The sequence below is a fragment of the Electrophorus electricus genome, chromosome 9, assembly GCF_041902795.1.
Source record: "Electrophorus electricus isolate QZ-2024a chromosome 9, ASM4190279v1, whole genome shotgun sequence".
Classification (NCBI taxonomy): domain Eukaryota; kingdom Metazoa; phylum Chordata; class Actinopteri; order Gymnotiformes; family Gymnotidae; genus Electrophorus; species Electrophorus electricus.
Window position 1 is genome coordinate 5,461,143 of NC_137505.1, and position 72,089 is coordinate 5,533,231.

Here is a 72,089-nt window from a genome sequence, read left to right on the forward strand (position 1 = left end):
AGCTCCTTCTGCTTCTGCAACCTCAACTCCTTCAGTTGCTCCAACAAACTGTTCTCCAACTCCTCTTTCTCACTCCGCAAACACTCCAATCGGGCCACAGGCCCCACTAGTGACACAGAACCACACACACACACACACACACACACACACACACACACACACACACACACACACACACACACACAAAGAGAGAGATAAACATGTATAAATGTATAAGAATTTGTGGATAAAATTATTATGAGATTATTCATAATCAAACGACTACACTACACAACCACTTCTTCCTTTTATTTACATATTATACAGATATTTACAGATATTTACATTTTATTTACCCGCGTGCGTCTCTCTTCTCCAAGGTAGCGGAGAGATATGAAAGGATAAAAGGGGAAAAGAATAAAATGCACGTCGGTTTTAAATTCGCAGGCTACCTGCGCTGAAGGCGTGGAAAACGAGCACGTGACGGAAAGGCTTCCGTACCCGATGGGTCCAAATCACATGCCCAGCAAAGTAGCCTTAAACCTGGACACACAATGGAGACCATTTGACCCTTTAAAATCATACTACAACCAGACTTCCAGGCCCAAGAGGTCACACAGTCATGCCCAGCAAAGTAGCTCTGGGCCTGGGCACACTTCACGCAGTTTGACCCTTTAAATAATACTACAACCAGACTTCCAGGCACAAGAGGTCACACAGTCATGCACAGCAAAGTAGCTCTGGGCCTGGGCACACTTCATTCACTTTGTACCTTTAAATCATACTACTACTACTACCAGACTTCCAGGCCCAAGAGGTCACACAGTCATGCATAGCAAAGTAGCTCTGGGCCTGGGCACACTTCATTCACTTTGTACCTTTAAATCATACTACTAGTACTACCAGACTTCCAGGCCCAAGAGGTCAAACACAGTCATGCACAGCAAAGTAGATCTGGGCCTGGGCACACTTCAATCAATTTGTGCCTTTAAATCATACTACTACTACCAGACTTCCAGGGCCAAGAGGTCACACAGTCATGCACAGCAAAGTAGCTCCGGGCCTGGGTACACTTCACGCAGTTTGACCATTTAAATAAAACTAGAAACAGACTTCCTGGCCCAAGAGGTCACACAGTCATGCCCATCAAAGTAGCTCTGGGCCTGGGCACACTTCACGCAGTTTGACCCTTTAAATAATATTACAACCAGACACATACAGGTGCGCACATATACACATTCTTTTTAATTTCTTCACATCTGCAGACTAGAGTAAGCTGAGGGTATAGTGTTAAACCATGTACTACATAAACAGTATATAGTATATATACAGAGGATATAATGTTAAACCAGGTACTACATACAGAGTATATAGTTTGACCAAAAGTTCGTGCTGATCTTTGATCTCCTGGTTCTTCATCTCCAGCGCCACTTTCAGACTCAATGTCCTCCTCTATGGGCTGGTATAACACACACACGAATCATCACTACAGCCAGTACAATGGAAAGGTGGGAATGTGTACCGAATGTGTACTGACGTTATAAGTGAAAGGTGGAGGTACTGGTGGATGTGTACTGACACTATAAGGGATCTCTACCTGCAGTGACAGTCTGAGCTTCTCAAGTTCTTCCTCCAGAGATTTCTTCTCCTGTTCACAGGCCATTTTCATATCTGCCAGAGCAAGTATCATTACTGCTGGACATAACACAGATTGTATATACTACATAATTACTACTGAATATATAAAATATAATATATATAGTACTATACATATATTAGTATCACTTTTATTGGAGCCTAAAGGCTAACATTCATTATTAGTTATGTTAGTATTATTGCATTTCCATAGTACTTACTCTTGATGGACCTGTTATGCTCCTCCTCCTCCTGCTGTTTCTGCAGGAGCTCTGTCTCCTCTTGCTGCTTGTGTTTCAGCATCTCCTGAAGAACCTGCAGCTCCTTCTGCTTCTGCAACCTCAACTCCTTCGGCTGCTCCAACATATTGTTCTCCAACTCCTCCTTCTCACACCGCAAACACTCCAATCGGGCCACATGCCCCACTAGTGACACAGAACCACACACACACACACACACACACACACAGACACACACACACACACAGAGAGAGAGATAAACATGTATAAATGTATAAGAATTTGTGGATAAAATTACTATGAGATTATTTATAATCAAACGACTACACTACACAACCACATCTTCCTTTTATTTACATATTATACAGATATTTAGAGATATTTACATTTTATTTACAAGCGTGTGTCTCTCTTCTCCAAGGTAGCGGAGAGATATGAAAGGATAAAAGGGGAAAAGAATAAAATGCACGTCGGTTTTAAATTCGCAGGCTACCTGCGCTGAAGGCGTGGAAAACGAGCACGTGACGGAAAGGCTTCCGTACCCGATGGGTCCAAATCACATGCCCAGCAAAGTAGCCTTAAACCTGGACACACAATGGAGACCATTTGACCCTTTAAAATCATACTACAACCAGACTTCCAGGCCCAAGAGGTCACACAGTCATGCCCAGCAAAGTAGCTCTGGGCCTGGGCACACTTCACGCAGTTTGACCGTTTAAATAAAACTAAACCAGACACATACAGGTGCGCACATATACACAGATACACATTCTGTTTAATTTCTTCACATCTGCAGACTAGAGTAAGCTGAGGGTATAGTGTTAAACCAGGTACTACATAAACAGTATATAGTATACATACAGAGTATATAGTTTGACCAAAAGATCGTGCTGATCTTTGATCTCCTGGTTCTTCATCTCCAGCGCCACTTTCAGACTCATAATGTCCTCCTCTATGGGCTGGTATAACACACACACGAATCATCACTACAGCCAGTACAATGGAAAGGTGGGAATGTGTACTGAATGTGTACTGACGTTATAAGTGAAAGGTGGAGCTACTGGTGGATGTGTACTGACACTATAAGGGATCTCTACCTGCAGTGACAGTCTGAGCTTCTCAAGTTCTTCCTCCAGAGATTTCTTCTCATGTTCACAGGCCATTTTCATATCTACCAGAGCAAGTATCATTACTGCTGGATATAACACAGATTGTATATACTACATAATTACTACTGAATATATAAAATATAATATATATAGTACTATACATATATTAGTATCACTTTTATTGGAGCCTAAAGGCTAACATTCATTATTAGTTATGTTAGTATTATTGCATTTCCATAGTACTTACTCTTGATGGACCTGTTATGCTCCTCCTCCTCCTGCTGTTTCTGCAGGAGCTCTGTCTCCTCTTGCTGCTTGTGTTTCAGCATCTCCTGAAGAACCTGCAGCTCTTTCTGCTTCTGCAACCTCAACTCCTTCAGCTGCTCCAACAAATTGTTCTCCAACTCCTCCTTCTCACACCGCAAACACTCCAATCGGGCCACAGGCCCCACTAGTGACACAGAACCACACACACACACACACAGACACACACACACACACACACACAGAGAGAGATAAACATGTATAAATGTATAAGAATTTGTGGATAAAATTATTATGAGAATATTTATAATCAAACGACTACACTACACAACCACTTCTTCCTTTTATTTACATATTATACAGATATTTACATTTTATTTACCCGCGTGCGTCTCTCTTCTCCAAGGTAGCGGAGAGATATGAAGGGATAAAAGGGGAAAAGAATAAAATGCACGTCGGTTTTAAATTCGCAGGCTACCTGCGCTGAAGGCGTGGAAAACGAGCACATGACGGAAAGGCTTCCGTACCCGATGGGTCCAAATCACATGCCCAGCAAAGTAGCCTTAAACCTGGACACACAATGGAGACCATTTGACCCTTTAAAATCATTCTACAACCAGACTTCCAGGCCCAAGAGGTCACACAGTCATGCCCAGCAAAGTAGCTCTGGGCCTGGGCACACTTCACGCAGTTTGACCGTTTAAATAATACTACAACCAGACTTCCAGGCACAAGAGGTCACACAGTCATGCCCAGCAAGGTTACTTTAAACGTGGGCACACTTCAGACCGTTTCACTCTTTAAATCATTCAAAGCACCACATTTCAAGGCCCAAGAGGTCACAGAATCATGCCCATCAAAGTAGCTCTGGGCCTGGGCACACTTCACGCAGTTTGACCCTTTAAATAATACTACAACCAGACGCATACAGGTGCGCACATATACACAGATACACATTCTGTTTAATTTCTTCACATCTGCAGACTAGAGTAAGCTGAGGGTATAGTGTTAAACCAGGTACTACATAAACAGTATATAGTATATATACAGAGGATATAGTGTTAAACCAGGTACTACATACAGAGTATATAGTATACATACAGAGTATATAGTTTGACCAAAAGATCGTGCTGATCTTTGATCTCCTGGTTCTTCATCTCCAGCGCCACTTTCAGACTCATAATGTCCTCCTCTATGGGCTGGTATAACACACACACGAATCATCACTACAGCCAGTACAATGGAAAGGTGGGAATGTGTACTGAATGTGTACTGACGTTATAAGTGAAAGGTGGAGGTACTGGTGGATGTGTACTGACACTATAAGGGATCTCTACCTGCAGTGACAGTCTGAGCTTCTCAAGTTCTTCCTCCAGAGATTTCTTCTCCTGTTCACAGGCCATTTTCATATCTGCCAGAGCAAGTATCATTACTGCTGGATATAACACAGATTGTATATACTACATAATTACTACTGAATATATAAAATATAATATATATATTACTATACATATATTAGTATCACTTTTATTGGAGCCTAAAGGCTAACATTCATTATTAGTTATGTTAGTATTATTGCATTTCCATAGTACTTACTCTTGATGGACCTGTTATGCTCCTCCTCCTCCTGCTGTTTCTGCAGGAGCTCTGTCTCCTCCTGCTGCTTGTGTTTCAGCATCTCCTGAAGAACCTGCAGCTCCTTCTGCTTCTGCAACCTCAACTCCTTCAGCTGCTCCAACAAATTGTTCTCCAACTCCTCCTTCTCACACCGCAAACACTCCAAACGGGCCACAGGCCCCACTAGTGACACAGAACCACACACACACACACACACACACACACACAGACAAAGAGAGAGATAAACATGTATAAATGTATAAGAATTTGTGGATAAAATTATTATGAGATTATTCATAATCAAACGACTACACTACACAACCACTTCTTCCTTTTATTTACATATTATACAGATATTTACAGATATTTACATTTTATTTACCCGCGTGCGTCTCTCTTCTCCAAGGTAGCGGAGAGATATGAAAGGATAAAAGGGGAAAAGAATAAAATGCACGTCGGTTTTAAATTCGCAGGCTACATGCGCTGAAGACGTGGAAAACGAGCACGTGACGGAAAGGCTTCCGTACCCGATGGGTCCAAATCACATGCCCAGCAAAGTAGCCTTAAACCTGGACACACAATGGAGACCATTTGACCCTTTAAAATCATACTACAACCAGACTTCCAGGCCCAAGAGGTCACACAGTCATGCACAGCAAAGTAGCTCTGGGCCTGGGCACACTTCACGCAGTTTGACCGTTTAAATAAAAGTAGAAACAGACTTCCTGGCCCAAGAGGTCACACAGTCATGCCCAGCAAGGATGCTTTAAACGTGGGCACACTTCAGACCGTTTCACTCTTTAAATCATTCAAAGCACCACATTTCAAGGCCCAAGAGGTCACAGAATCATGCCCATCAAAGTAGCTCTGCGCCTGGGCACACTTCACGCAGTATGAACCTTTAAATAATACTACAACCAGACACATACAGGTGCGCACATATACACAGATACACATTCTGTTTAATTTCTTCACATCTGCAGACTAGAGTAAGCTGAGGGTATAGTGTTAAACCAGGTACTACATAAACAGTATATAGTATATATACAGAGGATATAGTGTTAAACCAGGTACTACATACAGAGTATATAGTATACATACAGAGTATATAGTTTGACCAAAAGATCGTGCTGATCTTTGATCTCCTGGTTCTTCATCTCCAGTGCCACTTTCAGACTCATAATGTCCTCCTCTATGGGCTGGTATAACACACACACGAATCATCACTACAGCCAGTACAATGGAAAGGTGGGAATGTGTACTGAATGTGTACTGACGTTATAAGTGAAAGGTGGAGGTACTGGTGGATGTGTACTGACACTAGAAGGGATCTCTACCTGCAGTGACAGTCTGAGCTTCTCAAGTTCTTCCTCCAGAGATTTCTTCTCCTGTTCACTGGCCATTTTCATATCTGCCAGAGCAAGTATCATTACTGCTGGATATAACACAGATTGTATATACTACATAATTACTACTGAATATATAAAATATAATATATATAGTACTATACATATATTAGTATCACTTTTATTGGAGCCTAAAGGCTAACATTCATTATTAGTTATGTTAGTATTATTGCATTTCCATAGTACTTACTCTTGATGGACCTGTTATGCTCCTCCTCCTCCTGCTGTTTCTGCAGGAGCTCTGTCTCCTCCTGCTGCTTGTGTTTCAGCATCTCCTGAAGAACCTGCAGCTCCTTCTGCTTCTGCAACCTCAACTCCTTCAGCTGCTCCAACAAACTGTTCTCCAACTCCTCCTTCTTACACCGCAAACACTCCAATCGGGCCACAGGCCCCACTAGTGACACAGAACCACACACACACACACACACACACACACACACACACACAGAGAGATAAACATGTATAAATGTATAAGAATATGAGGATAAAATTATTATGAGATTATTTATAATCAAACGACTACACTATACAACCACTTCTTCCTTTTATTTAGATATTATACAGATATGTACAGATATTTACATTTTATTTACCCGCGTGCGTCTCTCTTCTCCAAGGTAGTGGAGAGATATGAAAGGATAAAAGGGGAAAAGAATAAAATGCACGTCGGTTTTAAATTCGCAGGCTACCTGCGCTGAAGGCGTGGAAAACGAGCACGTAACGGACAGGCTTCCGTACCCGATGGGTCCAAATCACATGCCCAGCAAAGTAGCCTTAAACCTGGACACACAATGGAGACCATTTGACCCTTTAAATAATACTACAACCAGACTTCCAGGCCCAAGAGGTCACACAGTCATGCCCAGCAAAGTAGCTCTGGGCCTGGGCACACTTCACGCAGTTTGACCCTTTAACCAAAACTAGAAACAGACCTGCAAGCCCAGGAGCTCACAGAATCATACCCAGTAAAGTAGCTAGCTAGCTTTCAGCTCAGTAACCGTAGCTAGCTAGCTAGCTATCAGCTCAGTAAACCATACAATCAAATGTCCACCAAGCATTTAAACCGCAAGCATTTAAACCACTAGATACCGCTAGTTACCGGCTGCACGGTTAACAGTGCAAAGCCATTACCAAGCTACCTAGCTAGCTAGCTAGCTACCGGAAGCACTTTTAACAGTGCAAAGTCAGTAGCTAGCTAGTAGTAGCTACTGTAGCTAGCTAGCTACCGGAAGCACTTTTAACAGTGCAAAGTCAGTAGCTAGCTAGTAGTAGCTACTGTAGCTAGCTAGCTAGCTACTGACTTTGCACTGTTAACCTTGCAGCCGGTAGCTCGCTAGCTAGCTAGCAGCTCAGTAACCGTACAAATTCGCCTGCTGCTGAAAACTGTCAAGTTGTATTTATAGCTTTCGTTTTAGTTCTCTCAGCTTACTTATTTGGTTTTTTTGTGTGTGTGTTTTTTTCAGGGAAGTTTAATAATTTCTTAGAAATCTTGGAACATTTTGCCAGTTGGCATCTAGGAAAGCCTTTCTGCCCACAGACAATAAACACAAGCCAGAATTCCTCAAACAGGAATGAATCTACTAATTTAGTAACATTTCAGGCACATGAGTGGAGGAACTAGCAAATTCTAAATGATGAAATCGAAGCTGATAAAAATCCATGAAAATATAAACTGGTCATGAAAAAATGCTTGTGAATTGAAAATGTAAGTGATAGGATTAAAACAGTCTTGATTTGATATATTTTTAAAAATCAAATATCAAGTTTGATCATTCATGACCAAGGGAGTTTCTATGAGGGTGTAAACAACAAATGCATGTGAACTAAATACTACAGTGGTATATAATTAAATAATTGGAATAACTTTGTGTCACGTCATTTAACGTTTAACTCAAGCCGTTTGTGTTACCGGACTCTTTTATCACTTAACATTAGTAACTGTTTTAGTTGCCTTGTTTATCCAATAACATTCATTAATTAATCAATCCATGGTTTAACCCAAGCAATTTTCGTTACTTCCGCCTCTCGACGCAAAAATGTCAATCAGAACGTTGCGCCCGCAAACTTCAAATAAACGATAAATAAGGCAAGTAATAAAAATGGATAAAGTTGAAAGATAAGTTGATTAAACTTGAGTCAAATAAAACTACTTATCAGTCAAAACGTCAATTCATATGCATTTTATTGACTCAAAATTTAATTTACGTGCATTTTAATCAGCCATATTTTTGGTGTATAGACCTGAGTTTTGTCGTTGAAGAGAATAAAAGAATCCGTCGTGTAAACTTACGCCATCTGCAGGCTGAGATGGTGTTGGGTTGACCCGGATGTGACGTTTGCCAAGCTGATGACATATCACGATATTAATTGTGAGATTTCCTTACCATCTTTGCTCTTCGCAGAAGGGCACAGTGCGGTTTACAGGGCACAGTTTGACCCTTTAAATAATACTACAACCAGACTTCCAGGCACAAGAGGTCACACAGTCATGCCCAGCAAGGTTGCTTTAAACGTGGGCACACTTCAGACCGTTTCACTCTTTAAATCGTTCAAAGCACCAGATTTCAAGACCCAAGAGGTCACAGAATCATGCCCAGCAAAGTAGCTCTGGGCCTGGGCACACTTCATGCAGTTTGACCCTTTAAATAATACTACAACCAGACTTCCAGGCACAAGAGGTCACACAGTCATGCCCAGCAAAGTAGCTCTGGGCCTGGGCACACTTCATGCAGTTTGACCCTTTAAATAATACTACAACCAGACTTCCAGGCACAAGAGGTCACACAGTCATGCACAGCAAAGTAGTGCTGGGCCAGGGCACACTTCATGTACTTTGTGCCTTTAAATAATACTACAACCAGACTTCCAAGCCGAAGAGGTCACAGAGTCATGCCCAGCAAAGTCGCTATGGGCCTGGGCAGACCATGCAATTTGACCCTTTAACCAAAACTAGAAACAGAACTCAAAGCCCAGGAGGTCACAGAATCATGCCCATCAAAGTAGCTCTGGGCCTGTGTACACTTCAGGCCATTTCACCTTTTATATAATGGAAACACCAGACCTCCAGGCCCAAGAGGTCACACAGTCATGCCCAGCAAAGTAGCCTTAAACCTGGACACACAATGGAGACCATTTGACCCTTTAAAATCATACTACAACCAGACTTCCAGGCCCAAGAGGTCACACAGTCATGCCCAGCAAAGTAGCTCTGGGCCTGGGCACACTTCACGCAGTTTGACCGTTTAAATAAAACTAGAAACAGACTTCCTGGCCCAAGAGGTCACACAGTCATGCCCAGCAAAGTAGCCTTAAACCTGGACACACAATGGAGACCATTTGACCCTTTAAAATCATACTACAACCAGACTTCCAGGCCCAAGAGGTCACACAGTCATGCCCAGCAAAGTAGCTCTGGGCCTGGGCACACTTCACGCAGTTTGACCGTTTAAATAAAACTAGAAACAGACTTCCTGGCCCAAGAGGTCACACAGTCATGCCCATCAAAGTAGCTCTGGGCCTGGGCACACTTCACGCAGTTTGACCCTTTAAATAATACTACAACCAGACACATACAGGTGCGCACATATACACAGATACACATTCTGTTTAATTTCTTCACATCTGCAGACTAGAGTAAGCTGAGGGTATAATGTTAAACCAGGTACTATGTAAACAGTATATAGTTTTACCAAAAGATCGTGCTGATCTTTGATCTCCTGGTTCTTTATCTCCAGCCACTTTCAGACTCATGTCCTCCTCTATGGGCTGGTATAACACACACACACACACACACACACACACACACACACACACACACACACACACACACACACACACACACACAGAGACAAACAGAAAGACACACAGACATATGAAATTAGCAAGCCATATAGTGTAGAAATAGATTGATGTTATTCAGGGACCTCATTTATAAAACTTTGTGGATTCCAAAGTGAAAGTGTGTGTATTCTGCACAAATAACAGGAAATGGCATATACCCCCCAAAAACTTAGATTTCTAAAGCCTCGAGTATGAATTATTGGGAGATAGAGGCGACAATGCAGCGCTAAAGACAAAAAAGGAATTTTAACCACAGGTATGAGTGGCAGCACCAGCAACCGCAGGTGTGAGTGGCATTATATTTACATTTACCCTCCACATCCTTTGTGTCTGTGTATTCGTCCTCGATGCGTCCAGCACACCATCTCCAGAAACGCCTCATTTTTCCTCTGTCTTCTTCAGTGTCTTTCCACAGACTGATCTGTAAAGGTGTTCATGGGATTCCCCTCACGTGTGACATCGGGCCACAGGACATATGGGGTTCTAAAGTTCCAAGAGCGTAGATGAGTTGTTTTTCTTTGAATTTCCTAATTTCATTGCTGCCATAGCAACAACTGGCAATGCAAACAGACGTGTCATTAATGCAGTGACTCTACCTCAACCTGGATTGATCAACCATGTACGGCTCACCGGAGACTGTGATACGTATAACATCCCAAAGTGTACTTAATTCTGAGCAAAATCTAACTAGCCTCATTACTGCTGAACTATGAGGGGCCATTTAGGGAGAAATCAGGGAAACACTACTTGTACATACATATGAAACATTTTCACATAAATAGCCTACTACTTACATTTGTGTATAATAATTTAAACTCGCATATACACGCACTTGCCCACTCAATCTCTGGTGCGTAAACAAAGAGTTGCACTATGCTTATGTTGGTATGGGGGTGTCTGTGTGTATATAACAATTTTCAGTGCGCCCGGAAGTCATTTCATTGTCATTTCAAGGCAGATATTTAACATGTGTACAGTGCGTATAATAGACAGAGGAAGACTGTTGAACTATTAATATTAGGACGGTTATTGACATCTGTGTAATGAGTAGTGCTTCTCTTAATGACAACTGTAACTGTTTTCCCATATAGAATTGTGTGCCTTATATTGTTTGGAGGAACTTTTTCTTCTCATTTAGAAATATGTGGACTAAGTGCTCAGATTGTCTTATTACTTATTATGCTCAGTCTCACCATTTTTGGCAGATTTCACCACGTTATTACGAACGTGGATACGTTATCTTATAATTATAAGCAGTGTGAGATGTGAAGCTAAGCGAAGCACATGTGCAGAATTTCTAACAATAGCCTGTTTTGTATAGCCTGGCTAACTGACCAATCAGTGAAATTAAATGTGGTTGCTGAGCCTGTTGCAGCTGGGTCAATTTAATTTGATTTCATTGTGTTTAATTTTAAACTCAGCTGCGTGCCATGAGACACAAGTTAATCTGAGCATTTTTTGTTCTAACGCCGACTTAACCTAGCCATGTTTTACAGATATCTTGAAATAATTGAGGTTCATCGCTAGAGGGTGCTGTTCATCTTTTTTTTTCTTTTCTTCTATTATTGATCAGGAAAAAACGATAAAATAGAGAATTTGTGGATAAAATTATTATGAGATTATTTATAATCAAACGACTACACTACACAACCACTTCTTCCTTTTATTTACATATTATACAGATATTTACAGATATTTACATTTTATTTACCCGCGTGCGTCTCTCTTCTCCAAGGTAGCGGAGAGATATGAAAGGATAAAAGGGGAAAAGAATAAAATGCACGTCGGTTTTAAATTCTTAGGCTACATGCGCTGAAGGCGTGGAAAACGAGCACGTGACGGAAAGGCTTCCGTACCCGATGGGTCCAAATCACATGCCCAGCAAAGTAGCCTTAAACCTGGACACACAATGGAGACCATTTGACCCTTTAAAATCATACTACAACCAGACTTCCAGGCCCAAGAGGTCACACAGTCATGCACAGCAAAGTAGCTCTGGGCCTGGGCACACTTCACGCAGTTTGACCGTTTAAATAAAACTAGAAACAGACTTCCTGGCCCAAGAGGTCACACAGTCATGCCCAGCAAGGTTGCTTTAAACGTGGGCACACTTCAGACCGTTTCACTCTTTAAATCATTCAAAGCACCACATTTCAAGGCCCAAGAGGTCACAGAATCATGCCCATCAAAGTAGCTCTGGGCCTGGGCACACTTCACGCAGTTTGACCCTTTAAATAATACTACAACCAGACACATACAGGTGCGCACATATACACAGATACACATTCTGTTTAAATTTCTTCACATCTGAAGACTAGAGTAAGCTGAGGGTATAGTGTTAAACCAGGTACTACATAAACAGTATATAGTATATATACAGAGGATATAGTGTTAAACCAGGTACTACATACAGAGTATATAGTATACATACAGAGTATATAGTTTGACCAAAAGATCGTGCTGATCTTTGATCTCCTGGTTCTTCATCTCCAGCGCCACTTTCAGACTCATAAAGTCCTCCTCTATGGGCTGGTATAACACACACACGAATCATCACTACAGCCAGTACAATGGAAAGGTGGGAATGTGTACTGAATGTGTACTGACGTTATAAGTGAGAGGTGGAGGTACTGGTGGATGTGTACTGACACTATAAGGGATCTCTACCTGCAGTGACAGTCTGAGCTTCTCAAGTTCTTCCTCCAGAGATTTCTTCTCCTGTTCACAGGCCATTTTCATATCTGCCAGAGCAAGTATCATTACTGCTGGATATAACACAGATTGTATATACTACATAATTACTACTGAATATATAAAATATAATATATATAGTACTATACATATATTAGTATCACTTTTATTGGAGCCTAAAGGCTAACATTCATTATTAGTTATGTTAGTATTATTGCATTTCCATAGTACTTACTCTTGATGGACCTGTTATGCTCCTCCTCCTCCTGCTGTTTCTGCAGGAGCTCTGTCTCCTCCTGCTGCTTGTGTTTCAGCATCTCCTGAAGAACCTGCAGCTCCTTCTGCTTCTGCAACCTCAACTCCTTCAGCTGCTCCAACAAACTGTTCTCCAACTCCTCATTCCTCATTCTCACACCGCAAACATTCCAATCGGGCCACAGGCCCCACTAGTGACACAGAACCACACACACACACACACACACACACACAAAGAGAGAGATAAACATGTATAAATGTATAAGAATTTGTGGATAAAATTATTATGAGATTATTTATAATCAAACGACTACACTACACAACCACATCTTCCTTTTATTTACAAATTATACAGATATTTAGAGATATTTACATTTTATTTACCCGCGTGCGTCTCTCTTCTCCAAGGTAGCGGAGAGATATGAAAGGATAAAAGGGGAAAAGAATAAAATGCACGTCGGTTTTAAATTCGCAGGCTACCTGCGCTGAAGGCGTGGAAAACGAGCACGTGACGGAAAGGCTTCCGTACCCGAAGGGTCCAAATCACATGCCCAGCAAAGTAGCCTTAAACCTGGACACACAATGGAGACCATTTGACCCTTTAAATAATACTACAACCAGACACATACAGGTGCGCACATATACACAGATACACATTCTGTTTAAATTTCTTCACATCTGCAGACTAGAGTAAGCTGAGGGTATAGTGTTAAACCAGGTACTACATAAACAGTATATAGTATATATACAGAGGATATAGTGTTAAACCAGGTACTACATACAGAGTATATAGTATATATACAGAGTATATAGTTTGACCAAAAGATCGTGCTGATCTTTGATCTCCTGGTTCTTCATCTCCAGCGCCACTTTCAGACTCATAAAGTCCTCCTCTATGGGCTGGTATAACACACACACGAATCATCACTACAGCCAGTACAATGGAAAGGTGGGAATGTGTAATGAATGTGTACTGACGTTATAAGTGAAAGGTGGAGGTACTGGTGGATGTGTACTGACACTATAAGGGATCTCTACCTGCAGTGACAGTCTGAGCTTCTCAAGTTCTTCCTCCAGAGATTTCTTCTCCTGTTCACAGGCCATTTTCATATCTGCCAGAGCAAGTACCATTACTGCTGGATATAACACAGATTGTATATACTACATAATTACTACTGAATATATAAAATATAATATATATAGTACTATACATTTATTAGTATCACTTTTATTGGAGCCTAAAGGCTAACATTCATTATTAGTTATGTTAGTATTATTGCATTTCCATAGTACTTACTCTTGATGGACCTGTTATGCTCCTCCTCCTCCTGCTGTTTCTGCAGGAGCTCTGTCTCCTCCTGCTGCTTGTGTTTCAGCATCTCCTGAAGAACCTGCAGCTCCTTCTGCTTCTGCAACCTCAACTCCTTCAGCTGCTCCAACAAACTGTTCTCCAACTCCTCCTTCTCACACCGCAAACACTCCAATCGGGACACAGGCCCCACTAGTGACACAGAACCACACACACACACAGACACAGACACACACAGACACAGACACACACACACACACACACACAGACACACACACACACACACACACACACACACACAGACACACACACACACACACACACACAGACACACACACACACACACACACACACACACACACACACACACACACACACACAGAGAGATAAACATGTACATGTATAAATGTATAATAATTTGTGGATAAAATTATTATGAGATTATTTATAATCAAACGACTACACTACACAACCACTTCTTCCTTTTATTTACATATTATACAGATATTTACAGATATTTACATTTTATTTACCCGCGTGCGTCTCTCTTCTCCAAGGTAGCGGAGAGATATGAAAGGATAAAAGGGGAAAAGAATAAAATGCACGTCGGTTTTAAATTCGCAGGCTACCTGCGCTGAAGGCGTGGAAAACGAGCACGTGACGGAAAGGCTTCCGTACCCGATGGGTCCAAATCACATGCCCAGCAAAGTAGCCTTAAACCTGGACACACAATGGAGACCATTTGACCCTTTAAAATCATACTACAAGCAGACTTCCAGGCCCAAGAGGTCACACAGTCATGCCCAGCAAAGTACCTCTGGGCCTGGGCACACTTCACGCAGTTTGACCGTTTAAATAAAACTAGAAACAGACTTCCTGGCCCAAGAGGTCACACAGTCATGCCCAGCAAGGTTGCTTTAAACGTGGGCACACTTCAGACCGTTTCACTCTTTAAATCATTCAAAGCACCACATTTCAAGGCCCAAGAGGTCACAGAATCATGCCCATCAAAGTAGCTCTGGGCCTGGGCACACTTCACGCAGTTTGACCCTTTAAATAATACTACAACCAGACACATACAGGTGCGCACATATACACAGATACACATTCTGTTTAAATTTCTTCACATCTGAAGACTAGAGTAAGCTGAGGGTATAGTGTTAAACCAGGTACTACATAAACAGTATATAGTATATATACAGAGGATATAGTGTTAAACCAGGTACTACATACAGAGTATATAGTATACATACAGAGTATATAGTGTTAAACCAGGTACTACATACAGAGTATATAGTATACATACAGAGTATATAGTTTGACCAAAAGATCGTGCTGATCTTTGATCTCCTGGTTCTTCATCTCCAGCGCCACTTTCAGACTCATAAAGTCCTCCTCTATGGGCTGGTATAACACACACACGAATCATCACTACAGCCAGTACAATGGAAAGGTGGGAATGTGTACTGAATGTGTACTGACGTTATAAGTGAGAGGTGGAGGTACTGGTGGATGTGTACTGACACTATAAGGGATCTCTACCTGCAGTGACAGTCTGAGCTTCTCAAGTTCTTCCTCCAGAGATTTCTTCTCCTGTTCACAGGCCATTTTCATATCTGCCAGAGCAAGTATCATTACTGCTGGATATAACACAGATTGTATATACTACATAATTACTACTGAATATATAAAATATAATATATATAGTACTATACATTTATTAGTATCACTTTTATTGGAGCCTAAAGGCTAACATTCATTATTAGTTATGTTAGTATTATTGCATTTCCATAGTACTTACTCTTGATGGACCTGTTATGCTCCTCCTCCTCCTGCTGTTTCTGCAGGAGCTCTGTCTCCTCCTGCTGCTTGTGTTTCAGCATCTCCTGAAGAACCTGCAGCTCCTTCTGCTTCTGCAACCTCAACTCCTTCAGCTGCTCCAACAAACTGTTCTCCAACTCCTCCTTCTCGCACCGCAAACACTCCAATCGGGCCAAAGGCCCCACTAGTGACACAGAACCAGACACACACACAGACACAGACACACACACACACACAGACACACACACACACACACACACACACACACACACACAGAGAGATAAACATGTATAAATGTATAATAATTTGTGGATAAAATTATTATGAGATTATTTATAATCAAACGACTACACTACACAACCACTTCTTCCTTTTATTTACATATTATACAGATATTTACAGATATTTACATTTTATTTACCCGCGTGCGTCTCTCTTCTCCAAGGTAGCGGAGAGATATGAAAGGATAAAAGGGGAAAAGAATAAAATGCACGTCGGTTTTAAATTCGCAGGCTACCTGCGCTGAAGGCGTGGAAAACGAGCACGTGACGGAAAGGATTCCGTACCCGATGGGTCCAAATCACATGCCCAGCAAAGTAGCCTTAAACCTGGACACACAATGGAGACCATTTGACCCTTTAAAATCATACTACAAGCAGACTTCCAGGCCCAAGAGGTCACACAGTCATGCCCAGCAAAGTACCTCTGGGCCTGGGCACACTTCACGCAGTTTGACCGTTTAAATAAAACTAGAAACAGACTTCCTGGCCCAAGAGGTCACACAGTCATGCCCAGCAAGGTTGCTTTAAACGTGGGCACACTTCAGACCGTTTCACTCTTTAAATCATTCAAAGCACCACATTTCAAGGCCCAAGAGGTCACAGAATCATGCCCATCAAAGTAGCTCTGGGCCTGGGCACACTTCACGCAGTTTGACCCTTTAAATAATACTACAACCAGACACATACAGGTGCGCACATATACACAGATACACATTCTGTTTAAATTTCTTCACATCTGAAGACTAGAGTAAGCTGAGGGTATAGTGTTAAACCAGGTACTACATAAACAGTATATAGTATATATACAGAGGATATAGTGTTAAACCAGGTACTACATACAGAGTATATAGTATACATACAGAGTATATAGTGTTAAACCAGGTACTACATCCAGAGTATATAGTATACATACAGAGTATATAGTTTGACCAAAAGATCGTGCTGATCTTTGATCTCCTGGTTCTTCATCTCCAGCGCCACTTTCAGACTCATAAAGTCCTCCTCTATGGGCTGGTATAACACACACACGAATCATCACTACAGCCAGTACAATGGAAAGGTGGGAATGTGTACTGAATGTGTACTGACGTTATAAGTGAGAGGTGGAGGTACTGGTGGATGTGTACTGACACTATAAGGGATCTCTACCTGCAGTGACAGTCTGAGCTTCTCAAGTTCTTCCTCCAGAGATTTCTTCTCCTGTTCACAGGCCATTTTCATATCTGCCAGAGCAAGTATCATTACTGCTGGATATAACACAGATTGTATATACTACATAATTACTACTGAATATATAAAATATAATATATATAGTACTATACATATATTAGTATCACTTTTATTGGAGCCTAAAGGCTAACATTCATTATTAGTTATGTTAGTATTATTGCATTTCCATAGTACTTACTCTTGATGGACCTGTTATGCTCCTCCTCCTCCTGCTGTTTCTGCAGGAGCTCTGTCTCCTCCTGCTGCTTGTGTTTCAGCATCTCCTGAAGAACCTGCAGCTCCTTCTGCTTCTGCAACCTCAACTCCTTCAGCTGCTCCAACAAACTGTTCTCCAACTCCTCATTCCTCATTCTCACACCGCAAACACTCCAATCGGGCCACAGGCCCCACTAGTGACACAGAACCACACACACACACACACACACACACACACACACACACACACACACACACGAAGAGAGAGATAAACATGTATAAATGTATAAGAATTTGTGGATAAAATTATTATGAGATTATTTATAATCAAACGACTACACTACACAACCACATCTTCCTTTTATTTACAAATTATACAGATATTTAGAGATATTTACATTTTATTTACCCGCGTGCGTCTCTCTTCTCCAAGGTAGCGGAGAGATATGAAAGGATAAAAGGGGAAAAGAATAAAATGCACGTCGGTTTTAAATTCGCAGGCTACCTGCGCTGAAGGCGTGGAAAACGAGCACGTTACGGAAAGGCTTCCGTACCCGAAGGGTCCAAATCACATGCCCAGCAAATTAGCCTTAAACCTGGACACACAATGGAGACCATTTGACCCTTTAAATGATACTACAACCAGACACATACAGGTGCGCACATATACACAGATACACATTCTGTTTAAATTTCTTCACATCTGCAGACTAGAGTAAGCTGAGGGTATAGTGTTAAACCAGGTACTACATAAACAGTATATAGTATATATACAGAGGATATAGTGTTAAACCAGGTACTGCATACAGAGTATATAGTATATATACAGAGTATATAGTTTGACCAAAAGATCGTGCTGATCTTTGATCTCCTGGTTCTTCATCTCCAGCGCCACTTTCAGACTCATAAAGTCCTCCTCTATGGGCTGGTATAACACACACACGAATCATCACTACAGCCAGTACAATGGAAAGGTGGGAATGTGTACTGAATGTGTACTGACGTTATAAGTGAAAGGTGGAGGTACTGGTGGATGTGTACTGACACTATAAGGGATCTCTACCTGCAGTGACAGTCTGAGCTTCTCAAGTTCTTCCTCCAGAGATTTCTTCTCCTGTTCACAGGCCATTTTCATATCTGCCAGAGCAAGTATCATTACTGCTGGATATAACACAGATTGTATATACTACATAATTACTACTGAATATATAAAATATAATATATATAGTACTATACATATATTAGTATCACTTTTATTGGAGCCTAAAGGCTAACATTCATTATTAGTTATGTTAGTATTATTGCATTTCCATAGTACTTACTCTTGATGGACCTGTTATGCTCCTCCTCCTCCTGCTGTTTCTGCAGGAGCTCTGTCTCCTCCTGCTGCTTGTGTTTCAGCATCTCCTGAAGAACCTGCAGCTCCTTCTGCTTCTGCAACCTCAACTCCTTCAGCTGCTCCAACAAACTGTTCTCCAACTCCTCCTTCTTACACCGCAAACACTCCAATCGGGCCACAGGCCCCACTAGTGACACAGAACCACACACACACACACACACACACACACACACACACACACACACACACACACAGAGAGATAAACATGTATAAATGTATAAGAATATGAGGATAAAATTATTATGAGATTATTTATAATCAAACGACTACACTATACAACCACTTCTTCCTTTTATTTAGATATTATACAGATATGTACAGATATTTACATTTTATTTACCCGCGTGCGTCTCTCTTCTCCAAGGTAGTGGAGAGATATGAAAGGATAAAAGGGGAAAAGAATAAAATGCACGTCGGTTTTAAATTCGCAGGCTACCTGCGCTGAAGGCGTGGAAAACGAGCACGTAACGGACAGGCTTCCGTACCCGATGGGTCCAAATCACATGCCCAGCAAAGTAGCCTTAAACCTGGACACACAATGGAGACCATTTGACCCTTTAAAATCATACTACAACCAGACTTCCAGGCCCAAGAGGTCACACAGTCATGCCCAGCAAAGTAGCTCTGGGCCTGGGCACACTTCACGCAGTTTGACCCTTTAACCAAAACTAGAAACAGACCTGCAAGCCCAGGAGCTCACAGAATCATACCCAGTAAAGTAGCTAGCTAGCTTTCAGCTCAGTAACCGTAGCTAGCTAGCTAGCTATCAGCTCAGTAAACCATACAATCAAATGTCCACCAAGCATTTAAACCGCAAGCATTTAAACCACTAGATACCGCTAGTTACCGGCTGCACGGTTAACAGTGCAAAGCCATTACCAAGCTACCTAGCTAGCTAGCTAGCTACCGGAAGCACTTTTAACAGTGCAAAGTCAGTAGCTAGCTAGTAGTAGCTACTGTAGCTAGCTAGCTACCGGAAGCACTTTTAACAGTGCAAAGTCAGTAGCTAGCTAGTAGTAGCTACTGTAGCTAGCTAGCTAGCTACTGACTTTGCACTGTTAACCTTGCAGCCGGTAGCTCGCTAGCTAGCTAGCAGCTCAGTAACCGTACAAATTCGCCTGCTGCTGAAAACTGTCAAGTTGTATTTATAGCTTTCGTTTTAGTTCTCTCAGCTTACTTATTTGGTTTTTTTGTGTGTGTGTTTTTTTCAGGGAAGTTTAATAATTTCTTAGAAATCTTGGAACATTTTGCCAGTTGGCATCTAGGAAAGCCTTTCTGCCCACAGACAATAAACACAAGCCAGAATTCCTCAAACAGGAATGAATCTACTAATTTAGTAACATTTCAGGCACATGAGTGGAGGAACTAGCAAATTCTAAATGATGAAATCGAAGCTGATAAAAATCCATGAAAATATAAACTGGTCATGAAAAAATGCTTGTGAATTGAAAATGTAAGTGATAGGATTAAAACAGTCTTGATTTGATATATTTTTAAAAATCAAATATCAAGTTTGATCATTCATGACCAAGGGAGTTTCTTTGAGGGTGTAAACAACAAATGCATGTGAACTAAATACTACAGTGGTATATAATTAAATAATTGGAATAACTTTGTGTCACGTCATTTAACGTTTAACTCAAGCCGTTTGTGTTACCGGACTCTTTTATCACTTAACATTAGTAACTGTTTTAGTTGCCTTGTTTATCCAATAACATTCATTAATTAATCAATCCATGGTTTAACCCAAGCAATTTTCGTTACTTCCGCCTCTCGACGCAAAAATGTCAATCAGAACGTTGCGCCCGCAAACTTCAAATAAACGATAAATAAGGCAAGTAATAAAAATGGATAAAGTTGAAAGATAAGTTGATTAAACTTGAGTCAAATAAAACTACTTATCAGTCAAAACGTCAATTCATATGCATTTTATTGACTCAAAATTTAATTTACGTGCATTTTAATCAGCCATATTTTTGGTGTATAGACCTGAGTTTTGTCGTTGAAGAGAATAAAAGAATCCGTCGTGTAAACTTACGCCATCTGCAGGCTGAGATGGTGTTGGGTTGACCCGGATGTGACGTTTGCCAAGCTGATGACATATCACGATATTAATTGTGAGATTTCCTTACCATCTTTGCTCTTCGCAGAAGGGCACAGTGCGGTTTACAGGGCACAGTTTGACCCTTTAAATAATACTACAACCAGACTTCCAGGCACAAGAGGTCACACAGTCATGCCCAGCAAGGTTGCTTTAAACGTGGGCACACTTCAGACCGTTTCACTCTTTAAATCGTTCAAAGCACCAGATTTCAAGGCCCAAGAGGTCACAGAATCATGCCCAGCAAAGTAGCTCTGGGCCTGGGCACACTTCATGCAGTTTGACCCTTTAAATAATACTACAACCAGACTTCCAGGCACAAGAGGTCACACAGTCATGCCCAGCAAAGTAGCTCTGGGCCTGGGCACACTTCATGCAGTTTGACCCTTTAAATAATACTACAACCAGACTTCCAGGCACAAGAGGTCACACAGTCATGCACAGCAAAGTAGTGCTGGGCCAGGGCACACTTCATGTACTTTGTGCCTTTAAATAATACTACAACCAGACTTCCAAGCCGAAGAGGTCACAGAGTCATGCCCAGCAAAGTCGCTATGGGCCTGGGCAGACCATGCAATTTGACCCTTTAACCAAAACTAGAAACAGAACTCAAAGCCCAGGAGGTCACAGAATCATGCCCATCAAAGTAGCTCTGGGCCTGTGTACACTTCAGGCCATTTCACCTTTTATATAATGGAAACACCAGACCTCCAGGCCCAAGAGGTCACACAGTCATGCCCAGAAAAGTAACTCTGGGCCTATACACACTTCACGCAGTTTGAGCGTTTAAATAAAACTAGAAACAGACTTCCTGGCCCAAGAGGTCACACAGTCATGCCCAGCAAAGTAGCCTTAAACCTGGACACACAATGGAGACCATTTGACCCTTTAAAATCATACTACAACCAGACTTCCAGGCCCAAGAGGTCACACAGTCATGCCCAGCAAAGTAGCTCTGGGCCTGGGCACACTTCACGCAGTTTGACCGTTTAAATAAAACTAGAAACAGACTTCCTGGCCCAAGAGGTCACACAGTCATGCCCAGCAAAGTAGCCTTAAACCTGGACACACAATGGAGACCATTTGACCCTTTAAAATCATACTACAACCAGACTTCCAGGCCCAAGAGGTCACACAGTCATGCCCAGCAAAGTAGCTCTGGGCCTGGGCACACTTCACGCAGTTTGACCGTTTAAATAAAACTAGAAACAGACTTCCTGGCCCAAGAGGTCACACAGTCATGCCCATCAAAGTAGCTCTGGGCCTGGGCACACTTCACGCAGTTTGACCCTTTAAATAATACTACAACCAGACACATACAGGTGCGCACATATACACAGATACACATTCTGTTTAATTTCTTCACATCTGCAGACTAGAGTAAGCTGAGGGTATAATGTTAAACCAGGTACTATGTAAACAGTATATAGTTTTACCAAAAGATCGTGCTGATCTTTGATCTCCTGGTTCTTTATCTCCAGCCACTTTCAGACTCATGTCCTCCTCTATGGGCTGGTATAACACACACACACACACACACACACACACACACACACACACACACACACACACACACACACACACACACACACACAGAGAGACAAACAGAAAGACACACAGACATATGAAATTAGCAAGCCATATAGTGTAGAAATAGATTGATGTTATTCAGGGACCTCATTTATAAAACTTTGTGGATTCCAAAGTGAAAGTGTGTGTATTCTGCACAAATAACAGGAAATGGCATATACCCCCCAAAAACTTAGATTTCTAAAGCCTCGAGTATGAATTATTGGGAGATAGAGGCGACAATGCAGCGCTAAAGACAAAAAAGGAATTTTAACCACAGGTATGAGTGCCAGCACCAGCAACCGCAGGTGTGAGTGGCATTATATTTACATTTACCCTCCACATCCTTTGTGTCTGTGTATTCGTCCTCGATGCGTCCAGCACACCAGCTCCAGAAACGCCTCATTTTTCCTCTGTCCTCTTCAGTGTCTTTCCACAGACTGATCTGTAAAGGTGTTCATGGGATTCCCCTCACGTGTGACATCGGGCCACAGGACATATGGGGTTCTAAAGTTCCAAGAGCGTAGATGAGTTGTTTTTCTTTGAATTTCCTAATTTCATTGCTGCCATAGCAACAACTGGCAATGCAAACAGACGTGTCATTAATGCAGTGACTCTACCTCAACCTGGATTGATCAACCATGTACGGCTCACCGGAGACTGTGATACGTATAACATCCCAAAGTGTACTTAATTCTGAGCAAAATCTAACTAGCCTCATTACTGCTGAACTATGAGGGGCCATTTAGGGAGAAATCAGGGAAACACTACTTGTACATACATATGAAACATTTTCACATAAATAGCCTACTACTTACATTTGTGTATAATAATTTAAACTCGCATATACACGCACTTGCCCACTCAATCTCTGGTGCGTAAACAAAGAGTTGCACTATGCTTATGTTGGTATGGGGGTGTCTGTGTGTATATAACAATTTTCAGTGCGCCCGGAAGTCATTTCATTGTCATTTCAAGGCAGATATTTAACATGTGTACAGTGCGTATAATAGACAGAGGAAGACTGTTGAACTATTAATATTAGGACGGTTATTGACATCTGTGTAATGAGTAGTGCTTCTCTTAATGACAACTGTAACTGTTTTCCCATATAGAATTGTGTGCCTTATATTGTTTGGAGGAACTTTTTCTTCTCATTTAGAAATATGTGGACTAAGTGCTCAGATTGTCTTATTACTTATTATGCTCAGTCTCACCATTTTTGGCAGATTTCACCACGTTATTACGAACGTGGATACGTTATCTTATAATTATAAGCAGTGTGAGATGTGAAGCTAAGCGAAGCACATGTGCAGAATTTCTAACAATAGCCTGTTTTGTATAGCCTGGCTAACTGACCAATCAGTGAAATTAAATGTGGTTGCTGAGCCTGTTGCAGCTGGGTCAATTTAATTTGATTTCATTGTGTTTAATTTTAAACTCAGCTGCGTGCCATGAGACACAAGTTAATCTGAGCATTTTTTGTTCTAACGCCGACTTAACCTAGCCATGTTTTACAGATATCTTGAAATAATTGAGGTTCATCGCTAGAGGGTGCTGTTCATCTTTTTTTTTCTTTTCTTCTATTATTGATCAGGAAAAAACGATAAAATAGAGAATTTGTGGATAAAATTATTATGAGATTATTTATAATCAAACGACTACACTACACAACCACTTCTTCCTTTTATTTACATATTATACAGATATTTACAGATATTTACATTTTATTTACCCGCGTGCGTCTCTCTTCTCCAAGGTAGCGGAGAGATATGAAAGGATAAAAGGGGAAAAGAATAAAATGCACGTCGGTTTTAAATTCGCAGGCTACATGCGCTGAAGGCGTGGAAAACGAGCACGTGACGGAAAGGCTTCCGTACCCGATGGGTCCAAATCACATGCCCAGCAAAGTAGCCTTAAACCTGGACACACAATGGAGACCATTTGACCCTTTAAAATCATACTACAACCAGACTTCCAGGCCCAAGAGGTCACACAGTCATGCACAGCAAAGTAGCTCTGGGCCTGGGCACACTTCACGCAGTTTGACCGTTTAAATAAAAGTAGAAACAGACTTCCTGGCCCAAGAGGTCACACAGTCATGCCCAGCAAGGATGCTTTAAACGTGGGCACACTTCAGACCGTTTCACTCTTTAAATCATTCAAAGCACCACATTTCAAGGCCCAAGAGGTCACAGAATCATGCCCATCAAAGTAGCTCTGCGCCTGGGCACACTTCACGCAGTATGAACCTTTAAATAATACTACAACCAGACACATACAGGTGCGCACATATACACAGATACACATTCTGTTTAATTTCTTCACATCTGCAGACTAGAGTAAGCTGAGGGTATAGTGTTAAACCAGGTACTACATAAACAGTATATAGTATATATACAGAGGATATAGTGTTAAACCAGGTACTACATACAGAGTATATAGTATACATACAGAGTATATAGTTTGACCAAAAGATCGTGCTGATCTTTGATCTCCTGGTTCTTCATCTCCAGTGCCACTTTCAGACTCATAATGTCCTCCTCTATGGGCTGGTATAACACACACACGAATCATCACTACAGCCAGTACAATGGAAAGGTGGGAATGTGTACTGAATGTGTACTGACGTTATAAGTGAAAGGTGGAGGTACTGGTGGATGTGTACTGACACTAGAAGGGATCTCTACCTGCAGTGACAGTCTGAGCTTCTCAAGTTCTTCCTCCAGAGATTTCTTCTCCTGTTCACAGGCCATTTTCATATCTGCCAGAGCAAGTATCATTACTGCTGGATATAACACAGATTGTATATACTACATAATTACTACTGAATATATAAAATATAATATATATAGTACTATACATATATTAGTATCACTTTTATTGGAGCCTAAAGGCTAACATTCATTATTAGTTATGTTAGTATTATTGCATTTCCATAGTACTTACTCTTGATGGACCTGTTATGCTCCTCCTCCTCCTGCTGTTTCTGCAGGAGCTCTGTCTCCTCCTGCTGCTTGTGTTTCAGCATCTCCTGAAGAACCTGCAGCTCCTTCTGCTTCTGCAACCTCAACTCCTTCAGCTGCTCCAACAAACTGTTCTCCAACTCCTCCTTCTTACACCGCAAACACTCCAATCGGGCCACAGGCCCCACTAGTGACACAGAACCACACACACACACACACACACACACAGAGAGAGATAAACATGTATAAATGTATAAGAATATGAGGATAAAATTATTATGAGATTATTTATAATCAAACGACTACACTATACAACCACTTCTTCCTTTTATTTAGATATTATACAGATATGTACAGATATTTACATTTTATTTACCCGCGTGCGTCTCTCTTCTCCAAGGTAGTGGAGAGATATGAAAGGATAAAAGGGGAAAAGAATAAAATGCACGTCGGTTTTAAATTCGCAGGCTACCTGCGCTGAAGGCGTGGAAAACGAGCACGTAACGGACAGGCTTCCGTACCCGATGGGTCCAAATCACATGCCCAGCAAAGTAGCCTTAAACCTGGACACACAATGGAGACCATTTGACCCTTTAAAATCATACTACAACCAGACTTCCAGGCCCAAGAGGTCACACAGTCATGCCCAGCAAAGTAGCTCTGGGCCTGGGCACACTTCACGCAGTTTGACCCTTTAACCAAAACTAGAAACAGACCTGCAAGCCCAGGAGCTCACAGAATCATACCCAGTAAAGTAGCTAGCTAGCTTTCAGCTCAGTAACCGTAGCTAGCTAGCTAGCTATCAGCTCAGTAAACCATACAATCAAATGTCCACCAAGCATTTAAACCGCAAGCATTTAAACCACTAGATACCGCTAGTTACCGGCTGCACGGTTAACAGTGCAAAGCCATTACCAAGCTACCTAGCTAGCTAGCTAGCTACCGGAAGCACTTTTAACAGTGCAAAGTCAGTAGCTAGCTAGTAGTAGCTACTGTAGCTAGCTAGCTAGCTACTGACTTTGCACTGTTAACCTTGCAGCCGGTAGCTCGCTAGCTAGCTAGCAGCTCAGTAACCGTACAAATTCGCCTGCTGCTGAAAACTGTCAAGTTGTATTTATAGCTTTCGTTTTAGTTCTCTCAGCTTACTTATTTGGTTTTTTTTGTGTGTGTGTTTTTTTCAGGGAAGTTTAATAATTTCTTAGAAATCTTGGAACATTTTGCCAGTTGGCATCTAGGAAAGCCTTTCTGCCCACAGACAATAAACACAAGCCAGAATTCCTCAAACAGGAATGAATCTACTAATTTAGTAACATTTCAGGCACATGAGTGGAGGAACTAGCAAATTCTAAATGATGAAATCGAAGCTGATAAAAATCCATGAAAATATAAACTGGTCATGAAAAAATGCTTGTGAATTGAAAATGTAAGTGATAGGATTAAAACAGTCTTGATTTGATATATTTTTAAAAATCAAATATCAAGTTTGATCATTCATGACCAAGGGAGTTTCTATGAGGGTGTAAACAACAAATGCATGTGAACTAAATACTACAGTGGTATATAATTAAATAATTGGAATAACTTTGTGTCACGTCATTTAACGTTTAACTCAAGCCGTTTGTGTTACCGGACTCTTTTATCACTTAACATTAGTAACTGTTTTAGTTGCCTTGTTTATCCAATAACATTCATTAATTAATCAATCCATGGTTTAACCCAAGCAATTTTCGTTACTTCCGCCTCTCGACGCAAAAATGTCAATCAGAACGTTGCGCCCGCAAACTTCAAATAAACGATAAATAAGGCAAGTAATAAAAATGGATAAAGTTGAAAGATAAGTTGATTAAACTTGAGTCAAATAAAACTACTTATCAGTCAAAACGTCAATTCATATGCATTTTATTGACTCAAAATTTAATTTACGTGCATTTTAATCAGCCATATTTTTGGTGTATAGACCTGAGTTTTGTCGTTGAAGAGAATAAAAGAATCCGTCGTGTAAACTTACGCCATCTGCAGGCTGAGATGGTGTTGGGTTGACCCGGATGTGACGTTTGCCAAGCTGATGACATATCACGATATTAATTGTGAGATTTCCTTACCATCTTTGCTCTTCGCAGAAGGGCACAGTGCGGTTTACAGGGCACAGTTTGACCCTTTAAATAATACTACAACCAGACTTCCAGGCACAAGAGGTCACACAGTCATGCCCAGCAAGGTTGCTTTAAACGTGGGCACACTTCAGACCGTTTCACTCTTTAAATCGTTCAAAGCACCAGATTTCAAGGCCCAAGAGGTCACAGAATCATGCCCAGCAAAGTAGCTCTGGGCCTGGGCACACTTCATGCAGTTTGACCCTTTAAATAATACTACAACCAGACTTCCAGGCACAAGAGGTCACACAGTCATGCCCAGCAAAGTAGCTCTGGGCCTGGGCACACTTCATGCAGTTTGACCCTTTAAATAATACTACAACCAGACTTCCAGGCACAAGAGGTCACACAGTCATGCACAGCAAAGTAGTGCTGGGCCAGGGCACACTTCATGTACTTTGTGCCTTTAAATAATACTACAACCAGACTTCCAAGCCGAAGAGGTCACAGAGTCATGCCCAGCAAAGTCGCTATGGGCCTGGGCAGACCATGCAATTTGACCCTTTAACCAAAACTAGAAACAGAACTCAAAGCCCAGGAGGTCACAGAATCATGCCCATCAAAGTAGCTCTGGGCCTGTGTACATTTCAGGCCATTTCACCTTTTATATAATGGAAACACCAGACCTCCAGGCCCAAGAGGTCACACAGTCATGCCCAGAAAAGTAACTCTGGGCCTATACACACTTCACGCAGTTTGAGCGTTTAAATAAAACTAGAAACAGACTTCCTGGCCCAAGAGGTCACACAGTCATGCCCAGCAAAGTAGCTCTGGGCCTGGGCACACTTCACGCAGTTTGACCGTTTAAATAAAACTAGAAACAGACTTCCTGGCCCAAGAGGTCACACAGTCATGCCCAGCAAAGTAGCCTTAAACCTGGACACACAATGGAGACCATTTGACCCTTTAAAATCATACTACAACCAGACTTCCAGGCCCAAGAGGTCACACAGTCATGCCCAGCAAAGTAGCTCTGGGCCTGGGCACACTTCACGCAGTTTGACCGTTTAAATAAAACTAGAAACAGACTTCCTGGCCCAAGAGGTCACACAGTCATGCCCATCAAAGTAGCTCTGGGCCTGGGCACACTTCACGCAGTTTGACCCTTTAAATAATACTACAACCAGACACATACAGGTGCGCACATATACACAGATACACATTCTGTTTAATTTCTTCACATCTGCAGACTAGAGTAAGCTGAGGGTATAATGTTAAACCAGGTACTATGTAAACAGTATATAGTTTTACCAAAAGATCGTGCTGATCTTTGATCTCCTGGTTCTTTATCTCCAGCCACTTTCAGACTCATGTCCTCCTCTATGGGCTGGTATAACACACACACACACACACACACACACACACACACACACACACACACACACACACACACACACACAGAGACAAACAGAAAGACACACAGACATATGAAATTAGCAAGCCATATAGTGTAGAAATAGATTGATGTTATTCAGGGACCTCATTTATAAAACTTTGTGGATTCCAAAGTGAAAGTGTGTGTATTCTGCACAAATAACAGGAAATGGCATATACCCCCCAAAAACTTAGATTTCTAAAGCCTCGAGTATGAATTATTGGGAGATAGAGGCGACAATGCAGCGCTAAAGACAAAAAAGGAATTTTAACCACAGGTATGAGTGGCAGCACCAGCAACCGCAGGTGTGAGTGGCATTATATTTACATTTACCCTCCACATCCTTTGTGTCTGTGTATTCGTCCTCGATGCGTCCAGCACACCATCTCCAGAAACGCCTCATTTTTCCTCTGTCTTCTTCAGTGTCTTTCCACAGACTGATCTGTAAAGGTGTTCATGGGATTCCCCTCACGTGTGACATCGGGCCACAGGACATATGGGGTTCTAAAGTTCCAAGAGCGTAGATGAGTTGTTTTTCTTTGAATTTCCTAATTTCATTGCTGCCACAGCAACAACTGGCAATGCAAACAGACGTGTCATTAATGCAGTGACTCTACCTCAACCTGGATTGATCAACCATGTACGGCTCACCGGAGACTGTGATACGTATAACATCCCAAAGTGTACTTAATTCTGAGCAAAATCTAACTAGCCTCATTACTGCTGAACTATGAGGGGCCATTTAGGGAGAAATCAGGGAAACACTACTTGTACATACATATGAAACATTTTCACATAAATAGCCTACTACTTACATTTGTGTATAATAATTTAAACTCGCATATACACGCACTTGCCCACTCAATCTCTGGTGCGTAAACAAAGAGTTGCACTATGCTTATGTTGGTATGGGGGTGTCTGTGTGTATATAACAATTTTCAGTGCGCCCGGAAGTCATTTCATTGTCATTTCAAGGCAGATATTTAACATGTGTACAGTGCGTATAATAGACAGAGGAAGACTGTTGAACTATTAATATTAGGACGGTTATTGACATCTGTGTAATGAGTAGTGCTTCTCTTAATGACAACTGTAACTGTTTTCCCATATAGAATTGTGTGCCTTATATTGTTTGGAGGAACTTTTTCTTCTCATTTAGAAATATGTGGACTAAGTGCTCAGATTGTCTTATTACTTATTATGCTCAGTCTCACCATTTTTGGCAGATTTCACCACGTTATTACGAACGTGGATACGTTATCTTATAATTATAAGCAGTGTGAGATGTGAAGCTAAGCGAAGCACATGTGCAGAATTTCTAACAATAGCCTGTTTTGTATAGCCTGGCTAACTGACCAATCAGTGAAATTAAATGTGGTTGCTGAGCCTGTTGCAGCTGGGTCAATTTAATTTGATTTCATTGTGTTTAATTTTAAACTCAGCTGCGTGCCATGAGACACAAGTTAATCTGAGCATTTTTTGTTCTAACGCCGACTTAACCTAGCCATGTTTTACAGATATCTTGAAATAATTGAGGTTCATCGCTAGAGGGTGCTGTTCATCTTTTTTTTTCTTTTCTTCTATTATTGATCAGGAAAAAACGATAAAATAGAGAATTTGTGGATAAAATTATTATGAGATTATTTATAATCAAACGACTACACTACACAACCACTTCTTCCTTTTATTTACATATTATACAGATATTTACAAATATTTACATTTTATTTACCCGCGTGCGTCTCTCTTCTCCAAGGTAGCGGAGAGATATGAAAGGATAAAAGGGGAAAAGAATAAAATGCACGTCGGTTTTAAATTCTTAGGCTACATGCGCTGAAGGCGTGGAAAACGAGCACGTGACGGAAAGGCTTCCGTACCCGATGGGTCCAAATCACATGCCCAGCAAAGTAGCCTTAAACCTGGACACACAATGGAGACCATTTGACCCTTTAAAATCATACTACAACCAGACTTCCAGGCCCAAGAGGTCACACAGTCATGCACAGCAAAGTAGCTCTGGGCCTGGGCACACTTCACGCAGTTTGACCGTTTAAATAAAACTAGAAACAGACTTCCTGGCCCAAGAGGTCACACAGTCATGCCCAGCAAGGATGCTTTAAACGTGGGCACACTTCAGACCGTTTCACTCTTTAAATCATTCAAAGCACCACATTTCAAGGCCCAAGAGGTCACAGAATCATGCCCATCAAAGTAGCTCTGCGCCTGGGCACACTTCACGCAGTATGAACCTTTAAATAATACTACAACCAGACACATACAGGTGCGCACATATACACAGATACACATTCTGTTTAATTTCTTCACATCTGCAGACTAGAGTAAGCTGAGGGTATAGTGTTAAACCAGGTACTACATAAACAGTATATAGTATATATACAGAGGATATAGTGTTAAACCAGGTACTACATACAGAGTATATAGTATACATACAGAGTATATAGTTTGACCAAAAGATCGTGCTGATCTTTGATCTCCTGGTTCTTCATCTCCAGTGCCACTTTCAGACTCATAATGTCCTCCTCTATGGGCTGGTATAACACACACACGAATCATCACTACAGCCAGTACAATGGAAAGGTGGGAATGTGTACTGAATGTGTACTGACGTTATAAGTGAAAGGTGGAGGTACTGGTGGATGTGTACTGACACTAGAAGGGATCTCTACCTGCAGTGACAGTCTGAGCTTCTCAAGTTCTTCCTCCAGAGATTTCTTCTCCTGTTCACTGGCCATTTTCATATCTGCCAGAGCAAGTATCATTACTGCTGGATATAACACAGATTGTATATACTACATAATTACTACTGAATATATAAAATATAATATATATAGTACTATACATATATTAGTATCACTTTTATTGGAGCCTAAAGGCTAACATTCATTATTAGTTATGTTAGTATTATTGCATTTCCATAGTACTTACTCTTGATGGACCTGTTATGCTCCTCCTCCTCCTGCTGTTTCTGCAGGAGCTCTGTCTCCTCCTGCTGCTTGTGTTTCAGCATCTCCTGAAGAACCTGCAGCTCCTTCTGCTTCTGCAACCTCAACTCCTTCAGCTGCTCCAACAAACTGTTCTCCAACTCCTCATTCCTCATTCTCACACCGCAAACATTCCAATCGGGCCACAGGCCCCACTAGTGACACAGAACCACACACACACACACACACACACACACAAAGAGAGAGATAAACATGTATAAATGTATAAGAATTTGTGGATAAAATTATTATGAGATTATTTATAATCAAACGACTACACTACACAACCACATCTTCCTTTTATTTACAAATTATACAGATATTTAGAGATATTTACATTTTATTTACCCGCGTGCGTCTCTCTTCTCCAAGGTAGCGGAGAGATATGAAAGTATAAAAGGGGAAAAGAATAAAATGCACGTCGGTTTTAAATTCGCAGGCTACCTGCGCTGAAGGCGTGGAAAACGAGCACGTGACGGAAAGGCTTCCGTACCCGAAGGGTCCAAATCACATGCCCAGCAAATTAGCCTTAAACCTGGACACACAATGGAGACCATTTGACCCTTTAAATGATACTACAACCAGACACATACAGGTGCGCACATATACACAGATACACATTCTGTTTAAATTTCTTCACATCTGCAGACTAGAGTAAGCTGAGGGTATAGTGTTAAACCAGGTACTACATAAACAGTATATAGTATATATACAGAGGATATAGTGTTAAACCAGGTACTGCATACAGAGTATATAGTATATATACAGAGTATATAGTTTGACCAAAAGATCGTGCTGATCTTTGATCTCCTGGTTCTTCATCTCCAGCGCCACTTTCAGACTCATAAAGTCCTCCTCTATGGGCTGGTATAACACACACACGAATCATCACTACAGCCAGTACAATGGAAAGGTGGGAATGTGTACTGAATGTGTACTGACGTTATAAGTGAAAGGTGGAGGTACTGGTGGATGTGTACTGACACTATAAGGGATCTCTACCTGCAGTGACAGTCTGAGCTTCTCAAGTTCTTCCTCCAGAGATTTCTTCTCCTGTTCACAGGCCATTTTCATATCTGCCAGAGCAAGTATCATTACTGCTGGATATAACACAGATTGTATATACTACATAATTACTACTGAATATATAAAATATAATATATATAGTACTATACATTTATTAGTATCACTTTTATTGGAGCCTAAAGGCTAACATTCATTATTAGTTATATTAGTATTATTGCATTTCCATAGTACTTACTCTTGATGGACCTGTTATGCTCCTCCTCCTCCTGCTGTTTCTGCAGGAGCTCTGTCTCCTCCTGCTGCTTGTGTTTCAGCATCTCCTGAAGAACCTGCAGCTCCTTCTGCTTCTGCAACCTCAACTCCTTCAGCTGCTCCAACAAACTGTTCTCCAACTCCTCCTTCTCACATCGCAAACACTCCAATCGGGCCACAGGCCCCACTAGTGACACAGAACCACACACACACACAGACACAGACACACACACACACACACACACAGACACACACACACACACACACACACACACACACACACACACACACACACACACACACACACACACACAGAGAGATAAACATGTATAAATGTATAATAATTTGTGGATAAAATTATTATGAGATTATTTATAATCAAACGACTACACTACACAACCACTTCTTCCTTTTATTTACATATTATACAGATATTTAGAGATATTTACATTTTATTTACCCGCGTGCGTCTCTCTTCTCCAAGGTAGCGGAGAGATATGAAGGGATAAAAGGGGAAAAGAATAAAATGCACGTCGGTTTTAAATTCGCAGGCTACCTGCGCTGAAGGCGTGGAAAACGAGCACGTGACGGAAAGGCTTCCGTACCCGATGGGTCCAAATCACATGCCCAGCAAAGTAGCCTTAAACCTGGACACACAATGGAGACCATTTGACCCTTTAAAATCATACTACAACCAGACTTCCAGGCCCAAGAGGTCACACAGTCATGCCCAGCAAAGTAGCTCTGGGCCTGGGCACACTTCACGCAGTTTGACCGTTTAAATAAAACTAGAAACAGACTTCCTGGCCCAAGAGGTCACACAGTCATGCCCAGCAAGGTTGCTTTAAACGTGGGCACACTTCAGACCGTTTCACTCTTTAAATCATTCAAAGCACCACATTTCAAGGCCCAAGAGGTCACAGAATCATGCCCATCAAAGTAGCTCTGGGCCTGGGCACACTTTACGAAGTTTGACCCTTTAAATAATACTACAACCAGACACATACAGGTGCGCACATATACACAGATACACATTCTGTTTAATTTCTTCACATCTGCAGACTAGAGTAAGCTGAGGGTATAGTGTTAAACCAGGTACTACATAAACAGTATATAGTATATATACAGAGGATATAGTGTTAAACCAGGTACTACATACAGAGTATATAGTATATATACAGAGTATATAGTTTGACCAAAAGATCGTGCTGATCTTTGATCTCCTGGTTCTTCATCTCCAGCGCCACTTTCAGACTCAAAGTCCTCCTCTATGGGCTGGTATAACACACACACGAATCATCACTACAGCCAGTACAATGGAAAGGTGGGAATGTGTACTGAATGTGTACTGACGTTATAAGTGAGAGGTGGAGGTACTGGTGGATGTGTACTGACACTATAAGGGATCTCTACCTGCAGTGACAGTCTGAGCTTCTCAAGTTCTTCCTCCAGAGATTTCTTCTCCTGTTCACAGGCCATTTTCATATCTGCCAGAGCAAGTATCATTACTGCTGGATATAACATAGATTGTATATACTACATAATTACTACTGAATATATAAAATATAATATATATAGTACTATACATATATTAGTATCACTTTTATTGGAGCCTAAAGGCTAGCATTCATTATTAGTTATGTTAGTATTATTGCATTTCCATAGTACTTACTCTTGATGGACCTGTTATGCTCCTCCTCCTCCTGCTGTTTCTGCAGGAGCTCTGTCTCCTCCTGCTGCTTGTGTTTCAGCATCTCCTGAAGAACCTGCAGCTCCTTCTGCTTCTGCAACCTCAACTCCTTCAGCTGCTCCAACAAACTGTTCTCCAACTCCTCCTTCTCACACCGCAAACACTCCAATCGGGCCACAGGCCCCACTAGTGACACAGAACCACACACACACACACACAGACACACACACACACACACACACACACACACACACACACAAAGAGAGAGATAAACATGTATAAATGTATAAGAATTTGTGGATAAAATTATTATGAGATTATTTATAATGAAACGACTACACTACACAACCACTTCTTCCTTTTATTTACATATTATACAGATATTTACAGATATTTACATTTTATTTACCCGCGTGCGTCTCTCTTCTCCAAGGTAGCGGAGAGATATGAAAGGATAAAAGGGGAAAAGAATAAAATGCACGTCGGTTTTAAATTCGCAGGCTACCTGCGCTGAAGGCGTGGAAAACGAGCACGTGACGGAAAGGCTTCCGTACCCGATGGGTCCAAATCACATGCCCAGCAAAGTAGCCTTAAACCTGGACACACAATGGAGACCATTTGACCCTTTAAATAATACTACAACCAGACACATACAGGTGCGCACATATACACAGATACACATTCTGTTTAAATTTCTTCACATCTGCAGACTAGAGTAAGCTGAGGGTATAGTGTTAAACCAGGAACTACATAAACAGAATATAGTATATATACAGAGGATATAGTGTTAAACCAGGTACTACATACAGAGTATATAGTATACATACAGAGTATATAGTTTGACCAAAAGATCGTGCTGATCTTTGATCTCCTGGTTCTTCATCTCCAGCGCCACTTTCAGACTCATAATGTCCACCTCTATGGGCTGGTATAACACACACACGAATCATCACTACAGCCAGTACAATGGAAAGGTGGGAATGTGTACTGAATGTGTACTGACGTTATAAGTGAAAGGTGGAGCTACTGGTGGATGTGTACTGACACTATAAGGGATCTCTACCTGCAGTGACAGTCTGAGCTTCTCAAGTTCTTCCTCCAGAGATTTCTTCTCCTGTTCACAGGCCATTTTCATATCTGCCAGAGCAAGTATCATTACTGCTGGATATAACACAGATTGTATATACTACATAATTACTACTGAATATATAAAATATAATATATATAGTACTATACATATATTAGTATCACTTTTATTGGAGCCTAAAGGCTAACATTCATTATTAGTTATGTTAGTATTATTGCATTTCCATAGTACTTACCCTTGAGGGACCTGTTATGCTCCTCCTCCTCCTGCTGTTTCTGCAGGAGCTCTGTCTCCTCCTGCTGCTTGTGTTTCAGCATCTCCTGAAGAACCTGCAGCTCCTTCTGCTTCTGCAACCTCAACTCCTTCAGCTGCTCCAACAAACTGTTCTCCAACTCCTCCTTCTCACACCGCAAACACTCCAATCGGGCCACAGGCCCCACTAGTGACACAGAACAACACACACACACACACACACACACACACACACACACACACACACACACACACACACACACACACAAAGAGAGAGATAAACATGTATAAATGTATAAGAATTTGTGGATAAAATTATTATGAGATTATTTATAATGAAACGACTACACTACACAGCCACTTCTTCCTTTTATTTACATATTATACAGATATTTACAGATATTTACATTTTATTTACCCGCGTGCGTCTCTCTTCTCCAAGGTAGCGGAGAGATATGAAAGGATAAAAGGGGAAAAGAATAAAATGCACGTCGGTTTTAAATTCGCAGGCTACCTGCGCTGAAGGCGTGGAAAACGAGCACGTGACGGAAAGGCTTCCGTACCCGATGGGTCCAAATCACATGCCCAGCAAAGTAGCCTTAAACCTGGACACACAATGGAGACCATTTGACCCTTTAAATAATACTACAACCAGACACATACAGGTGCGCACATATACACAGATACACATTCTGTTTAAATTTCTTCACTTCTGCAGACTAGAGTAAGCTGAGAGTATAGTGTTAAACCAGGAACTACATAAACAGTATATAGTATATATACAGAGGATATAATGTTAAACCAGGTACTACATACAGAGTATATAGTTTGACCAAAAGTTCGTGCTGATCTTTGATCTCCTGGTTCTTCATCTCCAGCGCCACTTTCAGACTCAATGTCCTCCTCTATGGGCTGGTATAACACACACACGAATCATCACTACAGCCAGTACAATGGAAAGGTGGGAATGTGTACCGAATGTGTACTGACGTTATAAGTGAAAGGTGGAGGTACTGGTGGATGTGTACTGACACTATAAGGGATCTCTACCTGCAGTGACAGTCTGAGCTTCTCAAGTTCTTCCTCCAGAGATTTCTTCTCCTGTTCACAGGACATTTTCATATCTGCCAGAGCAAGTATCATTACTGCTGGACATAACACAGATTGTATATACTACGTAATTACTACTGAATATATAAAATATAATATATATAGTACTATACATATATTAGTATCACTTTTATTGGAGCCTAAAGGCTAACATTCATTATTAGTTATGTTATTATTATTGCATTTCCATAGTACTTACTCTTGATGGACCTGTTATGCTCCTCCTCCTCCTGCTGTTTCTGCAGGAGCTCTGTCTCCTTTTGCTGCTTGTGTTTCAGCATCTCCTGAAGAACCTGCAGCTCCTTCTGCTTCTGCAACCTCACATCCTTCAGCTGCTCCAACAAACTGTTCTCCAACTCCTCCTTCTCACACCGCAAACACTCCAATCGGGCCACAGGCACAACTAGTGACACAGAACCACACACACACAGACACACACACACACACACACACACAGAGAGAGAGAGATAAACATGTATAAATGTATAAGAATTTGTGGATAAAATTATTATGAGATTATTTATAATCAAACGACTACACTACACAACCACTTCTTCCTTTTATTTACATATTATTCAGATATTTACATTTTATTTACCCGCGTGCGTCTCTCTTCTCCAAGGTAGCGGAGAGATATGAAGGGATAAAAGGGGAAAAGAATAAAATGCACGTCGGTTTTAAATTCGCAGGCTACCTGCGCTGAAGGCGTGGAAAACGAGCACGTGACGGAAAGGCTTCCGTACCCGATGGGTCCAAATCACATGCCCAGCAAAGTAGCCTTAAACCTGGACACACAATGGAGACCATTTGACCCTTTAAAATCATACTACAACCAGACTTCCAGGCCCAAGAGGTCACACAGTCATGCCCAGCAAAGTAGCTCTGGGCCTGGGCACACTTCACGCAGTTTGACCGTTTAAATAAAACTAGAAACAGACTTCCTGGCCCAAGAGGTCACAGAGTCATGCCTGGGTCTGGGCACACTTCACGCAGTTTGACCCTTTAAATAATACTACAACCAGACACATACAGGTGCGCACATATACACAGATACACATTCTGTTTAATTTCTTCACATCTGCAGACTAGAGTAAGCTGAGGGTATAGTGTTAAACCAGGTACTACATAAACAGTATATAATATATATACAGAGGATATAATGTTAAACCAGGTACTACATACAGAGTATATAGTTTTACCAAAAGATCGTGCTGATCTTTGATCTCCTGGTTCTTCATCTCCAGCACCACTTTCAGACTCATGTCCTCCTCTATGGGCTGGTATAACACACACACACACACACACACACACACACAAATTAGCAAGCCATATAGTGTAGAAATAGATAGATGTTATTCAGGGACCTCATTTATAAAACTTTGTGGATTCCAAAGTGAAAGTGTGTGTATTCTGCACAAATAACAGGAAATGGCATATACCCCCCAAAAACTTAGATTTCTAAAGCCTCGAGTATGAATTATTGGGAGATAGAGGCGACAATGCAGCGCTAAAGACAAAAAAGGAATTTTAACCACAGGTATGAGTGCCAGCACCAGCAACCGCAGGTGTGAGTGGCATTATATTTACATTTACCCTCCACATCCTTTGTGTCTGTGTATTCGTCCTCGATGCGTCCAGCACACCAGCTCCAGAAACGCCTCATTTTTCCTCTGTCCTCTTCAGTGTCTTTCCACAGACTGATCTGTAAAGGTGTTCATGGGATTCCCCTCACGTGTGACATCGGGCCACAGGACATATGGGGTTCTAAAGTTCCAAGAGCGTAGATGAGTTGTTTTTCTTTGAATTTCCTAATTTCATTGCTGCCATAGCAACAACTGGCAATGCAAACAGACGTGTCATTAATGCAGTGACTCTACCTCAACCTGGATTGATCAACCATGTACGGCTCACCGGAGACTGTGATACGTATAACATCCCAAAGTGTACTTAATTCTGAGCAAAATCTAACTAGCCTCATTACTGCTGAACTATGAGGGGCCATTTAGGGAGAAATCAGGGAAACACTACTTGTACATACATATGAAACATTTTCACATAAATAGCCTACTACTTACATTTGTGTATAATAATTTAAACTCGCATATACACGCACTTGCCCACTCAATCTCTGGTGCGTAAACAAAGAGTTGCACTATGCTTATGTTGGTATGGGGGTGTCTGTGTGTGTATATAACAATTTTCAGTGCGCCCGGAAGTCATTTCATTGTCATTTCAAGGCAGATATTTAACATGTGTACAGTGCGTATAATAGACAGAGGAAGACTGTTGAACTATTAATATTAGGACGGTTATTGACATCTGTGTAATGAGTAGTGCTTCTCTTAATGACAACTGTAACTGTTTTCCCATATAGAATTGTGTGCCTTATATTGTTTGGAGGAACTTTTTCTTCTCATTTAGAAATATGTGGACTAAGTGCTCAGATTGTCTTATTACTTATTATGCTCAGTCTCACCATTTTTGGCAGATTTCACCACGTTATTACGAACGTGGATACGTTATCTTATAATTATAAGCAGTGTGAGATGTGAAGCTAAGCGAAGCACATGTGCAGAATTTCTAACAATAGCCTGTTTTGTATAGCCTGGCTAACTGACCAATCAGTGAAATTAAATGTGGTTGCTGAGCCTGTTGCAGCTGGGTCAATTTAATTTGATTTCATTGTGTTTAATTTTAAACTCAGCTGCGTGCCATGAGACACAAGTTAATCTGAGCATTTTTTGTTCTAACGCCGACTTAACCTAGCCATGTTTTACAGATATCTTGAAATAATTGAGGTTCATCGCTAGAGGGTGCTGTTCATCTTTTTTTTCTTTTCTTCTATTATTGAACAGGAAAAAACGATAAAATAGAGAATTTGTGGATAAAATTATTATGAGATTATTTATAATCAAACGACTACACTACACAACCACTTCTTCCTTTTATTTACATATTATACAGATATTTACATTTTATTTACCCGCGTGCGTCTCTCTTCTCCAAGGTAGCGGAGAGATATGAAAGGATAAAAGGGGAAAAGAATAAAATGCACGTCGGTTTTAAATTCGCAGGCTACCTGCGCTGAAGGCGTGTAAAACGAGCACGTGACGGAAAGGCTTCCGTACCCGATGGGTCCAAATCACATGCCCAGCAAAGTAGCCTTAAACCTGGACACACAATGGAGACCATTTGACCCTTTAAAATCATACTACAACCAGACTTCCAGGCCCAAGAGGTCACACAGTCATGCCCAGCAAAGTAGCTCTGGGCCTGGGCACACTTCACGCAGTTTGACCCTTTAAATAATACTACAACCAGACACATACAGGTGGGCACATATACACAGATACACATTCTGTTTAATTTCTTCACATCTGCAGACTAGAGTAAGCTGAGGGTATAGTGTTCAACCAGGTACTACATAAACAGTATATAGTATATATACAGAGGATATAGTGTTAAACCAGGTACTACATACAGAGTATATAGTATACATACAGAGTATATAGTTTGACCAAAAGATCGTGCTGATCTTTGATCTCCTGGTTCTTCATCTCCAGCGCCACTTTCAGACTCATAATGTCCTCCTCTATGGGCTGGTATAACCCACACACACGAATCATCACTACAGCCAGTACAATGGAAAGGTGGGAATGTGTACTGAATGTGTACTGACTTTATAAGTGAAAGGTGGAGGTACTGGTGGATGTGTACTGACACTAGAAGGGATCTCTACCTGCAGTGACAGTCTGAGCTTCTCAAGTTCTTCCTCCAGAGATTTCTTCTCCTGTTCACAGGCCATTTTCATATCTGCCAGAGCAAGTATCATTACTGCTGGATATAACATAGATTGTATATACTACATAATTACTACTGAATATATAAAATATAATATATATAGTACTATACATATATTAGTATCACTTTTATTGGAGCCTAAAGGCTAGCATTCATTATTAGTTATGTTAGTATTATTGCATTTCCATAGTACTTACTCTTGATGGACCTGTTATGCTCCTCCTCCTCCTGCTGTTTCTGCAGGAGCTCTGTCTCCTCCTGCTGCTTGTGTTTCAGCATCTCCTGAAGAACCTGCAGCTCCTTCTGCTTCTGCAACCTCAACTCCTTCAGCTGCTCCAACAAACTGTTCTCCAACTCCTCCTTCTCACACCGCAAACACTCCAATCGGGCCACAGGCCCCACTAGTGACACAGAACCACACACACACACAGACACAGACAAACACACACACACAGACACACACACACACACACACACACACACACAGAGAGATGAACATGTATAAATGTATAAGAATTTGTGGATAAAATTATTATGAGATTATTTATAATGAAACGACTACACTACACAGCCACTTCTTCCTTTTATTTACATATTATACAGATATTTACAGATATTTACATTTTATTTACCCGCGTGCGTCTCTCTTCTCCAACATAGCGGAGAGATATGAAAGGATAAAAGGGGAAAAGAATAAAATGCACGTCGGTTTCAAATTCGCAGGCTACCTGCGCTGAAGGCGTGGAAAACGAGCACGTGACGGAAAGGCTTCCGTACCCGATGGGTCCAAATCACATGCCCAGCAAAGTAGCCTTAAACCTGGACACACAAAGGAGACCATTTGACCCTTTAAATAATACTACAACCAGACACATACAGGTGCGCACATATACACAGATACACATTCTGTTTAAATTTCTTCACATCTGCAGACTAGAGTAAGCTGAGGGTATAGTGTTAAACCAGGAACTACATAAACAGTATATAGTATATATACAGAGGATATAATGTTAAACCAGGTACTACATACAGAGTATATAGTTTGACCAAAAGTTCGTGCTGATCTTTGATCTCCTGGTTCTTCATCTCCAGCGCCACTTTCAGACTCATAATGTCCTCCTCTATGGGCTGGTATAACCCACACACACGAATCATCACTACAGCCAGTACAATGGAAAGGTGGGAATGTGTACTGAATGTGTACTGACTTTATAAGTGAAAGGTGGAGGTACTGGTGGATGTGTACTGACACTAGAAGGGATCTCTACCTGCAGTGACAGTCTGAGCTTCTCAAGTTCTTCCTCCAGAGATTTCTTCTCCTGTTCACAGGCCATTTTCATATCTGCCAGAGCAAGTATCATTACTGCTGGATATAACATAGATTGTATATACTACATAATTACTACTGAATATATAAAATATAATATATATAGTACTATACATATATTAGTATCACTTTTATTGGAGCCTAAAGGCTAGCATTCATTATTAGTTATGTTAGTATTATTGCATTTCCATAGTACTTACTCTTGATGGACCTGTTATGCTCCTCCTCCTCCTGCTGTTTCTGCAGGAGCTCTGTCTCCTCCTGCTGCTTGTGTTTCAGCATCTCCTGAAGAACCTGCAGCTCCTTCTGCTTCTGCAACCTCAACTCCTTCAGCTGCTCCAACATATTGTTCTCCAACTCCTCCTTCTCACACCGCAAACACTCCAATCGGGCCACATGCCCCACTAGTGACACAGAACCACACACACACACACAGACACACAGACACACACACACACACAGAGAGAGAGATAAACATGTATAAATGTATAAGAATTTGTGGATAAAATTATTATGAGATTATTTATAATGAAACGACTACACTACACAACCACTTCTTCCTTTTATTTACATATTATACAGATATTTAGAGATATTTACATTTTATTTACCCGCGTGCGTCTCTCTTCTCCAAGGTAGCGGAGAGATATGAAGGGATAAAAGGGGAAAAGAATAAAATGCACGTCGGTTTTAAATTCGCAGGCTACCTGCGCTGAAGGCGTGGAAAACGAGCACGTGACGGAAAGGCTTCCGTACCCGATGGGTCCAAATCACATGCCCAGCAAAGTAGCCTTAAACCTGGACACACAATGGAGACCATTTGACCCTTTAAAATCATACTACAACCAGACTTCCAGGCCCAAGAGGTCACACAGTCATGCCCAGCAAAGTAGCTCTGGGCCTGGGCACACTTCACGCAGTTTGACCGTTTAAATAAAACTAGAAACAGACTTCCTGGCCCAAGAGGTCACACAGTCATGCCCAGCAAGGTTTCTTTAAACGTGGGCACACTTCAGACCGTTTCACTCTTTAAATCATTCAAAGCACCACATTTCAAGGCCCAAGAGGTCACAGAATCATGCCCATCAAAGTAGCTCTGGGCCTGGGCACACTTCGCGCAGTTTGACCCTTTAAATAATACTACAACCAGACACATACAGGTGCGCACATATACACAGATACACATTCTGTTTAATTTCTTCACATCTGCAGACTAGAGTAAGCTGAGGGTATAGTGTTAAACCAGGTACTACATAAACAGTATATAGTATATATACAGAGGATATAGTGTTAAACCAGGTACTACATACAGAGTATATAGTATACATACAGAGTATATAGTTTGACCAAAAGATCGTGCTGATCTTTGATCTCCTGGTTCTTCATCTCCAGCGCCACTTTCAGACTCATAATGTCCTCCTCTATGGGCTGGTATAACACACACACGAATCATCACTACAGCCAGTACAATGGAAAGGTGGGAATGTGTACTGAATGTGTACTGACGTTATAAGTGAAAGGTGGAGCTACTGGTGGATGTGTACTGACACTATAAGGGATCTCTACCTGCAGTGACAGTCTGAGCTTCTCAAGTTCTTCCTCCAGAGATTTCTTCTCCTGTTCACAGGCCATTTTCATATCTGCCAGAGCATGTATCATTACTGCTGGATATAACACAGATTGTATATACTACATAATTACTACTGAATATATAAAATATAATATATATAGTACTATACATATATTAGTATCACTTTTATTGTAGCCTAAAGGCTAACATTCATTATTAGTTATGTTAGTATTATTGCATTTACATACTACTTACTCTTGATGGACCTGTTATGCTCCTCCTCCTCCTGCTGTTTCTGCAGGAGCTCTGTCTCCTCCTGCTGCTTGTGTTTCAGCATCTCCTGAAGAACCTGCAGCTCCTTCTGCTTCTGCAACCTCAACTCCTTCAGCTGCTCCAACAAACTGTTCTCCAACTCCTCCTTCTCACACCGCAAACACTCCAATCGGGCCACAGGCCCCACTAGTGACACAGAACCACACACACACACAGACACAGACACACACACACACACACACACACACACACACACACAGAGTGAGATAAACATGTATAAATGTATAAGAATTTGTGGATAAAATTATTATGAGATTATTTATAATCAAACGACTACACTACACAACCACTTCTTCCTTTTATTTACATATTATACAGATATTTACAGATATTTACATTTTATTTACCCGCATGCGTCTCTCTTCTCCAAGGTAGCGGAGAGATATGAAAGGATAAAAGGGGAAAAGAATAAAATGCACGTAGGTTTTAAATTCGCAGGCTACCTGCGCTGAAGGCGTGGAAAACGAGCACGTGACGGAAAGGCTTCCGTACCCGATGGTTCCAAATCACATGCCCAGCAAAGTAGCCTTAAACCTGCACACACAATGGAGACCATTTGACCCTTTAAAATCATACTACAAGCAGACTTCCAGGCCCAAGAGGTCACACAGTCATGCCCAGCAAAGTACCTCTGGGCCTGGGCACACTTCACGCAGTTTGACCGTTTAAATAAAACTAGAAACAGACTTCCTGGCCCAAGAGGTCACACAGTCATGCCCAGCAAGGTTGCTTTAAACGTGGGCACACTTCAGACCGTTTCACTCTTTAAATCATTCAAAGCACCACATTTCAAGGCCCAAGAGGTCACAGAATCATGCCCATCAAAGTAGCTCTGGGCCTGGGCACACTTCAGGCAGTTTGACCCTTTAAATAATACTACAACCAGACACATACAGGTGCGCACATATACACAGATACACATTCTGTTTAAATTTCTTCACATCTGCAGACTAGAGTAAGCTGAGGGTATAGTGTTAAACCAGGTACTACATAAACAGTATATAGTATATATACAGAGGATATAGTGTTAAACCAGGTACTACATACAGAGTATATAGTATACATACAGAGTATATAGTTTGACCAAAAGATCGTGCTGATCTTTGATCTCCTGGTTCTTCATCTCCAGCGCCACTTTCAGACTCAATGTCCTCCTCTATGGGCTGGTATAACACACACACGAATCATCACTACAGCCAGTACAATGGAAAGGTGGGAATGTGTACCGAATGTGTACTGACGTTATAAGTGAAAGGTGGAGGTACTGGTGGATGTGTACTGACACTATAAGGGATCTCTACCTGCAGTGACAGTCTGAGCTTCTCAAGTTCTTCCTCCAGAGATTTCTTCTCCTGTTCACAGGCCATTTTCATATCTGCCAGAGCAAGTATCATTACTGCTGGACATAGCACAGATTGTATATACTAGATAATTACTACTGAATATATAAAATATAATATATATAGTACTATACATATATTAGTATCACTTTTATTGGAGCCTAAAGGCTAACATTCATTATTAGTTATGTTAGTATTATTGCATTTCCATAGTACTTACTCTTGATGGACCTGTTATGCTCCTCCTCCTCCTGCTGTTTCTGCAGGAGCTCTGTCTCCTCTTGCTGCTTGTGTTTCAGCATCTCCTGAAGAACCTGCAGCTCCTTCTGCTTCTGCAACCTCAACTCCTTCAGCTGCTCCAACATATTGTTCTCCAACTCCTCCTTCTCACACCGCAAACACTCCAATCGGGCCACATGCCCCACTAGTGACACAGAACCACACACACACACACAGACACACAGACACACACACACACACAGAGAGAGAGATAAACATGTATAAATGTATAAGAATTTGTGGATAAAATTACTATGAGATTATTTATAATCAAACGACTACACTACACAACCACATCTTCCTTTTATTTACATATTATACTGATATTTAGAGATATTTACATTTTATTTACAAGCGTGCGTCTCTCTTGTCCACGGTAGCGGAGAGATATGAAAGGATAAAAGGGGAAAAGAATAAAATGCACGTCGGTTTTAAATTCGCAGGCTACCTGCGCTGAAGGCGTGGAAAACGAGCACGTGACGGAAAGGCTTCCGTACCCGATGGGTCCAAATCACATGCCCAGCAAAGTAGCCTTAAACCTGGACACACAATGGAGACCATTTGACCCTTTAAAATCATACTACAACCAGACTTCCAGGCCCAAGAGGTCACACAGTCATGCCCAGCAAAGTAGCTCTGGGCCTGGGCACACTTCACGCAGTTTTACCGTTTAAATAAAACTAGAAACAGACACATACAGGTGCGCACATATACACAGAAACACATTTTGTTTAATTTCTTCACATCTGCAGACTAGAGTAAGCTGAGGGTATAGTGTTAAACCAGGTACTACATAAACAGTATATAGTATATATACAGAGGATATAGTGTTAAACCAGGTACTGCATACAGAGTATATAGTATACATACAGAGTATATAGTTTGACCAAAAGATCGTGCTGATCTTTGATCTCCTGGTTCTTCATCTCCAGCGCCACTTTCAGACTCAATGTCCTCCTCTATGGGCTGGTATAACACACACACGAATCATCACTACAGCCAGTACAATGGAAAGGTAGGAATGTGTACCGAATGTGTACTGACGTTATAAGTGAAAGGTGGAGGTACTGGTGGATGTGTACTGACACTATAAGGGATCTCTACCTGCAGTGACAGTCTGAGCTTCTCAAGTTCTTCCTCCAGAGATTTCTTCTCCTGTTCACAGGCCATTTTCATATCTGCCAGAGCAAGTATCATTACTGCTGGACATAACACAGATTGTATATACTACATAATTACTACTGAATATATAAAATATAATATATATAGTACTATACATATATTAGTATCACTTTTATTGGAGCCTAAAGGCTAACATTCATTATTAGTTATGTTAGTATTATTGCATTTCCATAGTACTTACTCTTGATGGACCTGTTATGCTCCTCCTCCTCCTGCTGTTTCTGCAGGAGGTCTGTCTCCTCTTGCTGCTTGTGTTTCAGCATCTCCTGAAGAACCTGCAGCTCCTTCTGCTTCTGCAACCTCAACTCCTTCAGCTGCTCCAACAAACTGTTCTCCAACTCCTCCTTCTCACACCGCAAACACTCCAATCGGGCCACAGGCCCCACTAGTGACACAGAACCACACACACACACACACACACACACACACACACAGACAAAGAGAGAGATAAACATGTATAAATGTATAAGAATTTGTGGATAAAATTATTATGAGATTATTTATAATGAAACGACTACACTACACAACCACTTCTTCCTTTTATTTACATATTATACAGATATTTACAGATATTTACATTTTATTTACCCGCGTGCGTCTCTCTTCTCCAAGGTAGCGGAGAGATATGAAGGGATAAAAGGGGAAAAGAATAAAATGCACGTCGGTTTTAAATTCGCAGGCTACCTGCGCTGAAGGCGTGGAAAACGAGCACGTGACGGAAAGGCTTCCGTACCCGATGGGTCCAAATCACATGCCCAGCAAAGTAGCCTTAAACCTGGACACACAATGGAGACCATTTGACCCTTTAAAATCATACTACAAGCAGACTTCCAGGCCCAAGAGGTCACACAGTCATGCCCAGCAAAGTAGCTCTGGGCCTGGGCACACTTCACGCAGTTTGACCGTTTAAATAAAACTAGAAACAGACTTCCTGGCCCAAGAGGTCACACAGTCATGCCCAGCAAGGTTGCTTTAAACGTGGGCACACTTCAGACCGTTTCACTCTTTAAATCATTCAAAGCACCACATTTCAAGGCCCAAGAGGTCACAGAATCATGCCCATCAAAGTAGCTCTGGGCCTGGGCACACTTCACGCAGTTTGACCCTTTAAATAATACTACAACCAGACACATACAGGTGCGCACATATACACAGATACACATTCTGTTTAATTTCTTCATATCTGCAGACTAGAGTAAGCTGAGGGTATAGTGTTAAACCAGGTACTACATAAACAGTATATAGTATATATACAGAGGATATAGTGTTAAACCAGGTACTACATACAGAGTATATAGTATACATACAGAGTATATAGTTTGACCAAAAGATCGTGCTGATCTTTGATCTCCTGGTTCTTCATCTCCAGCGCCACTTTCAGACTCATAATGTCCTCCTCTATGGGCTGGTATAACCCACACACACGAATCATCACTACAGCCAGTACAATGGAAAGGTGGGAATGTGTACTGAATGTGTACTGACGTTATAAGTGAAAGGTGGAGGTACTGGTGGATGTGTACTGACACTATAAGGGATCTCTACCTGCAGTGACAGTCTGAGCTTCTCAAGTTCTTCCTCCAGAGATTTCTTCACCTGTTCACAGGCCATTTTCATATCTGCCAGAGCAAGTATCATTACTGCTGGATATAACACAGATTGTATATACTACATAATTACTACTGAATATATAAAATATAATATATATAGTACTATACATATATTAGTATCACTTTTATTGGAGCCTAAAGGCTAACATTCATTATTAGTTATGTTAGTATTATTGCATTTCCATAGTACTTACTCTTGATGGACCTGTTATGCTCCTCCTCCTCCTGCTGTTTCTGCAGGAGCTCTGTCTCCTCCTGCTGCTTGTGTTTCAGCATCTCCTGAAGAACCTGCAGCTCCTTCTGCTTCTGCAACCTCAACTCCTTCAGCTGCTCCAACAAACTGTTCTCCAACTCCTCATTCCTCATTCTCACACCGCAAACACTCCAATCGGGCCACAGGCCCCACTAGTGACACAGAACCACACACACACACACACACACACACACACACACACACACACACACAAAGAGAGAGATAAACATGTATAAATGTATAAGAATTTGTGGATAAAATTATTATGAGATTATTTATAATCAAACGACTACACTACACAACCACATCTTCCTTTTATTTACATATTATACAGATATTTAGAGATATTTACATTTTATTTACCCGCGTGCGTCTATCTTCTCCAAGGTAGCGGAGAGATATGAAAGGATAAAAGGGGAAAAGAATAAAATGCACGTCGGTTTTAAATTCGCAGGCTACCTGCGCTGAAGGCGTGGAAAACGAGCACGTGACGGAAAGGCTTCCGTACCCGAAGGGTCTAAATCACATGCCCAGCAAAGTAGCCTTAAACCTGGACACACAATGGAGACCATTTGACCCTTTAAATAATAATACAACCAGACACATACAGGTGCGCACATATACACAGATACACATTCTGTTTAAATTTCTTCACATCTGCAGACTAGAGTAAGCTGAGGGTATAGTGTTAAACCAGGTACTACATAAACAGTATATAGTATATATACAGAGGATATAGTGTTAAACCAGGTACTACATACAGAGTATGTAGTATATATACAGAGTATATAGTTTGACCAAAAGATCGTGCTGATCTTTGATCTCCTGGTTCTTCATCTCCAGCGCCACTTTCAGACTCATAAAGTCCTCCTCTATGGGCTGGTATAACACACACACGAATCATCACTACAGCCAGTACAATGGAAAGGTGGGAATGTGTACTGAATGTGTACTGACGTTATAAGTGAAAGGTGGAGGTACTGGTGGATGTGTACTGACACTATAAGGGATCTCTACCTGCAGTGACAGTCTGAGCTTCTCAAGTTCTTCCTCCAGAGATTTCTTCTCCTGTTCACAGGCCATTTTCATATCTGCCAGAGCAAGTATCATTACTGCTGGATATAACACAGATTGTATATACTACATAATTACTACTGAATATATAAAATATAATATATATAGTACTATACATATATTAGTATCACTTTTATTGGAGCCTAAAGGCTAACATTCATTATTAGTTATGTTAGTATTATTGCATTTCCATAGTACTTACTCTTGATGGACCTGTTATGCTCCTCCTCCTCCTGCTGTTTCTGCAGGAGCTCTGTCTCCTCCTGCTGCTTGTGTTTCAGCATCTCCTGAAGAACCTGCAGCTCCTTCTGCTTCTGCAACCTCAACTCCTTCAGCTGCTCCAACAAACTGTTCTCCAACTCCTCCTTCTCACACCGCAAACACTCCAATCGGGCCACAGGCCCCACTAGTGACACAGAACCACACACACACACACACACACACACACACACACACACAAAGAGAGAGATAAACATGTATAAATGTATAAGAATTTGTGGATAAAATTATTATGAGATTATTTATAATCAAACGACTACACTACACAACCACTTCTTCCTTTTATTTACATATTATTCAGATATTTACATTTTATTTACCCGCGTGCGTCTCTCTTCTCCAAGGTAGCGGAGAGATATGAAAGGATAAAAGGGGAAAAGAATAAAATGCACGTCGGTTTTAAATTCGCAGGCTACCTGCGCTGAAGGCGTGGAAATCGAGCACGTGACGGAAAGGCTTCCGTACCCGATGGGTCCAAATCACATGCCCAGCAAAGTAGCCTTAAACCTGGACACACAATGGAGACCATTTGACCCTTTAAATAATACTACAACCAGACACATACAGATGCGCACATATACACAGATACACATTCTGTTTAAATTTCTTCACATCTGCAGACTAGAGTAAGCTGAGGGTATAGTGTTAAACCAGGTACTACATAAACAGTATATAGTATATATACAGAGGATATAGTGTTAAACCAGGTACTACATACAGAGTATATAGTATACATACAGAGTATATAGTTTGACCAAAAGATCGTGCTGATCTTTGATCTCCTGGTTCTTCATCTCCAGCGCCACTTTCAGACTCATATTGTCCTCCTCTATGGGCTGGTATAACCCACACACACGAATCATCACTACAGCCAGTACAATGGAAAGGTGGGAATGTGTACTGAATGTGTACTGACGTTATAAGTGAAAGGTGGAGGTACTGGTGGATGTGTACTGACACTATAAGGGATCTCTACCTGCAGTGACAGTCTGAGCTTCTCAAGTTCTTCCTCCAGAGATTTCTTCTCCTGTTCACAGGCCATTTTCATATCTGGCAGAGCAAGTATCATTACTGCTGGATATAACATAGATTGTATATACTACATAATTACTACTGAATATATAAAATATAATATATATAGTACTATACATATATTAGTATCACTTTTATTGGAGCCTAAAGGCTAGCATTCATTATTAGTTATGTTAGTATTATTGCATTTCCATAGTACTTACTCTTGATGGACCTGTTATGCTCCTCCTCCTCCTGCTGTTTCTGCAGGAGCTCTGTCTCCTCATGCTGCTTGTGTTTCAGCATCTCCTGAAGAACCTGCAGCTCCTTCTGCTTCTGCAACCTCAACTCCTTCAGCTGCTCCAACAAACTGTTCTCCAACTCCTCCTTCTCACACCGCAAACACTCCAATCGGGCCACAGGCCCCACTAGTGACACAGAACCACACACACACACACACACACACACACACACACACACACACACACACACACACACACACACACAAAGAGAGAGATAAACATGTATAAATGTATAAGAATTTGTGGATAAAATTATTATGAGATTATTTATAATCAAACGACTACACTACACAACCACTTCTTCCTTTTATTTACATATTATACAGATATTTACAGATATTTACATTTTATTTACCCGCGTGCGTCTCTCTTCTCCAAGGTAGCGGAGAGATATGAAAGGATAAAAGGGGAAAAGAATAAAATGCACGTCGGTTTTAAATTCGCAGCCTACCTGTGCTGAAGGCGTGGAAAACGAGCACGTGACGGAAAGGCTTCCGTACCCGATGGGTCCAAATCACATGCCCAGCAAAGTAGCCTTAAACCTGGACACACAATGGAGACCATTTGACCCTTTAAATAATACTACAACCAGACACATACAGGTGGGCACATATACACAGATACACATTCTGTTTAAATTTCTTCACATCTGCAGACTAGAGTAAGCTGAGGGTATAGTGTTAAACCAGGAACTACATAAACAGTATATAGTATATATACAGAGGATATAGTGTTAAACCAGGTACTACATACAGAGTATATAGTATACATACAGAGTATATAGTTTGACCAAAAGATCGTGCTGATCTTTGATCTCCTGGTTCTTCATCTCCAGCGCCACTTTCAGACTCATAATGTCCTCCTCTATGGGCTGGTATAACACACACATGAATCATCACTACAGCCAGTACAATGGAAAGGTGGGAATGTGTACTGAATGTGTACTGACGTTATAAGTGAAAGATGGAGCTACTGGTGGATGTGTACTGACACTATAAGGGATCTCTACCTGCAGTGACAGTCTGAGCTTCTCAAGTTCTTCCTCCAGAGATTTCTTCTCCTGTTCACAGGCCATTTTCATATCTGCCAGAGCAAGTATCATTACTGCTGGATATAACACAGATTGTATATACTACATAATTACTACTGAATATATAAAATATAATATATATAGTACTATACATATATTAGTATCACTTTTATTGGAGCCTAAAGGCTAACATTCATTATTAGTTATGTTAGTATTATTGCATTTCCATAGTACTTACTCTTGATGGACCTGTTATGCTCCTCCTCCTCCTGCTGTTTCTGCAGGAGCTCTGTCTCCTCCTGCTGCTTGTGTTTCAGCATCTCCTGAAGAACCTGCAGCTCCTTCTGCTTCTGCAACCTCAACTCCTTCGGCTGCTCCAACAAACTGTTCTCCAACTCCTCCTTCTCACACCGCAAACACTCCAATCGGACCACAGGCCCCACTAGTGACACAGAACCACACACACACACAGACACACACACACACACACACACACACACACACAGAGAGAGATAAACATGTATAAATGTATAAGAATTTGTGGATAAAATTATTATGAGATTATTTATAATCAAACGACTACACTACACAACCACTTCTTCCTTTTATTTACATATTATACAGATATTTACATTTTATTTACCCGCGTGCGTCTCTCTTCTCCAAGGTAGCGGAGAGATATGAAAGGATAAAAGGGGAAAAGAATAAAATGCACGTCGGTTTTAAATTCGCAGGCTACCTGCGCTGAAGGCGTGGAAAACGAGCACGTGACGGAAAGGCTTCCGTACCCGATGGGTCCAAATCACATGCCCAGCAAAGTAGCCTTAAACCTGGACACACAATGGAGACCATTTGACCCTTTAAAATCATACTACAACCAGACTTCCAGGCCCAAGAGGTCACACAGTCATGCCCAGCAAAGTAGCTCTGGGCCTGGGCACACTTCACGCAGTTTTACCATTTAAATAAAACTAGAAACAGACACATACAGGTTCGCACATATACACATAAACACATTCTGTTTAATTTCTTCACATCTGCAGAATAGAGTAAGCTGAGGGTATAGTGTTAAACCAGGAACTACATAAACAGTATATAGTATATATACAGAGGATATAGTGTTAAACCAGGTACTACATACAGAGTATATAGTATACATACAGAGTATATAGTTTGACCAAAAGATCGTGCTGATCTTTGATCTCCTGGTTCTTCATCTCCAGCGCCACTTTCAGACTCATAAAGTCCTCCTCTATGGGCTGGTATAACACACACACGAATCATATCTACAGCCAGTACAATGGAAAGGTGGGAATGTGTACTGAATGTGTACTGACGTTATAAGTGAAAGGTGGAGGTACTGGTGGATGTGTACTGACACTATAAGGGATCTCTACCTGCAGTGACAGTCTGAGCTTCTCAAGTTCTTCCTCCAGAGATTTCTTCTCCTGTTCACAGGCCATTTTCATATCTGCCAGAGCAAGTATCATTACTGCTGGATATAACACAGATTGTATATACTACATAATTACTACTGAATATATAAAATATAATATATATAGTACTATACATATATTAGTATCACTTTTATTGGAGCCTAAAGGCTAACATTCATTATTAGTTATGTTAGTATTATTGCATTTCCATAGTACTTACTCTTGATGGACCTGTTATGCTCCTCCTCCTCCTGCTGTTTCTGCAGGAGCTCTGTCTCCTCCTGCTGCTTGTGTTTCAGCATCTCCTGAAGAACCTGCAGCTCCTTCTGCTTCTGCAACCTCAACTCCTTCAGCTGCTCCAACAAATTGTTCTCCAACTCCTCCTTCTCACACCGCAAACACTCCAATCGGGCCACAGGCCCCACTAGTGACACAGAACCACACACAAACACACACACAGAGAGATAAACATGTATAAATGTATAAGAATTTGTGGATAAAATTATTATGAGATTATTTATAATCAAACGACTACACTACACAACAACATCTTCCTTTTATTTACATATTATACAGATATTTAGAGATATTTACATTTTATTTACCCGCGTGCGTCTCTCTTCTCCAAGGTAGCGGAGAGATATGAAAGGATAAAAGGGGAAAAGAATAAAATGCACGTCGGTTTTAAATTCGCAGGCTACCTGCGCTGAAGGCGTGGAAAACGAGCACGTGACGGAAAGGCTTCCGTACCCGATGGGTACAAATCACATGCCCAGCAATGTAGCCTTAAACCTGGACACACAATGGAGACCATTTGACCCTTTAAAATCATACTACAACCAGACTTCCAGGCCCAAGAGGTCACAAAGTCATGCCCAGCAAAGTAGCTCTGGGCATGGGCACACTTCACGCAGTTTGACCGTTTAAATAAAAGTAGAAACAGACTTCCTGGCCCAAGAGGTCACACAGTCATGCCCAGCAAGGATGCTTTAAACGTGGGCACACTTCAGACCGTTTCACTCTTTAAATCATTCAAAGCACCACATTTCAAGGCCCAAGAGGTCACAGAATCATGCCCATCAAAGTAGCTCTGGGCCTGGGCACACTTCATGCAGTTTGACCTTTTAAATAATACTACAACCAGACACATACAGGTGCGCACATATACACAGATGCACATTCTGTTTAATTTCTTCACATCTGCAGACTAGAGTAAGCTGAGGGTATAGTGTTAAGCCAGGTACTACATAAACAGTATATAATATATAAACAGAGGATATAATGTTAAACCAGGTACTACATACAGAGTATATAGTTTGAACAAAAGATCGTGGTGATCTTTGATCTCCTGGTTCTTCATCTCCAGCGCCACTTTCAGACTCATAATGTCCTCCTCTATGGGCTGGTATAACACACACACGAATCATCACTACAGCCAGTACAATGGAAAGGTGGGAATGTGTACCGAATGTGTACTGACGTTATAAGTGAAAGGTGGAGCTACTGGTGGATGTGTACTGACACTATAAGGGATCTCTACCTGCAGTGACAGTCTGAGCTTCTCAAGTTCTTCCTCCAGAGATTTCTTCTCCTGTTCACAGGCCATTTTCATATCTGCCAGAGCAAGTATCATTACTGCTGGATATAACACAGATTGTATATACTACATAATTACTACTGAATATATAAAATATAATATATATAGTACTATACATATATTAGTATCACTTTTATTGGAGCCTAAAGGCTAACATTCATTATTAGTTATGTTAGTATTATTGCATTTCCATAGTACTTACTCTTGATGGACCTGTTATGCTCCTCCTCCTCCTGCTGTTTCTGCAGGAGCTCTGTCTCCTCCTGCTGCTTGTGTTTCAGCATCTCCTGAAGAACCTGCAGCTCCTTCTGCTTCTGCAACCTCAACTCCTTCGGCTGCTCCAACAAACTGTTCTCCAACTCCTCCTTCTCACACCGCAAACACTCCAATCGGACCACAGGCCCCACTAGTGACACAGAACCACACACACACACAGACACACACACACACACACACACACACACACACAGAGAGAGATAAACATGTATAAATGTATAAGAATTTGTGGATAAAATTATTATGAGATTATTTATAATCAAACGACTACACTACACAACCACTTCTTCCTTTTATTTACATATTATACAGATATTTACATTTTATTTACCCGCGTGCGTCTCTCTTCTCCAAGGTAGCGGAGAGATATGAAAGGATAAAAGGGGAAAAGAATAAAATGCACGTCGGTTTTAAATTCGCAGGCTACCTGCGCTGAAGGCGTGGAAAACGAGCACGTGACGGAAAGGCTTCCGTACCCGATGGGTCCAAATCACATGCCCAGCAAAGTAGCCTTAAACCTGGACACACAATGGAGACCATTTGACCCTTTAAAATCATACTACAACCAGACTTCCAGGCCCAAGAGGTCACACAGTCATGCCCAGCAAAGTAGCTCTGGGCCTGGGCACACTTCACGCAGTTTTACCATTTAAATAAAACTAGAAACAGACACATACAGGTTCGCACATATACACATAAACACATTCTGTTTAATTTCTTCACATCTGCAGAATAGAGTAAGCTGAGGGTATAGTGTTAAACCAGGAACTACATAAACAGTATATAGTATATATACAGAGGATATAGTGTTAAACCAGGTACTACATACAGAGTATATAGTATACATACAGAGTATATAGTTTGACCAAAAGATCGTGCTGATCTTTGATCTCCTGGTTCTTCATCTCCAGCGCCACTTTCAGACTCATAAAGTCCTCCTCTATGGGCTGGTATAACACACACACGAATCATATCTACAGCCAGTACAATGGAAAGGTGGGAATGTGTACTGAATGTGTACTGACGTTATAAGTGAAAGGTGGAGGTACTGGTGGATGTGTACTGACACTATAAGGGATCTCTACCTGCAGTGACAGTCTGAGCTTCTCAAGTTCTTCCTCCAGAGATTTCTTCTCCTGTTCACAGGCCATTTTCATATCTGCCAGAGCAAGTATCATTACTGCTGGATATAACACAGATTGTATATACTACATAATTACTACTGAATATATAAAATATAATATATATAGTACTATACATATATTAGTATCACTTTTATTGGAGCCTAAAGGCTAACATTCATTATTAGTTATGTTAGTATTATTGCATTTCCATAGTACTTACTCTTGATGGACCTGTTATGCTCCTCCTCCTCCTGCTGTTTCTGCAGGAGCTCTGTCTCCTCCTGCTGCTTGTGTTTCAGCATCTCCTGAAGAACCTGCAGCTCCTTCTGCTTCTGCAACCTCAACTCCTTCAGCTGCTCCAACAAATTGTTCTCCAACTCCTCCTTCTCACACCGCAAACACTCCAATCGGGCCACAGGCCCCACTAGTGACACAGAACCACACACAAACACACACACAGAGAGATAAACATGTATAAATGTATAAGAATTTGTGGATAAAATTATTATGAGATTATTTATAATCAAACGACTACACTACACAACAACATCTTCCTTTTATTTACATATTATACAGATATTTAGAGATATTTACATTTTATTTACCCGCGTGCGTCTCTCTTCTCCAAGGTAGCGGAGAGATATGAAAGGATAAAAGGGGAAAAGAATAAAATGCACGTCGGTTTTAAATTCGCAGGCTACCTGCGCTGAAGGCGTGGAAAACGAGCACGTGACGGAAAGGCTTCCGTACCCGATGGGTACAAATCACATGCCCAGCAATGTAGCCTTAAACCTGGACACACAATGGAGACCATTTGACCCTTTAAAATCATACTACAACCAGACTTCCAGGCCCAAGAGGTCACACAGTCATGCCCAGCAAAGTAGCTCTGGGCATGGGCACACTTCACGCAGTTTGACCGTTTAAATAAAAGTAGAAACAGACTTCCTGGCCCAAGAGGTCACACAGTCATGCCCAGCAAGGATGCTTTAAACGTGGGCACACTTCAGACCGTTTCACTCTTTAAATCATTCAAAGCACCACATTTCAAGGCCCAAGAGGTCACAGAATCATGCCCATCAAAGTAGCTCTGGGCCTGGGCACACTTCATGCAGTTTGACCTTTTAAATAATACTACAACCAGACACATACAGGTGCGCACATATACACAGATGCACATTCTGTTTAATTTCTTCACATCTGCAGACTAGAGTAAGCTGAGGGTATAGTGTTAAGCCAGGTACTACATAAACAGTATATAATATATAAACAGAGGATATAATGTTAAACCAGGTACTACATACAGAGTATATAGTTTGAACAAAAGATCGTGGTGATCTTTGATCTCCTGGTTCTTCATCTCCAGCGCCACTTTCAGACTCATAATGTCCTCCTCTATGGGCTGGTATAACACACACACGAATCATCACTACAGCCAGTACAATGGAAAGGTGGGAATGTGTACCGAATGTGTACTGACGTTATAAGTGAAAGGTGGAGCTACTGGTGGATGTGTACTGACACTATAAGGGATCTCTACCTGCAGTGACAGTCTGAGCTTCTCAAGTTCTTCCTCCAGAGATTTCTTCTCCTGTTCACAGGCCATTTTCATATCTGCCAGAGCAAGTATCATTACTGCTGGATATAACACAGATTGTATATACTACATAATTACTACTGAATATATAAAATATAATATATATAGTACTATACATATATTAGTATCACTTTTATTGGAGCCTAAAGGCTAACATTCATTATTAGTTATGTTAGTATTATTGCATTTCCATAGTACTTACCCTTGAGGGACCTGTTATGCTCCTCCTCCTCCTGCTGTTTCTGCAGGAGCTCTGTCTCCTCCTGCTGCTTGTGTTTCAGCATCTCCTGAAGAACCTGCAGCTCCTTCTGCTTCTGCAACCTCAACTCCTTCAGCTGCTCCAACAAACTGTTCTCCAACTCCTCCTTCTCACACCGCAAACACTCCAATCGGGCCACAGGCCCCACTAGTGACACAGAACCACACACACACACACACACACACACACACACACACACACACACACACACACACACACACACACACAAAGAGAGAGATAAACATGTATAAATGTATAAGAATTTGTGGATAAAATTATTATGAGATTATTTATAATCAAACGACTACACTACACAACCACTTCTTCCTTTTATTTACATATTATTCAGATATTTACATTTTATTTACCCGCGTGCGTCTCTCTTCTCCAAGGTAGCGGAGAGATATGAAAGGATAAAAGGGGAAAAGAATAAAATGCACGTCGGTTTTAAATTCGCAGGCTACCTGCGCTGAAGGCGTGGAAAACGAGCACGTGACGGAAAGGCTTCCGTACCCGATGGGTCCAAATCACATGCCCAGCAAACTAGCCTTAAACCTGGACACACAATGGAGACCATTTGACCCTTTAAAATCATACTAAAACCAGACTTCCAGGCCCAAGAGGTCACACAGTCATGCCCAGCAAAGTAGCTCTGGGCCTGGGCACACTTCACGCAGTTTGACCGTTTAAATAAAACTAGAAACAGACTTCCTGGCCCAAGAGGTCACAGAGTCATGCCTGGGTCTGGGCACACTTCACGCAGTTTGACCCTTTAAATAATACTACAACCAGACACATACAGGTGCGCACATATACACAGATACACATTCTGTTTAATTTCTTCACATCTGCAGACTAGAGTAAGCTGAGGGTATAGTGTTAAACCAGGTACTACATAAACAGTATATAATATATATACAGAGGATATAATGTTAAACCAGGTACTACATACAGAGTATATAGTTTTACCAAAAGATCGTGCTGATCTTTGATCTCCTGGTTCTTCATCTCCAGCACCACTTTCAGACTCATGTCCTCCTCTATGGGCTGGTATAACACACACACACACACACACACACACACAAATTAGCAAGCCATATAGTGTAGAAATAGATAGATGTTATTCAGGGACCTCATTTATAAAACTTTGTGGATTCCAAAGTGAAAGTGTGTGTATTCTGCACAAATAACAGGAAATGGCATATACCCCCCAAAAACTTAGATTTCTAAAGCCTCGAGTATGAATTATTGGGAGATAGAGGCGACAATGCAGCGCTAAAGACAAAAAAGGAATTTTAACCACAGGTATGAGTGCCAGCACCAGCAACCGCAGGTGTGAGTGGCATTATATTTACATTTACCCTCCACATCCTTTGTGTCTGTGTATTCGTCCTCGATGCGTCCAGCACACCAGCTCCAGAAACGCCTCATTTTTCCTCTGTCCTCTTCAGTGTCTTTCCACAGACTGATCTGTAAAGGTGTTCATGGGATTCCCCTCACGTGTGACATCGGGCCACAGGACATATGGGGTTCTAAAGTTCCAAGAGCGTAGATGAGTTGTTTTTCTTTGAATTTCCTAATTTCATTGCTGCCATAGCAACAACTGGCAATGCAAACAGACGTGTCATTAATGCAGTGACTCTACCTCAACCTGGATTGATCAACCATGTACGGCTCACCGGAGACTGTGATACGTATAACATCCCAAAGTGTACTTAATTCTGAGCAAAATCTAACTAGCCTCATTACTGCTGAACTATGAGGGGCCATTTAGGGAGAAATCAGGGAAACACTACTTGTACATACATATGAAACATTTTCACATAAATAGCCTACTACTTACATTTGTGTATAATAATTTAAACTCGCATATACACGCACTTGCCCACTCAATCTCTGGTGCGTAAACAAAGAGTTGCACTATGCTTATGTTGGTATGGGGGTGTCTGTGTGTGTATATAACAATTTTCAGTGCGCCCGGAAGTCATTTCATTGTCATTTCAAGGCAGATATTTAACATGTGTACAGTGCGTATAATAGACAGAGGAAGACTGTTGAACTATTAATATTAGGACGGTTATTGACATCTGTGTAATGAGTAGTGCTTCTCTTAATGACAACTGTAACTGTTTTCCCATATAGAATTGTGTGCCTTATATTGTTTGGAGGAACTTTTTCTTCTCATTTAGAAATATGTGGACTAAGTGCTCAGATTGTCTTATTACTTATTATGCTCAGTCTCACCATTTTTGGCAGATTTCACCACGTTATTACGAACGTGGATACGTTATCTTATAATTATAAGCAGTGTGAGATGTGAAGCTAAGCGAAGCACATGTGCAGAATTTCTAACAATAGCCTGTTTTGTATAGCCTGGCTAACTGACCAATCAGTGAAATTAAATGTGGTTGCTGAGCCTGTTGCAGCTGGGTCAATTTAATTTGATTTCATTGTGTTTAATTTTAAACTCAGCTGCGTGCCATGAGACACAAGTTAATCTGAGCATTTTTTGTTCTAACGCCGACTTAACCTAGCCATGTTTTACAGATATCTTGAAATAATTGAGGTTCATCGCTAGAGGGTGCTGTTCATCTTTATTTTTCTTTTCTTCTATTATTGATCAGGAAAAAACGATAAAATAGAGAATTTGTGGATAAAATTATTATGAGATTATTTATAATCAAACGACTACACTACACAACCACTTCTTCCTTTTATTTACATATTATACAGATATTTACATTTTATTTACCCGCGTGCGTCTCTCTTCTCCAAGGTAGTGGAGAGATATGAAAGGATAAAAGGGGAAAAGAATAAAATGCACGTCGGTTTTAAATTCGCAGGCTACCTGCGCTGAAGGCGTGGAAAACGAGCACGTGACGGAAAGGCTTCCGTACCCGATGGGTCCAAATCACATGCCCAGCAAAGTAGCCTTAAACCTGGACACACAATGGAGACCATTTGACCCTTTAAAATCATACTACAACCAGACTTCCAGGCCCAAGAGGTCACACAGTCATGCCCAGCAAAGTAGCTCTGGGCCTGGGCACACTTCACGCAGTTTGACCCTTTAAATAATACTACAACCAAACACATACAGGTGGGCACATATACACAGATACACATTCTGTTTAATTTCTTCACATCTGCAGACTAGAGTAAGCTGAGGGTATAGTGTTCAACCAGGTACTACATAAACAGTATATAGTATATATACAGAGGATATAGTGTTAAACCAGGTACTACATACAGAGTATATAGTATACATACAGAGTATATAGTTTGACCAAAAGATCGTGCTGATCTTTGATCTCCTGGTTCTTCATCTCCAGCGCCACTTTCAGACTCATAATGTCCTCCTCTATGGGCTGGTATAACCCACACACACGAATCATCACTACAGCCAGTACAATGGAAAGGTGGGAATGTGTACTGAATGTGTACTGACGTTATAAGTGAAAGGTGGAGGTACTGGTGGATGTGTACTGACACTATAAAGGATCTCTACCTGCAGTGACAGTCTGAGCTTCTCAAGTTCTTCCTCCAGAGATTTCTTCTCCTGTTCACAGGCCATTTTCATATCTGCCAGAGCAAGTATCATTACTGCTGGATATAACACAGATTGTATATACTACATAATTACTACTGAATATATAAAATATAATATATATAGTACTATACATATATTAGTATCACTTTTATTGGAGCCTAAAGGCTAACATTCATTATTAGTTATGTTAGTATTATTGCATTTCCATAGTACTTACTCTTGATGGACCTGTTATGCTCCTCCTCCTCCTGCTGTTTCTGCAGGAGCTCTGTCTCCTTTTGCTGCTTGTGTTTCAGCATCTCCTGAAGAACCTGCAGCTCCTTCTGCTTCTGCAACCTCAACTCCTTCGGCTGCTCCAACAAACTGTTCTCCAACTCCTCCTTCTCACACCGCAAACACTCCAATCGGGCCACAGGCACAACTAGTGACACAGAACCACACACACACACAGACACACACACACACACACACACACAGAGAGAGAGATAAACATGTATAAATGTATAAGAATTTGTGGATAAAATTATTATGAGATTATTTATAATCAAACGACTACACTACACAACCACTTCTTCCTTTTATTTACATATTATTTAGATATTTACATTTTATTTACCCGCGTGCGTCTCTCTTCTCCAAGGTAGCGGAGAGATATGAAAGGATAAAAGGGGAAAAGAATAAAATGCACGTCGGTTTTAAATTCGCAGGCTACCTGCGCTGAAGGCGTATAAAACGAGCACTTGAGGGAAAGGCTTCCGTACCCGATGGGTCCAAATCACATGCCCAGCAAACTAGCCTTAAACCTGGACACACAATGGAGACCATTTGACCCTTTAAAATCATACTAAAACCAGACTTCCAGGCCCAAGAGGTCACACAGTCATGCCCAGCAAAGTAGCTCTGGGCCTGGGCACACTTCACGCAGTTTGACCGTTTAAATAAAACTAGAAACAGACTTCCTGGCCCAAGAGGTCACAGAGTCATGCCTGGGTCTGGGCACACTTCACGCAGTTTGACCCTTTAAATAATACTACAACCAGACACATACAGGTGCGCACATATACACAGATACACATTCTGTTTAATTTCTTCACATCTGCAGACTAGAGTAAGCTGAGGGTATAGTGTTAAACCAGGTACTACATAAACAGTATATAATATATATACAGAGGATATAATGTTAAACCAGGTACTACATACAGAGTATATAGTTTGACCAAAAGATCGTGCTGATCTTTGATCTCCTGGTTCTTCATCTCCAGCGCCACTTTCAGACTCATAATGTCCTCCTCTATGGGCTGGTATAACCCACACACACGAATCATCACTACAGCCAGTACAATGGAAAGGTGGGAATGTGTACTGAATGTGTACTGACGTTATAAGTGAAAGGTGGAGGTACTGGTGGATGTGTACTGACACTATAAGGGATCTCTACCTGCAGTGACAGTCTGAGCTTCTCAAGTTTTTCCTCCAGAGATTTCTTCTCCTGTTCACAGGCCATTTTCATATCTGCCAGAGCAAGTATCATTACTGCTGGATATAACACAGATTGTATATACTACATAATTACTACTGAATATATAAAATATAATATATATAGTACTATACATATATTAGTATCACTTTTATTGGAGCCTAAAGGCTAACATTCATTATTAGTTATTAGTTATGTTAGCTCTGTCTCCTCCTGCTGCTTGTATTTCAGCATCTACTGAAGAACCTGCAGCTCCTTCTGCTTCTGCAACCTCAACTCCTTCAGCTGCTCCAACAAACTGTTCTCCAACTCCTCCTTCTCACACCGCAAACACTCCAATTGGGACACAGGCCCCACTAGTGACACAGAACCACACACACACACACACAGACACACACACACACACTCACACACACACACACACACAAATTAGCAAGCCATATAGTGTAGAAATAGATAGATGTTATTCAGGGACCTCATTTATAAAACTTTGTGGATTCCAAAGTGAAAGTGTGTGTATTCTGCACAAATAACAGGAAATGGCATATACCCCCCAAAAACTTAGATTTCTAAAGCCTCGAGTATGAATTATTGGGAGATAGAGGCGACAATGCAGCGCTAAAGACAAAAAAGGAATTTTAACCACAGGTATGAGTGCCAGCACCAGCAACCGCAGGTGTGAGTGGCATTATATTTACATTTACCCTCCACATCCTTTGTGTCTGTGTATTCGTCCTCGATGCGTCCAGCACACCAGCTCCAGAAACGCCTCATTTTTCCTCTGTCCTCTTCAGTGTCTTTCCACAGACTGATCTGTAAAGGTGTTCATGGGATTCCCCTCACGTGTGACATCGGGCCACAGGACATATGGGGTTCTAAAGTTCCAAGAGCGTAGATGAGTTGTTTTTCTTTGAATTTCCTAATTTCATTGCTGCCATAGCAACAACTGGCAATGCAAACAGACGTGTCATTAATGCAGTGACTCTACCTCAACCTGGATTGATCAACCATGTACGGCTCACCGGAGACTGTGATACGTATAACATCCCAAAGTGTACTTAATTCTGAGCAAAATCTAACTAGCCTCATTACTGCTGAACTATGAGGGGCCATTTAGGGAGAAATCAGGGAAACACTACTTGTACATACATATGAAACATTTTCACATAAATAGCCTACTACTTACATTTGTGTATAATAATTTAAACTCGCATATACACGCACTTGCCCACTCAATCTCTGGTGCGTAAACAAAGAGTTGCACTATGCTTATGTTGGTATGGGGGTGTCTGTGTGTGTATATAACAATTTTCAGTGCGCCCGGAAGTCATTTCATTGTCATTTCAAGGCAGATATTTAACATGTGTACAGTGCGTATAATAGACAGAGGAAGACTGTTGAACTATTAATATTAGGACGGTTATTGACATCTGTGTAATGAGTAGTGCTTCTCTTAATGACAACTGTAACTGTTTTCCCATATAGAATTGTGTGCCTTATATTGTTTGGAGGAACTTTTTCTTCTCATTTAGAAATATGTGGACTAAGTGCTCAGATTGTCTTATTACTTATTATGCTCAGTCTCACCATTTTTGGCAGATTTCACCACGTTATTACGAACGTGGATACGTTATCTTATAATTATAAGCAGTGTGAGATGTGAAGCTAAGCGAAGCACATGTGCAGAATTTCTAACAATAGCCTGTTTTGTATAGCCTGGCTAACTGACCAATCAGTGAAATAAAATGTGGTTGCTGAGCCTGTTGCAGCTGGGTCAATTTAATTTGATTTCATTGTGTTTAATTTTAAACTCAGCTGCGTGCCATGAGACACAAGTTAATCTGAGCATTTTTTGTTGTAACGCCGACTTAACCTAGCCATGTTTTACAGTTATCTTGAAATAATTGAGGTTCATCGCTAGAGGGTGCTGTTCATCTTTTTTTTTCTTTTTTTTCTATTATTGATCAGGAAAAAACGATAAAATAGAGAATTTGTGGATAAAATTATTATGAGATTATTTATAATCAAACGACTACACTACACAACCACTTCTTCCTTTTATTTACATATTATACAGATATTTACATTTTATTTACCCGCGTGCGTCTCTCTTCTCCAAGGTAGCGGAGAGATATGAAAGGATAAAAGGGGAAAAGAATAAAATGCACGTCGGTTTTAAATTCGCAGGCTACCTGCGCTGAAGGCGTGGAAAACGAGCACGTGACGGAAAGGCTTCCGTACCCGATGGGTCCAAATCACATGCCCAGCAAAGTAGCCTTAAACCTGGACACACAATGGAGACCATTTGACCCTTTAAATAATACTACAACCAGACACATACAGGTGCGCACATATACACAGATACACATTCTGTTTAAATTTCTTCACATCTGCAGACTAGAGTAAGCTGAGGGTATAGTGTTAAACCAGGAACTACATAAACAGTATATAGTATATATACAGAGGATATAGTGTTAAACCAGGTACTACATACAGAGTATATAGTATACATACAGAGTATATAGTTTGACCAAAAGATCGTGCTGATCTTTGATCTCCTGGTTCTTCATCTCCAGCGCCACTTTCAGACTCATAAAGTCCTCCTCTATGGGCTGGTATAACACACACACGAATCATCACTACAGCCAGTACAATGGAAAGGTGGGAATGTGTACTGAATGTGTACTGACGTTATAAGTGAGAGGTGGAGGTACTGGTGGATGTGTACTGACACTATAAGGGATCTCTACCTGCAGTGACAGTCTGAGCTTCTCAAGTTCTTCCTCCAGAGATTTCTTCTCCTGTTCACAGGCCATTTTCATATCTGCCAGAGCAAGTATCATTACTGCTGGATATAACACAGATTGTATATACTACATAATTACTACTGAATATATAAAATATAATATATATAGTACTATACATATATTAGTATCACTTTTATTGGAGCCTAAAGGCTAACATTCATTATTAGTTATGTTAGTATTATTGCATTTCCATAGTACTTACTCTTGATGGACCTGTTATGCTCCTCCTCCTCCTGCTGTTTCTGCAGGAGCTCTGTCTCCTCCTGCTGCTTGTGTTTCAGCATCTCCTGAAGAACCTGCAGCTCCTTCTGCTTCTGCAACCTCAACTCCTTCAGCTGCTCCAACAAACTGTTCTCCAACTCCTCCTTCTCACACCGCAAACACTCCAATCGGGCCACAGGCCCCACTAGTGACACAGAACCACACACACACACACACACACACACACACACACACACAAAGAGAGAGATAAACATGTATAAATGTATAAGAATTTGTGGATAAAATTATTATGAGATTATTTATAATCAAACGACTACACTACACAACCACTTCTTCCTTTTATTTACATATTATACAGATATTTACAGATATTTACATTTTATTTACCCGCGTGCGTCTCTCTTCTCCAAGGTAGCGGAGAGATATGAAAGGATAAAAGGGGAAAAGAATAAAATGCACGTCGGTTTTAAATTCGCAGGCTACCTGCGCTGAAGGCGTGGAAAACGAGCACGTGACGGAAAGGCTTCCGTACCCGATGGGTCCAAATCACATGCCCAGCAAAGTAGCCTTAAACCTGGACACACAATGGAGACCATTTGACCCTTTAAATAATACTACAACCAGACTTCCAGGCCCAAGAGGTCACACAGTCATGCCCAGCAAAGTAGCTCTGGGCCTGGGCACACTTCACGCAGTTTGACCGTTTAACTAAAAGTATAAACAGACTTCCTGGCCCAAGAGGTCACACAGTCATGCCCAGCAAGGTTGCTTTAAACGTGGGCACACTTCAGACCGTTTCACTCTTTAAATCATTCAAAGCACCACATTTCAAGGCCCAAGAGGTCACAGAATCATGCCCATCAAAGTAGCTCTGGGCCTGGGCACACTTCACGCAGTTTGACCCTTTAAATAATACTACAACCAGACACATACAGGTGCGCACATATACACAGATACACATTCTGTTTAAATTTCTTCACATCTGCAGACTAGAGTAAGCTGAGGGTATAGTGTTAAACCAGGTACTACATAAACAGTATATAGTATATATACAGAGGATATAGTGTTAAACCAGGTACTACATACAGAGTATATAGTATACATACAGAGTATATAGTTTGACCAAAAGATCGTGCTGATCTTTGATCTCCTGGTTCTTCATCTCCAGCGCCACTTTCAGACTCATAATGTCCTCCTCTATGGGCTGGTATAACCCACACACACGAATCATCACTACAGCCAGTACAATGGAAAGGTGGGAATGTGTACTGAATGTGTACTGACGTTATAAGTGAAAGGTGGAGGTACTGGTGGATGTGTACTGACACTATAAGGGATCTCTACCTGCAGTGACAGTCTGAGCTTCTCAAGTTCTTCCTCCAGAGATTTCTTCTCCTGTTCACAGGCCATTTTCATATCTGCCAGAGCAAGTATCATTACTGCTGGATATAACACAGATTGTATATACTACATAATTACTACTGAATATATAAAATATAATATATATAGTACTATACATATATTAGTATCACTTTTATTGGAGCCTAAAGGCTAACATTCATTATTAGTTATTAGTTATGTTAGCTCTGTCTCCTCCTGCTGCTTGTGTTTCAGCATCTACTGAAGAACCTGCAGCTCCTTCTGCTTCTGCAACCTCAACTCCTTCAGCTGCTCCAACAAACTGTTCTCCAACTCCTCCTTCTCACACCGCAAACACTCCAATTGGGCCACAGGCCCCACTAGTGACACAGAACCACACACACACACACACAGACACACACACACACACTCACACACACACACACACACACAAATTAGCAAGCCATATAGTGTAGAAATAGATAGATGTTATTCAGGGACCTCATTTATAAAACTTTGTGGATTCCAAAGTGAAAGTGTGTGTATTCTGCACAAATAACAGGAAATGGCATATACCCCCCAAAAACTTAGATTTCTAAAGCCTCGAGTATGAATTATTGGGAGATAGAGGCGACAATGCAGCGCTAAAGACAAAAAAGGAATTTTAACCACAGGTATGAGTGCCAGCACCAGCAACCGCAGGTGTGAGTGGCATTATATTTACATTTACCCTCCACATCCTTTGTGTCTGTGTATTCGTCCTCGATGCGTCCAGCACACCAGCTCCAGAAACGCCTCATTTTTCCTCTGTCCTCTTCAGTGTCTTTCCACAGACTGATCTGTAAAGGTGTTCATGGGATTCCCCTCACGTGTGACATCGGGCCACAGGACATATGGGGTTCTAAAGTTCCAAGAGCGTAGATGAGTTGTTTTTCTTTGAATTTCCTAATTTCATTGCTGCCATAGCAACAACTGGCAATGCAAACAGACGTGTCATTAATGCAGTGACTCTACCTCAACCTGGATTGATCAACCATGTACGGCTCACCGGAGACTGTGATACGTATAACATCCCAAAGTGTACTTAATTCTGAGCAAAATCTAACTAGCCTCATTACTGCTGAACTATGAGGGGCCATTTAGGGAGAAATCAGGGAAACACTACTTGTACATACATATGAAACATTTTCACATAAATAGCCTACTACTTACATTTGTGTATAATAATTTAAACTCGCATATACACGCACTTGCCCACTCAATCTCTGGTGCGTAAACAAAGAGTTGCACTATGCTTATGTTGGTATGGGGGTGTCTGTGTGTATATAACAATTTTCAGTGCGCCCGGAAGTCATTTCATTGTCATTTCAAGGCAGATATTTAACATGTGTACAGTGCGTATAATAGACAGAGGAAGACTGTTGAACTATTAATATTAGGACGGTTATTGACATCTGTGTAATGAGTAGTGCTTCTCTTAATGACAACTGTAACTGTTTTCCCATATAGAATTGTGTGCCTTATATTGTTTGGAGGAACTTTTTCTTCTCATTTAGAAATATGTGGACTAAGTGCTCAGATTGTCTTATTACTTATTATGCTCAGTCTCACCATTTTTGGCAGATTTCACCACGTTATTACGAACGTGGATACGTTATCTTATAATTATAAGCAGTGTGAGATGTGAAGCTAAGCGAAGCACATGTGCAGAATTTCTAACAATAGCCTGTTTTGTATAGCCTGGCTAACTGACCAATCAGTGAAATTAAATGTGGTTGCTGAGCCTGTTGCAGCTGGGTCAATTTAATTTGATTTCATTGTGTTTAATTTTAAACTCAGCTGCGTGCCATGAGACACAAGTTAATCTGAGCATTTTTTGTTCTAACGCCGACTTAACCTAGCCATGTTTTACAGTTATCTTGAAATAATTGAGGTTCAACGCTAGAGGGTGCTGTTCATCTTTTTTTTTCTTTTCTTCTATTATTGATCAGGAAAAAACGATAAAATAGAGAATTTGTGGATAAAATTATTATGAGATTATTTATAATCAAACGACTACACTACACAACCACTTCTTCCTTTTATTTACATATTATACAGATATTTACATTTTATTTACCCGCGTGCGTCTCTCTTCTCCAAGGTAGCGGAGAGATATGAAAGGATAAAAGGGGAAAAGAATAAAATGCACGTCGGTTTTAAATTCGCAGGCTACCTGCGCTGAAGGCGTGGAAAACGAGCACGTGACGGAAAGGCTTCCGTACCCGATGGGTCCAAATCACATGCCCAGCAAAGTAGCCTTAAACCTGGACACACAATGGAGACCATTTGACCCTTTAAAATCATACTACAACCAGACTTCCAGGCCCAAGAGGTCACACAGTCATGCCCAGCAATGTAGCTCTGGGCCTGGGCACACTTCACGCAGTTTGACCATTTAAATAAAACTAGAAACAGCCTTCCTGGCCCAAGAGGTCACACAGTCATGACCATCAAAGTAGCTCTGGGCCTGGGCACACTTCACGCAGTTTGACCCTTTAAATAATACTACAACCAGACACATACAGGTGCGCACATATACACATTCTTTTTAATTTCTTCACATCTGCAGACTAGAGTAAGCTGAGGGTATAGTGTTAAACCATGTACTACATAAACAGTATATAGTATATATACAGAGGATATAATGTTAAACCAGGTACTACATACAGAGTATATAGTTTGACCAAAAGTTCGTGCTGATCTTTGATCTCCTGGTTCTTCATCTCCAGCGCCACTTTCAGACTCAATGTCCTCCTCTATGGGCTGGTATAACACACACACGAATCATCACTACAGCCAGTACAATGGAAAGGTGGGAATGTGTACCGAATGTGTACTGACGTTATAAGTGAAAGGTGGAGGTACTGGTGGATGTGTACTGACACTATAAGGGATCTCTACCTGCAGTGACAGTCTGAGCTTCTCAAGTTCTTCCTCCAGAGATTTCTTCTCCTGTTCACAGGCCATTTTCATATCTGCCAGAGCAAGTATCATTACTGCTGGACATAACACAGATTGTATATACTACATAATTACTACTGAATATATAAAATATAATATATATAGTACTATACATATATTAGTATCACTTTTATTGGA